Source organism: Furipterus horrens, unplaced genomic scaffold, assembly GCF_987537825.1.
Source record: "Furipterus horrens unplaced genomic scaffold, mFurHor1.1.pri manual_scaffold_3, whole genome shotgun sequence".
Lineage (NCBI taxonomy): Eukaryota > Metazoa > Chordata > Mammalia > Chiroptera > Furipteridae > Furipterus > Furipterus horrens.
The window spans coordinates 178462941-178535029 of NW_028327173.1; the positions used below are offsets into that span (position 1 = coordinate 178462941).

General features: G+C 40.7%; 1 pseudogene; it reads right to left on the reverse strand.

Annotated features, from left to right (window-relative positions):
• Positions 1 to 1213: 1213 nt before the first annotated feature.
• Positions 1214 to 12523, reverse strand: LOC150016843 (cyclin-Y-like protein 1; annotated as a pseudogene).
• Between the last annotated feature and the right edge of the window lie 59566 nt (positions 12524 to 72089).

Consider the following 72089-nt stretch of genomic DNA (forward strand, 5'->3'; position numbering starts at 1 on the left):
CTCTCTCTAAAAAAAAAAAAAGTAAACAAAGAAATAAAATCTTTTAAAAAGTTAGGTAAATTGTCACATCCAACAAAATTGGGGTTTTATTAGTAAAGGGGCGATGAATGGATGGATACTTTGTAGGTAAACAGAAAACTCTGCCAAGGCAAGTGTTCCCCAACAAACCCTATTGCCGAGTAAAGTGGTTCTTCTTTCGAACCTGGATAGCAAGATGCTAAGACTGCCTGGTCTGAGTTAACTTGAAAACACTACATGATTGGTAGAGATTCCTTCTTGACCAATCCTTGGTGATTAACGTTTATATTTTAAAGTGGTCAAACTAAAGTAAAGGAGCTTCTGTGACCTGTTGACTTTGTTTTGTTCTTAAAAGGAATTTGTTTTTGAGCCAAAAATGACAAGTTTCTTGCCTGTGACCCACACATTTTGGAAACTTGGATTTCTTAGAACTCTTAATAAAAACATCTATTTAAAAACAATTTTTTTTGTTTATAATCAACGGCTGATAGTTTCTTTTATTATCCCAAACACGTTAACATGCTAAGAAGTGGTGCTTGCAAAAAATTTGAATGACATGTTATTCAGCAGCTTTTTGGTTTAAACTAATTGCCTGTAATGAATAGCAGCTTCGATGATGTGCTAGGAAGAATCCCTGAATACATAACAATGTAACAGTCTGTTCCTAAGTGGCTTTGTGAGGGGTTAGGAGTCCCATGTTTTAACGGCAAGACAGTACTGCATTGATTGTAAAGGAATATACAGCCATAGTGGGGAAAGGTTCGTTTTGGGGGGAAGGGTGTTTCTTTTTTTCTTTTTCTTTTTGGTAGGGGAATTACAAAGAAATAGGAAAGACATAAATGTTACATAGTGTCTTTGAAATCTCAAAATTTAAACTTCAGTTAAAAAACTCACCTAGTTCACAGTTATCAGCCTACATGGTAAGCAAATATCTGTGTGTGGATTGGGAGCTTTTGATGTGCAGTGGTTTTTGTAACTCTGTTTACATTAAAAAGGACAAGGAATGGGTTGCATTGACAAGGTCCCAGTCTTCCCTATGAGCATAGCCCTGGCTGTCCATGAGTCTCTTGAATTCAATGTCTGACTTTTAGGTGAAAATACTAAATTTGCTGGTATTTGAGTAGAAGAGGTGACATTCTTCCAGTTCTGATAGATGAAGGGCTCATGATGTTACACACAATTCTTCATTTCTCCCTTAAGAGAGGATGACTTTAGAGCAGTGAATACCGTGAAATTATCAGTGCTGACACACCTCATAGCAGCTCGACACAGGTCTTTGTCTTCACACAGTCTGGAAATGGCGTCTAAGTTCTGTGCTCTTTTTTTTGCTAAGCGAAGCAGGTTGTCATCTGCTAAGGAGTGAAGGTCAAAGTAATATTTGGCATAAACACTGGCAGGAACATTAATATTAAACTGAAGTAGCTCCCAAAAATGTCTTCCATCTCATTCATGTCCTCAGCTATAATGTTCTTGAGTATCTGGCAGTCATCCACATTCCATACGGCCTTATCGACCAAATCTTGGTGGCAAGAATGGCTCCCAGAACAATCTTTTCCAGTTAGTGGAACAAATGTTGACCTTGTTAAAAGCCTTTCTAAGTAAACCAAAGTTACTATTGCATATGCAGCTGTTAGCTGTGTGGCACAAAAAAGGGTATGAACAAACCTGTAAATAAATTTGTGTTCAGGATCGTGCTTATAGTATTCCTCTGGAAAGGTTTGTCTTGTGAGTGGATGTTATCTCTCATGAAAAATGTCCAAGAATCTATTTGCAACTGTTCTTTATGCGCTAATACATCGCTAAAGTTGCACATTTCACTGTGGTTCTAAGATTATACCGGCTGATTGTGCTGTCATCTAGAAGTATTGTTGAATGTTAGCGATAGTTTTTAGTAAGGTGCCCTGGAGATACATGGTCTAAATAGTTGCTTTTCCTCTTCTCTTGAACATCTGTGTGAGATTTGCTCAGGAAAATTGTACTTGCCATCAGCTGGTCAGAAGGGTTTGATTCCGAAGCTAACTTTCCCAGTCACTGAGGTGCTGCAGGTGGTGGCCCTTGTCAGTTTCAAAATCCAAGTCAGTGGGCTCCAGGGCAGTGGGCAATGATGCTACTGCCACTGTATTCCCAGCCACCACCTTGTAGACCTCAGCATAGGCCGCCCCACGTGTAGGTGCAGCCTTGCCCTCTGCTTGCCTGTCCCCCAGGCCAAGACCACCTCCCCTGAGTTGATTAGTCTAAAAAAACCCAAAAAACAATTCCTTGTAAAACATGATGATTCTTCTCATTTGTTTCCTTTAAATTAGAAGACATGAACTTGGTACTGTGGTTGCCCAGTACAGCTGATGTGGTTGAAAGCTATAGGTAGTCATTCTTCCTCAGCTGTCAGGGAATGACTGTGGTTTAGCAAGGACTGAATGTGGCTAAGAAGCTTGTGTTTTTTAGAATTAAAGTTCAACTTATCTGATTAGTCTTTGGTTACTAAACACTTGGGTCCCCAAGGGGGCCACTGCAGTGGTGGTATAAGCTGTGGTCCCATTGTTGTTGGACGGTGAGCAAAGCGGCCTAATCAGTGCCCTGCAACAGGCAAAGGCTGTGATGGCCCCTCACTGCCTCCTTGCCTGGTATGACAGCCATATATATAATATATATATATCTTATTGCAGAATATCTATACACACACACACACACACACACACACACATGTATATTTTGCAGAACATATTTATATAAAACAGGATTCATTGAGCCAAGCTTTTACACTGAATGGTTCTCAATGTAGAGACATTTGACAATGTTTGGAGACATTTTTGATTGTCACAACTCCGAGTGGTAAGGTGGTGCCACTGGTATCTAGAAAGTAGAGGCCAGGGCTGCTGCTAACCATCCTACAATGCACAGAACAGCCCCATGACAAAGAATTATCCAAGTCTAGATATCAGTAAGGCTGAGGTTGAGAAACCCTAACACAAATAAGCAATAACTTTTAAGGATTTAAAAAAAAACCCTTAAGTTAAAAAAACAAAACAAAGCAACCTTTTCCCTAATATCCTTCCAATTCTTTCATGAAACCCAAAGAGGCAAGTGAGACCCAAGCTGCCTGCTAGCTATAGATGGAAATATTATTTTTTTCTGAATGAGGAAGATTCTAAGTAAGATGACAGTAGGTAAAGTTTTTCAAAAACAGTTAATATTTTCACAGTGTTATCTGACTTGACTTTTGTATAAGTTTTAAACGGAGAGCATTTGATATTGCCACAACTTTCTGCATTAGTCACCCCAACAGCACTTCCTGGGAGGGGCATGGCTGAGATCAGCCTGCCTGGGTCTTCTGACAAGTCCCAGACATCCCCTGACCATCAAGACGGGCTGATTTGCTTCTGACTCAGTACAAATGGAACAAAGGGTTTTGAGCCAGGCAGTTATTAATTATTATGAATGCATCAGCACATATTGGTCAAAGGGGTGAAGGCTGTTGCACAATATAACCAGACACTCTTGAGAAAACTTGTGTAATGCTGTAGACTCATGTTAGTCTATGTTGTGTGATTTTTTTCCTTTCCGTTTGCTGGCCTCTTCAGTACATGTCCAAGTGAGGATCTGGTAAGTAGATTAACTTAAACCCAGGAGAGATACCATTACTGTTTGAGGCATTGCATTACAAATAAGCGTGAGATGGCTTCATCTTTTAAACTTGTTAATTTATAATATAAGTTGTATTCCAATGAATTGATTGCATACAAATCAAGTGCATCAAATAATGTTCCTGTACAGTTTTTAATTGCTTCATTATCTTTCCACTGCAACTTTTGTCCACAGTCCTCCAGAGTTAATAGACAACTTAATCAGATGCTTAAAAACAGTCACACCTACTTGGATGCTCCAAGAGAAAAAGTTGGTAAAAACATCTGTGGACAATCCAGTCCTTTGCTGACTGGGAGGATTAGCCACATGAGACAACCCTTATGAATCATGTTTATTCCTCTTTTAGTCATTATTTGTATCCAAGCTTTTCAAAGTCCAAATCCAGAAGATAAGTTTCTTCCTGAGAATAGTTAGTTAAATAACTATCTGGACCTTGGAATTTAAGCTCATAAAAGCCAATAAGAATATGTCCTTCCTAACCATTTAAAAATTGTAGATGATCTTTGGCTATATTACAGCACTTGCATTTTGGGAAGAGAAGTCTATTAAATGTTTGCTTTTGTCTGTAAAATATAGCTGAGATTGGCTAACTTCTTGATGATTAAGACTGAATTCTCTCTGGGCAGACCTGAGTCTGTTTGAGTCTGACCTATGATCAAGAAATGCAAATATATGCGAGCTTATATGGAAAACCATTCCTATACCAATGGATACTTATATGGAATTGATTTTTCTCCCTAGTCTTTAAGTAGATGCATCTTTTCTATTTCTTCTCCCCCTTTTCTCCTTCCTGTCTGTTTCCCACCATCTCTGCTAACCTATCGACCCGATGTTGAGTGAATTCCTAGCTTTGAAAACACACACTCTGTTGTTGCTTCTAGTTGCAGAGGGATTTGCCCAGTCACATATTGACTCAGATAAAAACAGTTATGCTTTGGAGGACTTTGATTTGATATAAAAGATTTCTTAAACTTTGTAGTACTTTGTATCTTTGGGTTATCTTAGACAGTCCCACCTGGAACTTTTTACAACCTCAGTTATTTGAAAGCAAATGGAACAGTTTGTGCTGATTTAGGACATTACTTCTCTAATTAACTACAAAAGGCCTACATCTTAATCCCTAATACTTCAATCAAGAAAGATTTTCACAGTTTGCACAGTTAGAACCATGTAATTTGGGTAGGTCATTTAACATCTGTGGGTCTGTTTCCTTATCTATAATATGAGAGGCATTGCATTCATTTGGGCAAATCATTTAACCTCTGTGGGGCTGTTTCCTTTATGAGAGAAATTGCACTAAGTGACCTTGAATGATTCTTCAAGGTCTAAAATTGTGTGATTCTATGATTTATTTTCCATATGCACATTATCCTTTGTTGAATTGAAGTTGAAGGTCTGTAGCACACACCAGAAGTAAATAAAATCCAGTTTATAGATGAGAGGTAATATCTTAGCTGCCCACCACTTATTTGAATGTAAACTACTTATGTACTTCTCTGAAGTGAGTTATTTTATCCATGATATGGGGCTGGTATTACCTATCTCATAAGATTCTCATGAGGATCAAGAGGTAATTTTAATTAAAGAGTTATTTTTCAAGTGCCTAAAATAGTGCCTGGCACTTAGTAGATGTTCGATAATTGCTACTGCCTTTTTCTTTTGGAGCATAATTATAACACTATCTTAAGTGCCCTGATTTCTCCCAAGTTTGGGAATTATTCCTTATCAAATAGACATTGGCATGGCTGTCCCTATTTATTAAGGGTAGGCTAAGAGAAAAAGGTGAAATCTAGCCCAAAGGGTCTGTCTCTTGTTGCAGACACAACTTCCTCATTTTTGTCTTAAGAGCTCTCAGCAGCAAAAGCCACTGGGGATTTAACAGGAAAAAGCTATCAGCAGATTGATGCCTGTCAAAAGCTCTATGTCAATAAACATTTACAAGAAGCAAAGCTTGATAAATGTGGCTTCATTCCAAGAAATGTGTGGCAATGACAGCTTTGTGTCTGGTGTTAAGTTCTTTTGAGGTCGTTTCTCTGTTCAGCATCAGTTTCTCTCCAGTACAGAAGTAATTGAAATGAAGCGTCTATGAAGAATTTTATAGATAGCAACACTGACTTGTTTTTAACCAGAAAACAGTCTAAGGACTAAGAATCTTTGCTTTCCTGCTGAAGATGAACCTACCATTTTTCATGCTGGTCAAATACAGCTGAGATTTATTTTGGCCAAAGAAACCTTAGTTCAGGCTTTGTTATGCTGATGGAATTGTAGGATTCCAGAACTGAAAGAGAACTCACAAATGATGGTCTGACTCCTTCCCCTTCCCCTACTTGCAAGTGAGTGAAGTGGGCATATCTGGGGTGTTCGTGCAGCAGTCAGGGCCTGACCTAGAGAATGGTGTTCGAGGCTGAGTCAGACTCTTCATCCTTCTGGGTGAGTCAGGAGACAGAAACAGCAGTCAACCATCTAACCAATGGGGCTAAAAGAGAGGCTGGGGATGGAGTCAAGTGAGGGGAACCAAATAAGCTGGAAGAAGAGCAAGGAGGATCCTGGGCCATTGCTCCAAAGAGTAGACATGTGTGAGCCTTACAGTTGGCAGGTGCCTGGGGCATAGAGGTTCAAGCTGGCTTGAAAATTCAGGCAGATGATAAAGTTTTTTGAAGAGACAACTACTGCACGGAGAAGCTGAGAGATAATGCCAACATTCACACAGCTGGTTGGTGGCCGAAAGGAATAGCTCTGGGACCTTCAGATTTCTTGTTTATCTCTCTTCCCAGGACTTACTTTTTCTTTGTTATTTATACTTCATGAGCTTCCATTTACACCTGCAACATTCTGCTTATTACAGTGATTCTCTGTTTCATTTACATTTCTTGTTTGAGGTGAGTAGAGGATGATATTCTGTTCAGGGTAGCCTATCTCTTAGTTGTAGTTACACTGTGTATGTTCAATAACCTTCCTATTCAAAAGTGGATTCTTCGCCCAGCACAGAATTCATAAAGATGGAGTGAGAGTAAATTTAGAAATTGCAGAATCAGATGACTTTTTCCTTACAGGTTGCCACTCTTCTTTCTCTATGAGTTAAAAGAGGGTTTTATTTTGCTTTTTGCCTTACACTTTTCTAGGATTGAGGATAAGTTATAGAAAATTAAAAACCTTATTAGAATATTTTCTTTAAATAACTTGTATTAATAATATTGTTTTATTAATGCCAATTTATAACTTTATATTTTGAAATAATTAGTTCAGAGAAGTCTGATGACATGTGGTAGGATTTATATGTCTTCATAGCCTCTTCCTCTGAAACCTTCACAAAAATGAGAGGGGTATTAGAAATTAAAAAAGAAATAAAGCCAAAGAACAAAGAGTATGGGTGAGGCAACATCGCCAGATGAGAGATGGCCACACAGGTTGGAAACTAGAAGCAGTCGATTGAGCCGGAACTAACTTAGCAGAATCTAGAACACCGAACTCCTAGGTGAGCAGATGGAGAATCCATAAAGCAGCCTCTCAACTTGGGCTGCAGAACCCCAGAAAGGCTAAAGAGCTGGCAGCACTGCCATCTCAGAAGGCAAAGAGCAGAAACCAGATTGGTTGAATCTTTACCAGCTCTCCCCCCAATACCTCTTGGTTAATAAGAGCTGCTAAGTTTTCAGTTTTCCTTTTTTAATGTTCACAATGATTCACTTTACATTTTATATAGGGCTGTGTCTCCACACACAGAATGAATTGGGGAAAAATTGGACTTAAAATGGTTATTTTGGAATTAGTTTAATTGAGCAAACATCTGAGTGTCTGCTGTGCTGATTTGACACATAATAACTAAGCCCCAAATTCCTTCCCTCTGAGTCTCAGAATCTAACTGGGGAGACAGACAGCCCAGCTAATTATAAACTTGGAGAATTTGTGTACGGGCCGTGAGAGAGGTGTGAACTACTTACTATAGGATCACAGAGGGAGGAGCCCCTAGTCAGGCCTGGGGTAGGCACAGGAGGCCTCAGAGAGAAGGGGCATTGGACTGGATCAAGAAGTATGTGGCTGGGGGAGAGGCTTTCGGGGACAAAGGCCCAGAGGCTTCTAACGGATGTTCCTGGAAATACAGAGTTGTCAGATTGCAACTAACAAGCAGCATGAGGCACATTTTACAGAAAAAATTACAAGTGAGGTTCTTATATTGTGAAACAGATATAGAAATGTATCATACTGGATCTAGAGGTGAGAAAAGGTTTGGTTTTTAGCTTCTCTCTCAGGTCATCTCTTAACAGTCCCACACTGTCCAAAGGTAAAGCTCCAGAGGAACGTAAGGAATTTTGTTTTGTTAGTGGGTCATCATCGCTATTATTGTGTAGTCAGGGGACTTAACGGTATCTCCCAGGCTGAGCAGGCTGTCGTCGCAGATAACCTCCTCTGGTAGTGTTATTATTTGGCTATCCAGGAACTCATCTGAGGGTGAGTCCACCTATAGAACTACCAGACATCACCAAAGCCGAGGGAGACATCGTGGGGTACGTGGGGCTTAGCAAGAGGAATGCACTGGGCAGCCACATTGGTTGTAACCTTGTGTAGCGGAGAGCAGTAATAAGAAGACAGTGGATTGATGGAGCCCCATGATCTGTTGTGGTGACTTCTAGGTGTCAAGGACCACAGCATACATAGCTTGGTTTTCCCAAAAGCCCATGTTGGTAACCTGCCACATAGGAATGGTAGGAGTTAGTAATGATTTTTTCTATTGTACTAACTTAGCCGCTCTATAGTGATTAACTAATTGATTCAATAAATGATTATTGTATAGTTTCCAGGTGCCAGGCACAATTATGACTCATTCTTACAACTAAAAAGCACACCAGCCTCGATGGGTCCTGGGGGTTTTGCAAGGATGAGTCCATTTCTAAATTATCTTGCTAAAAGGCTCCTGAATCCTGGATAGCACAGACTCAAGTCATCATATAATGTTTGCCAGATTTTATGTTTTAAAATTTTATTATTTCACTGTTAAGTTCTGAATTTTATTGGCTCTTTATAATGATTTATGTTCTACTTGTTTACCTGACAATTGGAGTTATAAGAGTTGTTTCATAAGCATCATAATGAACTGGTCTGGATTAAGTTTCCATTTAAAAAGTTTCTAGTATTTGCTGCAAATCCAGAACTTAACAATTGCAAGGTTTATTTTGAAATCACAGCAGTGAAATTGTATGGTCTTCAATGTCCACGAGGGAACAGATTTTCCCCTGCATTCTGGACCACAATTTGTTATTGTTTAAGTCAATGCATGACTCTTTGCATACCAGTCTGTACTTTGGGTCATACAGACGTAACCTCAGAACAAAATCACTTTGTTCAATGAAAAACAGGGCCCCTCCAGTCCTCTGGACCCCTTTCCATGTATTCCATAAGAAAAAAAGTTTATTTGACTGCCTGATAACCTCAAGCATAATTCCTCATAGAAATAAACCTGACAAATGCCTTACCCACCCAGGCACAGAGGGGAACTTAATGCCAGCTTTAGCTTTAACTCCTGCAATACAGGTAGACAGCACTCAAAAAAAGTGGCCTAGGAGAGTAGACACAAATTCTTAACAAAATTGTAGTAATGTAAAAATTCTCATTGTGTTCAAAGTTCTTTTAGGTACACTCTCAGTGTTACCTTTGCAATAGTTCTGAGTCTTTCATGATATGCTACTAAGAACATTTCTGGGATTATGGAAATGACTTTAGTTTTAATTCCCCTAAGAGCAAGGTGGTTAGTAGATGCAAAGGCTTTGAAATTTTCTGGCATTCTGCAGTTTACTTCCACTTTTAAGAACACAGTTGTCCAATAGCCCCATATTTTTGGTGTCATCTTAGAGATGGAGGCGCTGCTCCTTAAGGGGACACTACATGATTTTGAGTCCGTTCTAGTACAATACTTTGTAATCTTGCTTAGTTAAGGGTATCTAAGAAACTTCGGTGTAATCACAAAACACTTAGGTGTGTTTCTCCTTTACGTTCGTTCACACAGCCATGCTCACAATACTTCTGACACCAGATGTGTTGATATTTTTCCACACCAAGCAGTTCTCTGCAACACCAGCTGGGTGTCCTATAATTGAATTAAACTCTAACACGAACTGGAGTCAGTGCAGACCCCACTGGTTAAGGGCTGTCTCACGAGACTGTCCCACCACTTTGGAAGAAATTGCAAGTAATAGGTCTCCAGGTTACCCACAACTTCTATCTGACTTGGCTACAAATTCTGGATTCTTACATTCCCCTCCTTGAGTTCTATCATTGGCTAGAACAGCTCACAGAACACAGATATTTACTTATGTCTATACATTTGTTATGTAATAAAGGGTATGTAGAGCCAGATGAAGAGGTACAAAAGGAGAGATCTGGAAGGGTCCTGACCAGGAGCTTCTGTCCCTGTGGAGTTGGGGTATGCCACGCTCCTAGTTCATGGATGTGTTCATCAACCTGAAGTTCTCTGAACCTTGTGCCTTGTGATTTTTATGGAGGCTTCATCACATAGGCATGACTGATCATTAACTCTTATTTTTGGTCCCTCTTGCCTCTCTGGAGAATGGGGGGTAGGTGGAGGGGGACTTCAAGTTCCAGGCTTCTAATTATAGCTTGGTCTTTCTGGTGACCACCCCCCATCCAGGAACCCAGCAAGAGTCAGCTCATTAGAACAAAAGGTACTCCTATCACCCAGGAAATACCAAGGGATTTAGGAGCTCTGGGGTGGGAACCAGGGTCAAAACCAAATATTAGAACAAAAGGTGTTCCTGGTGCTCTTATCACTTAGGAAATTACAAGGATTTTGAGAGCTCTGTTCCAGGAAATGAGGGCAAAAAACAATATATACGTTTTCTGTTTCACATAGGAGGGATGATTTTATTATTTGAATTATTTAAACTTTGCAGCTTGGAAGTTCCAGAGCTCTATATGTCTACTGTTTTGGATCTAGTAATCTTTGGGGCTGAGAAGCCAAGTATAGGGATAGTGCTTTATAAAATTGCAATAAAGGCACACCTTTCTCCCTGCCCCTCTACCTCTGGTATGATTATCAGTCCCCCAAGGCCCTTCTGGTCTTGTGTCTCTGGTCACTGTGTGTTACTACCCTAATCATTCAGTACCTGTATGTGGTGGGCACAACATGTTCTATTTGTCCAATATGTTGTTTTTGTCCGAGAATAGAACTCCCCATCCCTACTAAATTTTTTGAGAACTTCTCCTTCCCTTTCTCTTCCCATGGGGTTCCAGTGAAAGCTGCTGTAATCTTTATGTGCATGTGCTATGGCTGCCCTGTTCACAGCTGGTGAGCCCAGAGTTGGCATTGACTGAGTCTGGGCCAATCGAAGTCCTTCCCTGGGAGTTTTTAAACTTGGAAAGAAGAGTTAGTCTCTCTCTGGAGGTTCCAGGGGTGGGTCGTAAAGCTCAGGAGAGCTCTTGACCCTGTGCTTCCTGCCAGGTAGAAGAGACTGATGTGCAGTGAGAAATGGAGCTGCTATGTGGAGAGAAGCAGAAATGAGAGAGGGAACCACGATTTGTGTTTCTGGTTCCAAGTGCTCTTGAGCAAAGCTGGATTCTCGCCTTTCTCTCAGTTTGGTCCTTCAACTCTTCCTTGGATTTTATGAACTAATAAATCCCGCTTTTAATTCTGCTAGTTCAAATTGGATTTCTTTTGCTTGGAACCAAATCCTATCTGATACCCCTTCTTCCCCAAACCATTCCTTCCAGCATTTAGAAGCTGCCTATCTTGCAACTCATCATCTCTGTGCCCCAAACATCAACTGTCTAATTTGATTAAATAACCAGTTATTGTAGTTTAGAGGAAACATAGGTGAGCTCCCTCAAGATTCTGGAAAAACTTCTCTGCTTTGTAATTTTATAGATTATTGACACCACGGTGGGATTTTCAGGCTTGGCAGAAGGTTGTCAGGAGACCTACTGATATGCCTCAAATCATACAGAACCAGCTTGATGGGGCCCTGCCATTACTAACCCTTCCTGCTCTTGGTTGGCTTGGCATACTTTGCTGACTAAAATATTGAAGGAATGTGAAGGATGAGTCTGATTTAGTTTATTAAACTGTGTAGTTTATACCAATACAATTTCTCGATAATATTTGGATCATACTTTAAGGAATTTTGTGTGTTCTACCTGATGACTTTCTTTCTTTCTCAATCTTGCTTACTCTTTTCTCTACCTGAATGTTGTAACTTTCAGGTTTATCTAACTTTCTGGAAATGAATACATTAATGCCTCAAATGAAAGGAAGTCTTGGAAGGAGTGAATTGGATAGAAAAGAAAGAAAATGTAGAACTTGAAAAAGACAAAAAGAATAGAGAAGAAATTCAACAAAGGAGATGGAAAAATGAGTTAAAGGATGATAAGTGTCATGAAGCAGGAAAAAAGTTAGAAAGAAGAGATCAGCGTAACCGAAAGGAAATTAAATAGGGAGCTTGACTCCTCTTCATGTGTTTTGAAAGAAATGGATAATTTCTCATGCTTCCAGGAGAGAAAAAAGTCAGAAGTAACAGCAAAGTTTCAGCCCACGGTTTCCTGTCCATCTGGAGTGAGTTGCTAGCTAAGGAATGAACGCCAGCAGTATTAGCCTAGTAGAATTTCCCACTCACTTGCAGTACAGGTTGGTTCTGATTTGGCTCTGGGCATGACATTCTGAGCCAAAGTAAGTTCTGTTCAGACTGGGACTAGATCCAGTTTCACCTGGATCCTTTGGTCTAAAAAGATGCTGCTGGGAAAGCCTGATATCCACAAAAGGGCCATTCCCTGACCTTTCCTGCTGGGAATGGCTTGAAGACAGGGACTCATGTAGCACCTTGGCAAGCTTCCTCCGTGACTTAGAGCTCTGGGCATGCATCTGCCCATCTCTCTGGAAACGGCTCCTAGGTTACGTTTGGAGTGAGTGAGCAGAGCACTATCTCCGGAAGGTGGTATATCTGTCTTGCAGTCTCATTTTGCTCCTTTGTTTTCCTTTCTTCTCCATCTAGTGTTGGTTAGATGAGCTATTTTCTTACATTTTCATTAACTAATGCCTCCACTGGCTTATAAAGCACAAAGAATCAGCTGATTCATCTAGAAGACAGCTTCATGCTCCCTACACATTGTGGATTCAGCATAAATACAGCTTAATCCTATCACCTCCCAGACAAAGTCAGCCTTTCAATTCCTGCTTTAAGGGCGAGCAAGAACAATGTGTGTGTGTGTTTCACTGGTTTCAGAATACTTGGGAGCAAGAATGTTACAAGTCATGGAATATACAAAACCTTTGCCAGCCAATATGTTTGATAGATGATAAATGTGTTTGTAGAATAAATCCACGCTTGGGCAGAGGCCCATTACCAACAGCTGCAAAGCTTAAAGAGGATATCCTGTAGGGATATCATTCACAAACACAAAAACACATGAATACCAGGGTTGTTTCAGAGGGGCTCTGTCACCACTAAAAAAATTTATTTTTCACAGATATAATGTCACCATGAGAATTTCATTGCTTCAAGAATGACCTTGGCTAAGTTATTTGTGAACGCAAGTGGACGATGAAACCTTTTCCTCTGTGTGCCACTTCCTTGAACTGGAAATAAAATGGAGCCAAGATGGTGGAGAGGATTTGTTTGTTTTGTGTTGTGACAGAGCAGCATGAGGATTCTAACTGCTAAAACAGCTGTGTCATAAATAACCCACGCAGAACAGATGCAATGTGTGTGGGTGGGTGGGGTGCAGGCCGCAGGACACATTTGCGAATGGAATGGTTAGTCACATGAAACCCTCTCTAAATATTGAAAGGTAACCAAAATCACCCACACAGATATATATATATATATTTTTTATTAAAGAAGACAGACTTGGAAAGTTAGATCCAAGGCTTGATGTTAATGGCATGTCCAATGTTCATAGATTCAGTATTTTAGTGAATCTGCATTCCATTTTATACAGTCCTCCAAGCCGGCGACCTGAGCAGGAATCCTCTGTCTCCTGCATCTTTCACCTCCAGTCAGTCCTCAGGTCCATCACTGCTGCCACCTAGATATTTATGGCGTTTAGCCCCACCTCTTTCTTTTTCAGTTTTATTGAGATAGAATTGACATATAACACTGTATTTGTTTGAAGTGTACAACATAATGATTTGATACATGTATCTAATGTAAATGATCAATCACTACAGTAAGTTAACATCATCACCTCACAGTTACACTTTTTTTTTGCTTGTGTTGAGAACTTTTAAAATCTACTCTCTTAGCAACTTTCAAGTGTACAATATAATATTGTTTACTACAGTCACCATGATGTACATTAGATCCCCAGAACTTATTTATTTAATAACTGGAAGTTTGTATATTTTGATTACATTCACCCATTTCCCCAACTCCTTACCCTTCTGCCTCTGGCAACCACTAATCTGTTCTCTGTTTCTATGAATTTGTTTTTTGTCTTTTTGTTCAGATTCCACATAAAAGTGAGCTCTGCAATACTTGTCTTTCTGTCTCTCCTATTTCACTTAGCACAATGCCCTCAAGACTCACCCATGTTGTTGCAAATGGCAGAATTTCCTTATTTTTTATTAGCCTCACCTCTTAATCTCCTTGGTTCAGGTTATGTAAAATATTCTCGACTGAGATTCCACTTTATTTTCATAGCCCTTGTTGCATCCATTTAAGACTTCATTGCTGCTCAAGAGATCAAATCTTGGCCAAATATATCTATCTCAGTGCTCCCATATGTTCATAAAGAATAAAAATTAAATTCTTGTGTATGTCATATAAAGCCCCACATGATTAACCTAGTTTATAGCCTCAGTTATTGCAGCCTCTCACAGGCACATTCATACAGCGCTTCTTTGATTTTCCTGGGAAAAATCAGATTTATTGCCTGTCCACTGTATGTGCATATGGTGTCCTCCTCCATTTGGATGGTCTCTCTACTCTCATCCCATGTACCTTTGGCCTATCAAACTTCTGCTCATCTTTCACAATTTAGTCTCAAAGTTTTTCCAGTTGCTTCTATTTAGCATTTCTTGATCATCCCTGCTGAGTTGGAGTAGCAAAATGAATGCTTATTAACTTGCCATTCAGCACTTGTATACCCTTCTTGAGGACATATTTTTACTTTGATGGCACCTCTTTCCCATTCTCAGTCCATGGGCTTCATGTGAGGATGACTTCATCCCTGGACCTGAGGGAATGGAGCAGGTAACTTAGGTGGAACCAGTCTCAGCAGTTCATGTCCTTGGCCACAGCCATTGCTCAGGTATGAGCATGTAATAGAAAGAGGACCAAAATCAAAAGAAATTCAATATGGCACTGCTGTTTAATCTATTGGGGAAGCAGATTTTCCTTTTGTTGAACTAGAGGCTATGAAGATATGAGCCTGAAGTTGCTAGAAACCATCCTGTAGAATCAAAGATTGGAGCTTAGACTTCCGGCCAAGATGGAGGCTTAGACGGACACGCTAGGTCTCCCTCTACAACTATACAGGAATACAACTACTTCAAAACAAAGGATAACTAGAAATTCCAGAAAATAAAACTACACGGAAGTCCAACATATGAAGTTATAAACCAACGGTGCCATTTGGGCAGGTAAGAGTTAAAGTGGGCAGTGCTGTTTGCGGTCGCACCCGGAGCGGCGGGCGGCGAGGAGTCCCGGTGGCCAAGCCCCTGGCGGTGCGCGACCCCAGCGAGGAGTCCCGGTGGCCAAGTCCCTGGCGGTGCGCGACTCCGGAGCTGGGGAGAGCGGCTACGCAAGCCCCTGGCGGTGCGCGACCCCGGCGAGGAGTCCCGGTGGCCAAGTCCCTGGCGGTGCGCGACCCCGGCGAGGAGTCCCGGTGGCCAAGTCCCTGGCGGTGCGCGACCCCGGCGAGGAGTCCCGGTGGCCAAGTCCCTGGCGGTGCGCGACTCCGGAGCTGGGGAGAGCGGCCGCCGCATCGCCTTGAACAGTGAGGCCCAGGGGGGCGGGAGGACGGATCCCGGTCTCCTAGCTGAATAACTGTGTGAATCCATCTTGGACCCCCGCCCCCACAGAAAGCACCACAGGGCTGCGAAATAGGTCGCAGACAAGCAGGCGCCGGTCGCTAATTTGTGACGCGTACGCAGGCACTGCCCCCACAGCCAGCCCAAGAAAACAAAAAGCATCTGTCAAAATGAGGCAGGCAACTTTAGAAATACCGGTAACACAACTCACCAGGCAGCAGACAGAGAACCTGACAGATGAACAGATAAGAAACCTGTCAGAGGCTCAGTTCTGGGCCATTGTTATCAGGTGGCTTACAGAATTCACAAAAGAGCAGGAAAAAGATATGAAAGAAGCGAAAAACTTTCATAACGAAAGGAACAAAACCACGTACGAGACAGATGGTGAGGAATCCAGAGTTCATTTCAACAAACTGGAATATGGAGAAGGAACAAGCAGTCAACCAATGCAGCGAGAGGAAATGGCAAGCAACAATGAGAGGATCAGAAACCTCTGGGACAGCTACAAAAGGCCCAACATAAGAATCATTGGTTTGCCAGAGAATGAGGAAGATGAACTAGAACTTGAAAAATTGAGTGAAAATATAATAAAGGAGAACTTCCCAGACTTGGGGAAGGGAATAGACCTGCAGGTCCAGGAAGCAAGGAGAGTTCCCAAGAGACTGGACCCAGGGAGAACCACTCCAAGACACATTATAATCAAAATGTCAAAAATTAAAGATAAAGAGAGAATCTTAAAAGCAGCAAGAGAGAAGAAAAGAATTATGTACAAAGGGGTCCCAATTAGACTATCAGCTGACTTCTCAAGGGAAACCCTACAGGCAAGAAGAAACTGGCAAGAAATATTCAAAGTAATGAAAATCCAAAACCTACAACCACGAATACTCTATCCAGTGAAATTGTCATTCAGAATAGAAGGACAGAGAAAGTGTTTCCAGGACAAAATAAAACTGAAAGAGTTCATTAGATCCAAACCACTGTTATATGAGATGTTAAAGGGACTGGTTTAAAAAAAAAAACAGAAGCTAGGGAGATGAAACAAAGGCAAACTAAATAGGCAACGAGAGGGAAAGAGGAACTGTGGGTACGGGAAGCATATTGGGGGGAGGTCAACAGGGAGGGGGAATGGGGAAAGGGAGGGAGATGATATAGGAATTGGGGATCAAGGTAGGAGGGAATGGAATAGACGGAGAGAGGTTGGGAGGAACTGTATGCACAACTAATGGACATAATCTAAAAGGGGAGGACAACTGGAGGGAGGGGGGCCACCGGGTGGAGGGGAGCAGAGGGAAGGGAAATTGGCACAAATGTAATAATTTAATCAATAAAACACATTAAATCATTTAAAAAAAAAAAAAAGATTGGAGCTTATCGAATCAAAGATTGGAGCTTATCTAGAGGAAGAAGAGCTGTAAGGAACAGCTCAGAAACATTGTGACTGAACCAAGCTCCTCCAGTAGGCAAGATCCAACATGGACCCTTCAATGTTGCAAGTCTATAAAATACCCCTTTTCTTCTCTTCTGCTTAAGCCAGTTTGGGTTAGGATTTTTATTACCTCAACTAATGCCCCGATTTCCCCCCATGCTCCACAGCACCTTTTATATCCTTATTTTTTTTTGCCCTTGCCCTACTGTGAAGAATTGACTAAAACCTAGTGTCTGGGTGAAGATGTAATATCTAGGACTCTCCTGTCTATGGGAGGCATGGAAGTCAGCCAGCAGAGTCTTCCCTCAGTGCGAATGATTGAGCACATTATGTATTTGGTGTAGAATTGTATAACTGGAGGAAGAATGAGTAAAAACTAGAGAAAGCAAAAGTAGAGGGAAGTAGGGCAAGGAGACAGGTAGTTTCCATACGAAGTGGGAGAAGATGGAATTATTTCTGGTAGATTGCCTCTATTCAGATACAAAGTAAAGAAAGAATTATGTTGGGGAGGGAAGGAGCATGAAGGAGGAGTGTGAAGTTTTCTCCTCCAGCCTCTCACAATAGTGAGGACTAGGGAAGATATTGCCCTTCTGTTGAGATTTGAAAGAATATGGAGACAGGAGGCAGATAAACCTAGACTTGACCTGCCTTAGTCATGGTTCCAATAGAAATTGATCACAAGCTTAGGCTTCTTCACAGCTTTCACAAGGAGAGTCCTTGACTAAGGCAATATAATTTCCTAAGGTGTCAATCTAGATTCTCTAGGGGTTGATTTAATAGGTCATTTAAAGGACAATAGCTTAGTCTTCATGATGATGCTCAAGAGGGTGCTGATGGCCCTTTTCCAATATTTGATTTGCTCCAGATGCCCTCAGGAGTTCTGTTTGATAGTCTTAAACTTCTCAGACTAAGCCCAGGATTTTTTAATTTGGGAATTATGAGTTTGGATGTATCCTCCACAGATCATATGGTGGATGCTAGAATAATAGCACATGAAGAGGAAGTATGTTATTTCAAAATTCCCTTGAATTAAAAAAAGGCCAAAGACTATTAGATGTCATTGCTAAAATATCCAATTAATGTTCCTTATTTTGGAAGGAAGAGGTACTATAGTTAATAACAAAGACTCCACAGTTAGTTAGTCGGGCGCACACATGGAATCAGAAACACTTTTAATTGACTATTTCAGATCCAAGTGCTATATTCTATTTCTTTCCAAGTCTTCAGGATGCTGGAAACTGGAAAACTCATAGTTTTCAGTACTAGGGGCACATCATGTGCTCAACCACGTGGGTAGTTATGACCCTCTTTTACTCCCTCTCCGTTATAATCTCTCTGTCCCTTTCCTTGCCTCATAGCTCCTCAGCGCTCTGTCCCCTTATTCTAGCTTTCCACCCACCTCTCCCGATCTAATTGTGTATTTAGCTTCTGGGAAGCATTGTTTGTTTTCCTCTACTTTCCTGGGGATGGAAGCACAAATGAGGTGGTGGGTTTAGATCCTAAATGTAGAGGCAGGATGGGAAATGTTCTGTTTGATGATAAACTTAGGGTAGAGGATTTAAGTAATTGGATGGCCAATATTGATTTTCTGCTAGCACTTTCTCTTGTTATATTAAAAGAATATTTTTCCTACTCAGCCCTGTGTTGCCCTACAGAAACACCTTGTTTTGGGTAGGTACCGGGATCTAAGGACAAGGATGAGAAAGATCTGTTACATGACAAAAGTAACTGCACAGAGAAGAGGATCACATACCTCTGAGATTTAGGGCAAGACACATTCAAATAGTCTTTTAGGCTTTTACTTGGCCACATGGCATTTGCTGCATTTCATAGCTTTTGGATTAAAATTCCTAAACTGAGAAATCAAGGCTGGCATAGCATATTTTCTTGGCTTCCACTGGAAAAGGAGTCACAGTCTCTGCAGGGATAGCAAGAGCATCTTAATTTTCTCCCATCTCAGAACAGGTGGAGCCTGCCCTGGCTGGTGTGGCTCAGTGGATTGAGTGCCGGCCTGCTAACCAAAGGGTTGCTGGTTCAATTCCCAATCAGGGCACATGTTTGGGTTGCAGGCCAGGTCTCCAGTTAGGGGCGTGCAAGAGACAACTATACATTGATGTTTCTCTCCCTCTCTTTTTCCTTCCCTTCCCCTCTCTCTAAAAAACAAACAAAAACAGATGGAGCCCTTGCACAACTGTCTTCTTGACTTCACTTAGCAGTTAATATATGGAAATTGAATGTAGCTCTACTGAAGTACATTATATTTATCCCATTGTGCTTAAATTACTTATTTACTTATTTATCTCTTCCTGTTAGACTGTAGGCCCCTGGAGGCTTGCCTTTTCATTTTTAACTCCCCATTGCCCAGCATGATGCCTCGGGCATCTCTGGTGCTTGTATCTGCTCACTACAATGGTGAAGTAGCCACGTGATAGAGAACAGCAGAAATGTTTATTTGAAAATTTCAGGAGGAATATGAAGATTTTTTTTTTTTTTTGCTTTCTTTGTGTGTGGATCATATTTATTGACAAAACTTTGTTTTTAAGGAAGCAATGATAAAAAATAAATACAAAGAGGTTGAATAAGCTAAAAAAAAAAGTCACTGTTGACCGTGTTTCTCAAAATGTGACCTGTAGACCACCAGCTTCTTCCTGAAAGCATGTTTATGGTCCACATTGCTGTTTTTCTCTTCTCATTCTATCTGAAATCCCCCCAATATTCCCCTATAATTTATTAATTTATTTTGCTTCAAATCATGTAGACCATGTTGACTTCTTAGTCATTATTTTTGGAGGAAGGAGTTGAGGCCATCAAAGTGCAGTACCTTGTCCTAATGCCCAATGAATTCCTAGACTCAGACCTTCCAATCTTACTCTGTTTTTCACTGCTCCCTCCCAACCCTATTTTAATCCTGTTTAAGATTGGGCTGAGTGTCCTCCCGTGATCCATTTTGTAGCAGATAGAAGAAAGGGCAGTGAGAATGATGTGGAGATATAGGAGTGTGTTTTCTGAAAAACTAATGTAACTCAAGGATTTTTCTTTTCTGTATTTTATTAACATGATCACCACAAATACCCATCTGAATGAATGGATAGTTATTTTGCAAAGACGAAATAGTATATCTTCATATCTTCAGAAATACTAGCCGTTTATAAATTTTACCCATAAAATTTAAAAAAGGATAAGATGTGTATATTATACATACATACATGTATGTTTTTTACATACACATATTATTTGTTTCCTTTTTGGTGTGTTCTTGGTGGGCAATAGATTTATTTTGCTTGGCAAATTATGAAATAATTTTTCAACAAGCTCAGAAACGGAGAAGTTAAAGTGGAAAAGGATCAGTTCCTTGGCATACAAATTTTGCTTTAAGAACCGTGAAGTTGAACCTGATATTTTTAAGGATTAGTAATGACCAAAATGTGTCTGATCTGCTGAATGGTTGCTTAACATGTGTTAATATTGGGAGAGGAGTTCCCTTTATAACTTCTTCTCTTTTCTCTCTTCTCTTCTTCCCTCTCCTCCTCTTTTCTTCTCCTTTCCTTTTCTCTTATTTTCTTTTCAACAATGCCTTATACATTAAGAACAAACACTTATCTGGGTATTTGGCTGAAGTAACATCTTGTCCTTGCTCTTATTTGAGGACCCCTTTGTGGCCCAGGAGGTTAGGCTGCTCTTTATGCCTTTAAAGTTGCCCGAAGGCACTCATGCTTTGGATAAGCTGAGGTTACCACAGTCCTATAAGAGAAGATTTTGGATATTTCTATTTTATATTTTCATTGACCGTGGGGTCAAGTCTCATGGGTGGGGTAAGGAGTGTCTTTTGGCTGGAGACAGGATGGTAGGGGAGGGGATAAGAAATATTTCCTGATAACAATGTTAGGATGGATTTGGAATTTTACATTTTCAATCAATCAACATTTTTTAAAAAAGTTTTAATAACTTGAGAAAGTAGTGTATAACCTCAAGAAGCTAATAGTATCACTCTCTTCTTTTGGTTTTATGTTTTCCTGGACAAGAGTTTCAGTAAAACATATGTACCATTGACCTTCCTCCATGGGTGTCTGGAGAAAAACAAAGGAATCACAGAAGAGTTTTTCTATTCCTGCATGAAAAGTACTATAATACTACAAAGTGCTGCTCTGTTTTGTAACGGGAACCATGTAGTAATAGAAACTTTATGATGAGGTTTCTTGGAATTTTTAATGCATGTAGGTTTGAAGATGCAGATGGGATGTGTATTATTAAACATCAATACCATGGCAATAAAGATGCCACTGTTCTTTTGACAATGTTCAGAACTTTTTATTTTTGTGTGTGCATGTCTGTGTGGGCCTTCATTTTAAAAGATAAATATACTTTTAAAGCTTTGACAAATAAAGTGTTTTTTGACTGCTTGTGAGTTAAGGCAAAAAAGAAATAAGAAAAAGAAAAAAACCAAAAAACAAAAACCCCACACACAAAGAAAATTCAATGGCATGAAATCAGTCTGTGCTGTGGTTGAGTGAACTCCACAGTCACATTGAGAGTAAAGCCATCTTAAGATGCCCCTATGAAAAAGTTTTTCCATATGGTATATTGAGAGTTTTATATGTATATATCTTAACAATTTTACTCCTATAAATTTTCTAAGGTATTTTTTGTTGACTGCTGTTTCTTGGAATGTTTTATAAAGCATATGCTATACGAGGGGGGAAGACCCCAAACCCAGAATTTATTTATTAAAAAATTGTGTATTTATTCTTACATGTTTAAACTTCAGTCACCTGCAAAGTACTTTCCATTTGCTGCAATACACTTATGGAGACTTTTTTCCACTGCTGAAAACAGTTTTTGAACTTGTCAGTTTTGATGGCTTTTAGTGGTTCTGCAGTTTTTTTGTTTCGCCTTGTCCACATCAACAAAACATTTCCTTTTGAGGGATTTTTTCATCTAGGGAAACAAACAAAGATCACTCGTAGTGAGATTGGGTGACTAGGGAGGGTGGGGCATGGGGGTCATGCCATTTTTGGTCAAAAACTGCTGAACACTCAGCGCAGTGTGGGCAGGTGTGCTTGTAAATCACCCATCACAAAATGGACAAACACACATTGAAAGAGTCTTCAAAAAAAATTCACTGAAGCCAAATGCAGCCTCTCACAACACCGCCAGCTGGTATACTGATACAGATGGGTTCCTAGAACACTCACCTGTGTGTTTGTGGGGTGGGGGGGAAAGCCTGCACTACAAGGGGCTTGCTCTCCAGAACATAATTTCACTTTTTTTGGAGTGGTCCCCCCTTGTACAGGTATGGGATTTAAATATTTTGAAATTTTCTTGTTTTCTTTTTTCTTCTTAAAAGTCAAGAAAATTCTGAAGATCAAAGGATTTTCTTTTCCAGATTATCCAGGAGTAGAATTTGGGATTTTATTTTATGAAGAGTACAGTCAGAGAGTGTAAAAAGTAAAACAACAGAACTCCCAGTCGGAGTGAGAAATATCAAACCCTCTCAGACATTTTTGTTTGTGGCCAATTGGTGACTTTCCAACAGGATCTGTCTTTTGAAATCTGGTTTTCTCTCTTCAAAATTAAATCCCAATTGTGTCTTAAAAAGGAAGGCCTTCACCATTCTGTCTATCATGAGCCTATAAACTCTCTTTCATGAAGAAAAAGGAAAGTGTTTTAAGAGTCTTGGAATGGCCAACAAGGTGATTTCACAGTTGAATTCACATTTTCTGCACCCCTCCCCCCGTAATATATCCTTACCCTAAAATACATTCTATATTGAAACATCAATAGCATCGAAAATCTTTCCTGAGACCAAGAAATTTCAACTGTTCATGGTAACACAGTATAATATTCACGGAGTGTTTACAAGTGACCTTTAAGTTTTATAGTATTAATCATAACTGATGATTTTATTTTATTTATTCATTTTTAGAAAGAGGAAGGGAGGGAGAAAGAGATAAAGAGAAACACCTGAGTGCAAGAAATACGTCAATGGGTCCCCTCCCACACACTCCCAACTGGGGACCTGGCCTGCAACCCAGGCATGTGCCCAGACTGGGAATTGAACCAGTGACCTTTTGGTTCACTGGCCGGCACTCAATCCACTGAGCCACACCAGCCAGGGATCATAACTGATTATTTGTTTGGTTCATCAAACTTTGGGCTAGTGAAATGCTTGAGATAATCTGTTATTGAAAGAAGGCAAATATAATGAAGACAAAAAGCAACCAGTCTATATGTATGAATCGTATACATTCTCTGTACCTTCCAGAGTGCAAGGGGCTGTAGGGAATACAGCAGATGGCACGGCCCTTCTCTGTGAGAAGCTGGAGTCTGGAAGGAGATTCAGAGACAAAAAGGTATCAGCATGTTTGGAGACAGAGGTCTCAGCTAATGGGGAGAAAAGGGAAGGCAAGAAATAATTCTCAGATGTCAGAAGACATAGTAAGTGTAAAATATTTGAGTCTTAATTTGAATGTAATACTCTTTGAATTTGCTTTTAGAAATTCACAGTCACCACATTTTTCTTTTCAACTGGCTGCAGCTTCCTTTTGGCATTGTCATGCGTTTATCCCCTTATATTTAATATCTGTCTCTTAAGGACCCAGGAGCTTAGATAATGAGTGTTTGCAAGTATCACCAGTAATTACTACCCTCCTCACTTGATAGATGTGCTCTGCTGTAGGGCAGGTGAGGAGTTAGTGGAGACCACCATTATCAGAAATAATTAGCCATTTAGCCAGAGGGGAAGGCTTAGTGGCCTAACTAATGGGCTCTTTTCATCCAGGTGGGATCAGGGGCTCTATTCTCTAGATAACCTCTTCAGCCTCATTATCTCAGAACCAGCAAGTTTGCTATTTGTGTCTTTTGGCTAGGAATTTTTCCTTCTGTCAGAAATCTTTGAAGAGTCACCAGAGTACCAGCTAAGAGAAGCATACCTGACTTGGGAGGCACAAGAGCAGCTGCCTCCTTCATTAAGGTAATGATGTTATCCTACGGTCCCTCTTGCAATATGCGGTTTCCTGGTTTAACGGCTCCAACAGAGATGCTTCAGGAGCCTGAGTGACTGCACGCACAGCCATTCCTGTAAGAACAGCAGAACAGGAATAACAACGGCACTTCGTGGGACATGTCATCTGTATTAAATCTCCAAGGACAGAGAAAATGAAGAGTGGGGTATGATAGAACCCCAAACAGAAAGACATGCTGAAATACAGTGTAGTTCATTTAGCATAAAGCCACTTCTCACATAGACCTTTCTATGTAAGGTGCTCCAGGCTGAGTAGTCAGGGGTACTTATTAAACGAACACTGATTATTATATTTTTAATCCTCAACTGAGGACCTTTTTTTCCATTGTTCTTAGAGAGAGTGGAAGAGAGAGGGGAAGGAAGAGAGAAAAACTTTGATGCAAGAGAGAAGCATCTGTTGGTTGCCTCCTGTATGCTCCAAGACCAGAGATCAGAGCCCAGACCGGGGATGGAAACTACAACCTAGGTATGTGCCCGTTTAATTGGGAATTGAACCTGAAACCTTTCGGTTATAGGACGAGCCACGCTGGCCAGAGCAACACTAATCATTTTTTAAACTGACAATCTTCAACAGAAATAAAATGTTTACCGTATATGTAATTTTAAACTTTCTCTCAAGCACACTAAAACACTGAAAAGAAACAGGTAAAATTAATTTTAGAGTGCATTTTATTTAACCCAATATATTCAAAACATCATTTCAGCATGCAACGACAATGACGATTATTGAGATATTTTACGTTATTTTTTCTTCTGTACTGGTCTTCAAAATTTTATGTGAATTTTACACTTAAAACACATCTCAATTTGGTCTAGCTACATTTCAAATGTTCTATACCATTACCACCAGCTCAACTCTATATGAAGTACTCCAGGGTAACAATAGCAGTGTATTAATTTATCTCTGGTTGGAAGTTCTGCTAAGTGAGGTAGGGAAGGCCAGCTTTCTGTAATTAGGCAGTCATAGAGGCCCCTCACACTCAGCGGGAGAAGACGAAGTCAAATTTATCTTCTTTTCTGCCCTGTGCTGAGATTCAGCCCAGATGGATTGGTCTGTTGACCAGGGTCCATATGCCCCAGTGTCTTTGGCTGAGAGATGGCACGTTATTGGAATCACTTACTTGAGGGATGAAAATGATTGCGGAATTTGGAATAAAGGATGTTTGCAGTAGAATGAAAAATGGTTGTTGGCTTGATACCCTTGTTTTTTCCCCCATACCAACATAATCAGAGTGGGTATTTTGAACTAGTTTTAAAAGCAGTTGGAGAAAGAGGGGCCTCACTAGGCAAGCTGTTAAAGCACTAACTCACCAGACGCCTTTGTCCTTCCTCAGAAAACCCAGATTTAAAAACAAAAAGCAAAAAACGATTAGGCTGGTTTTTGTACTACTGCTGAGTAAGAATTTGAGTTGTAGCGAAAAGTATTCTGCAATTACAGGTGACTTTTTGCTTTTGTTTTCCTGTTATAAAAGTGATTTTATAGAAAACTAAAAAATTCTACAAAGCATAAAGAAAAAAAAAAAAAACCTCATTAGTGATATACCAATATGTTAACAGTCATTATTTTCTTCAGTTTTTTACTCTGCAATTGTAAATATATTTGTGTTGGTAGTATAAATAAATTTGTGTTATTTTTCACCTGTTATAGCATAAACATTTTACCATGTTTTAAATAATTCTTAAAAAAAAAGATTTTACTCATGTTTTGAGAGAGTGAAAGGGACGGAGAAAGAAAGGGAGAGAAACATCAATTGGTTGCTTCTCACAGATGTCCTGACGGAGAGGGGAATGAACCAGCAACCCAGGCAGGTGCCCTGACTGGGGATTTAATTGGCAACCCTCCACTTTGCAGGACAATGCCCAACCAACTGAGCCACACTGGTCAGGGCTAAATCATTCTTTATAAACTATACATCTACATTGTATGACAGTGTATTCATTCTTTCCCTTATTGTTGGGCTTTGAAATATTTTTTTCTAATGGTTCCTAAGTGATATGCAGAAAAATTCTAATTTATTTGATTGGAACCTTAAATAGCTTGGTTTAAATATCACTACTTAGCATTTAATAGTGAAATAATAAGCCGTAAGGAGAAGATAAAGTAAAAAATATTTTATTTCATAACCCTTGCTTTGTATCTAGGAACTTTCACTGAAGTCAAATTGTCCTGAAAGGAGCAACTACCAATTTTATGCAAATCAGTGAGAACTTATTTTTTCTGGTCGTGGACCTTTTGAGTTATTAGACAAAATAGTGATGGCTAGTATATGTCAAAAGAAAAGCATTCTAAACCATAATATGTTCTGTCTCATACCCAGGAAATATCTAGTTGGTGGTACTTTTTCTACAGTGGCATTTGGTTCTTAAATGTACTTTTTCTAGAAAAATACCTTCGTAAAAAGTGCTGATGACATTGACTAAACTGCAAGAAACTTGCATTTATTTTCTGGTTTTTCATTATGGAAAATTGCAAATAGATACAAAAATAAAAAGAATAATATAATGATACTCATGTACCCATCATTAAGCTCCAGCAATTATTAAAATTCTGCCCTTTTTGCTTCATCTATACTTTTACCCAATATCCACACCTTCTACCTGATACACTACTGTTATTCATATCCCTATCACAATACAGAACATTTCTGTCTCCCCAGGAACTTCCCTCATGTCCTGTCCCATGCAATCTTCCTGCCCATCCCCTTCTCCAGAGAGGCACCCACCATTCTGATAATTTTCACCTTAGGTTTGCTTTGCCTTAGAATTCCATGTAAATGGAACCATACAGTATGTGCTCTTTGTGTCAATTTCTGTGAGATTCACTAGTAGTTTGTTCATTTTTATTGCCAAATAGTATTCTACATAGACATGTATCACAATTTGTTTATTCATTCTCTTACTAACCAATATTTGCATTATTTCCAGTTCAGGGTTATGAGAATTCTTGTGTAAGTCTTAATGTGGACACATGTTTTCAATTCTTTTGGGTAAATAAATATGTAGAAGTAGAATTGCTGGGTCAAAGGGTAGGTATATTTTAACTCTAAAAGAAGCTGCCCACTCATTTTCCATTCCTGCCAGCCATGTATGGCAGTTCTGGTTGTTCCATATCCTTGCCAGCATTTGTCGTTGTCAGTCTTTCTAATTTTAGCAATGCTGGAGGGTTTGTAATGGTGTCTTGTAGTGGTTCTATTTTGCATTTTCCCTGATGACTAACAATATCAAGCATATTTTTTTTCAGGGGCTTATTTTCCATTTGTAAAGTGTCTGTTCAAGAAAGACTTATTTATTTTTTATTTTTAAGACTTGCTGGCCTAAGCTTTTGTCTGAGGCATTATTTTTTTACTCTGCCAGGGCCCAGGCTAGATGTGTATTTCTCAAAGCAGGATGCACAGGAGAGGTCTGCGGGGCCACCACTTCTTCCTATGCTTAGTTATCGATTTCTCTTTCCTTTGGAGCGTCTCTTCCACCTCTCCGATATCACTCATTTCCTAAACTTACCCTCTGTGATTTCTCCTTTGAAGGGTCTCACTGTGAGTCCCTTTCCTTTGCTCTGTCTGTGTCAGGCAAGGTTCACTGGGAACAAACCATTGCCAAGATCCTTAGTGCTATATAGCATTAGTATCTGAAAAAGTCCACTGAGAACTCAGGATCCCATTCTAATCCAGAGTCATGAGAACTAAAAATACCTCAAAGAACTCTATTTTGAAACATTGGAATTGAATCAAGATGTAATATATTTGGGGATTGCCAAGTGACACCAACATTATTCATAGAATCTTAAGAGCATCTGAAGAAAGATTGTGATTTATACCTAAATCACTGTGCTTACGCTCCAAGCTAAATAATGTTCCTTAAGTTCTGTGGTAAAGGATAAGATTTTTTTTTTTTTTAATTCCAATTCATCATGGATCAATACTTTTATAAATTAAAAAAAAATGTTGTAGCTATGTCAGCTTGCCATTAAGGTTTCTAGACATGCACATACTTTCAAGTTCTCCTTGCAGACAGTTAATAGTTTGCAGACGGGAACCAGTCTGTGGGCAGCTGCCTGAGCAGCCCAGATGCGCAGCCCTGACTCTGGAGCAGGTTGCTTAAGTTTGAATCCTGATTCTATCACTTGCTAGCTGGGTGGCCAGAAGACAGCTTTTCATCTCAGTTTCCTCATTTGTAAAGTGAAGATAATGTTGATAGTAACAACACTTGCTGAATAGGATGGTGGTGAAGATGAAACGAATTAGTATATAGAAAGCATTTACAATAGTGCGTGTTGTGTAGGGGGTAGCTATTATTATCATTATCATTTCCTAAGTCCTGTGTCAGCCAGGATACTTTCAGTCATAACTAACAGAAACCCAGTCCAAGTTAATGTAAACAAACAAGTAAAAAGCATATGTTGCTATTTGTGACCAAGTGCTCACATAGTGTTATCTAAGTCTGATACTTCACTTCTTTCTTTGGTGTAGGATCTGCTCTGTGGGTGCCAACCGCTTGCTCCCAACTTATATCTTACCAGCTTAACAACCCAGTGAAAAGAGAGTCCCATGTTTTTACTCTCCCCAATTTTAGGTTATTACTTTTATTGACCTGGCTTGTTTCATTTAATAAACTGACAAGGACCACAAGAACTAAGAATTCAGGACAGGTAGTCCTCTGAAGAAAAATGCTGCACTGTTAGCAGAATAAGACAGAATGGTTGTTTTCATCAAATAGGTGAGGAAGTGGATTAGAATCTAGTAGCCTTGGGGGTGGGTAACAGTTCTGATCCGTGGTGGAGCTTTTCGGAAGAGATGCCCCACAAGAGAAGAACACCATTTCTTCCTTGGGAGAAACTTCCAGGATACGAGGTAGAAGGGTGTACATAACAACCCAATAAAAAGCATGATTTGGGGCTTCTAAAATATGGTCTTTTGAGCAACAGGATATAGTGTGTGTTGGAAATATTTAGTAAAAATGACTTTATAAAATTAGTCAACAGGAACCAGAAGAGCCTAACCGCTCTCCACTAAGAAATTTTAAAAGTCTTATTGTGGAAAAGCTGAGTCCAGTGGTCACACACGGGGCACCTGCAATGTGAAGGAGAAGAAGACGTTCACATTTTGTGGAAATCATCTGAGAAGGTGAGTGGGTGTCTTTTCCATTGCATCATTTGTTGGGAAAGTCTGTGCTGAGAACTCTGTACGTTCTTTGTATAATGTGAGGGAGGAAGTGATCAGAGTTGTGAATGTTCTTCTCTTTTCTGCCTGTAACACTTGCCAGATTATGAGAGATTGGGGAGAACTGATTGATGCAGGGTGTGGAAACTTAGTTTATTTTTCTGCAGGCAGGTGGCTAGGTGATGGAATCTTGTTGGAAGGATGGAATTTTTCTGAGCTGCTTTCTAAGATCAAGGTCTTTGGGGGATTAAGAGGCTCTGAGAGACCCACTTTATTGGATCCCAGAGACTCACAGGATTTCACTTCTTTGCTGATGAGAAAAGACATATGAACACATTCAACTTGAAACTACAGAGGGAAAACCAAGACTTTCTGATATGGTTAAGGATGTGTAGGTGTGCATACTCATGCACCATGGATAATTGGATATGACATTCATTTTCCATTGCCGAATCGCTTGGAGCTCGCAGAATTACAAAATTTGAAGAACTACATGGCTATTTAGTAGAGATAAATGCCCACTTGAGGGCCAATTTCACAAATTTTGATTCGTTTGAATCCTAGTTTAAATTTCTGCATCTGTCAGTTGGAGTATAAACCTCAGGGTTTATCTGAATTAACACACTGAAAGTATCAAGAGATTTTCAAGATCTTTAAGACTCCTTGCTACTCAAAGTATAGACCAGCATCATGGTTTTAACCTAGAAACTCATTAGATATGTAGAATCTCAGCCTGTCCACCCTTCCTGCAGAACTACTGGTTCAGAATCTGCACTTTAACAAGCTGTGCAAGCACTTCCAATGCACTTGTAATCTGAGAAGCATTGGCATATGCTTTTGTCACCTGGGATGATGATTAAATGGAATTGCTTTAGGAGCTGCCAAGTTTATATATTTTTGAATAGTTAACAAGTAATATTTAATGTGTGGTAGCAATAAAGCCTCATGTCACTCCTCCACCCCATCCCTCTATACATACCTTCACTGCAGTCACTGTTGGGAAAAAATCTGTGATGTGTTGGCTACCATGGAAACTCTTGGATATCATGATATCATAAATAGGAATCATAAAATCAGGGAAAAGACTTTGTTGGTTTAAGGACATATTGCTACTTATAAAATGGTAAGTAGAAATGTTCAGCTGCCAGATGGAAGTGTGAGTGCAGGGCCAAGAAGTTATCTACCCAAAACATGATAACTGAAATCACAGCAGGAAGAACTTGTTAAAGGAGGGAGTATCTGAAGAAGTAGAAATGGATCAATGATGAAAGTCAGAGGGCATCCACATTCAGCGGCGAGAGGAAGAGAAAGAATCTTTAAGGAAGTGAAAGAAAGACCAGAAAGGTTGAAACGGGATGAGGCAGTGCTCTGTTTGGAAAGTCAGAGGAAGCTTTTCAAGATGAAAGAGATGAGCAACAGTATTAAATAGCAGAGCAAAACTGAGAAAGATCAGGCATGAAATAAAGCAGAGAGAAAAGATGATTAAGCGATTTTAGTGACCAAGGAGGGAAACAGTTTTAGGAGTGGGGATGAAGCCAGATCACAAGGACTTAAAAACAATGAATGAGTACTTCAGCCGCGAAGGCAAGGAGCAAAGATGGCTCCCTGAAGAAACTGCTGGTGAATCAAAGGGGAAATAGAAGAGACAAGCAAGGATTCCAACCTACTAAGAGATCAGAGGTGCACCAAATAACAATGCTAAAGAAGAGTTTCACTACATAATTGTACAGTCTCTCCTCCACCCTGTCTTTGTGAAGATTCTCCCTTTGTATCTTAAGCCATGAGTACAGTACAAAGAAATTCATTCTTCTCTGAGTCACATATGCTTTTTTTTTAAAGCTTCATCAAAGACAGAATCTCCTCTCAATCTCTGGAACTCCAGTGGGTTCCTCTATTTTTTCCGCAGTGTATTGGTAGCTTGTGTGATAATACTCTAGATAGAGACCTGAGCTTACAGTAGGAAATCGTCGTCGGCAGCCGTCCGTCTCGAGAGACGATGATGGTGTAGCTTCTTAAGAGTCTATCTGCACCGCCGAGAATGGCTGTGCAGTCCGACTCGGGAGTGACACGGTATCTGTCTCCTCCCGTGTTGAATCGACATCTTGCGATGACGCTGGAGTGTCCTCTCCAGTGAAGCTGAAGCTACAGAGCCTGGGCAGGGTGATATGGAGGGTCTGCTGTTGCCCATGCAGCAGACCCCCCCTCTCTTCGCAGCTGAAGGGTCCAAGGGAAAGACGGAGTCAATACAGCTTGGCTTCAGGTGCGCCGCAGGAGTTGCCGGTGTTGACTACAACGTCAAACCGCCTTAGGGACTCCGGCTCCGGATTTTCTGTCGGGGTTTACTCCCTTAGCCTTTCCCCTGAAGAGGTATGCCGCAAGGCAGCGGAGGTTTTTTGGAGTCAGAGTTTTCCTTCTCTGATGTGCCCTGACTGGAAGATCGAACCAGCGACACTTAGCTTGCAGGCCGACGCTCAATCCACTGAGCCAAACCAGCCAAGGGCCAACAGTAGGAAATGGTGCATTGAATTTTACTTATGCAAATTGATAACTGTCTTGAGAAAAGTTAACCAGTTTCTCTGAGCCTCAATTCTGTTTGTCTATAAAATTGAGGGTGGTAGCTACTTCAAAAGTGGTCATGAGCATTTAATACGATGTGTATATGGAGTGAGTACCTGGCACATGCACGCATGCCAGTAGGCACACCATGAGTGTTCTCTGAGAGGAGATTCAGTGAGTTTCCTGATGGCAGAGCCCGCGTCTCTGCTTGTCTCCTGCAGCAAGGGGGCCACACATCTTCCTTGAAGAAGTATCCTGTTGGGTTAACCTCTTACTGGATCGCTTTCACCTTCAGCTGTTGCCTCCCATTTCCCTTCCCTTTTTGGTGTCATTCTTTTTGTCTGTGTTTTCATTGCTCTCAGGCGGCACATTCTCAAAATTGTCACTAATTCGCTGTCCATAGTGAACTTTTGATATTTCAAGGAACGTTTTAATTTTAGGAGAGGATGGTGGGAAGAGGGCAATGCCTGACACTGAGAACCAAAATGCTCATGGTAGGCAGAATTTTCACATCAGCCTCTTCATCACATAAGAGTATTGCCACTGTCCCAACACAGGCCAAACCTGCAAACGTGGCCCATGGACATGCATCTGTAACATCTCCTGGGAGCTTGTCATAAAAGCAGATTCTCAGGCCTCATCCAAAACCATTGAGTCAGAATCTGTATATTAACCTGATCACTGCGTGATTTATATGCACATTAAAGTTGGAGAAGCACTGTTTTAGGGAAGAGCTATTTCATAAGGTGGTTGTGAGGATTTAATGAGAAGGTATGCATAGAGCTCTTAATACATACAGATTCATAAGTAGGTGTTTCATAAATACTCTTGGTAAATCTCAAGCAGGCAGAAGGTGTCCTTTGTCTCTAGGATTCATAATGGGTATTGCAGATAAAAAGAAAAAAATATGTGGCACTTATTGGAACATTAAAAAAAAAGAAGCCTATGTATGTGTCTGTGTGTGTGTGTGTGTGTGTGTGTGTGTGTGTGTGTGTGTGTGTTTGCTGGAGGAAAGAGAAAATAATAAAGGCAGAGGAAGGAATGAACATAACTAGCAAATAAGAGCTGTGGAATAGAAAAACAAGGTACTTAGGAATAAAATACCTGGAGGTGGTGAAAGGAGGAATAAACAAGGGGTAAGGGGCTCTTAATATGCACACTGCTAAAAATCTGGATGAAGGGAAAACTAGGTTTCTCAGATTGGCAGGGAGGTGTGAGTGTGTGAGGTGTAGAGAGACAGCCAGACCCAAGTGATTTAGCAGAAGGCTGACTTAAACAGTTTAATAGCCCTCGTGTAACATGGTAAGCTTGTGTTTTGAATTTTCACTCAAGGACATCTTTGTACAGAAGAACAGCGTGGTTTGGTTTTGTGCCCGGTTGACAGGAATGAGTGGGAGGCAAGTGGCCAAAAGGGAGACTGTGGGGTTGTGTGGAGGTGTCAGTAAACAGGCAGGGGGAAGTGTTGGCCCTCAATAGCAGACCCTTTTGGGGGCCCAGATGACTACTGTTAAATCAGCTCCACACAAATGGGTGGGAACTAAATCACAGCCCCCCACATCATGGTACGATTGCCAACATGGGGTAATTCAGGGACATGGAGGCTTTACTAGGAAGCCTCATGACAGTAGGGAGTAATATATGGTGGTCAGCATTAGGAAGGGTGGAGAGAGGCATTCTGCTCCCCTCTGTCCCACTAAGACAGGATGGGGGAGAAGGAGAGTCTGGAAATATGGATGATGAGAGACATTAGTCCCTGGCCCTGTGAGGAAGCCCTGAGTAAGTAAGATGCCTAACTTCTGAATCTCTGGTTTTCTTCTGCAATATGGGTCATGCTTCTTCAGGATGTTCTGAGATGAATTAGTGTCAGTTCTGAGAAATCTTAACCATAGATCAAGATGGGAACTTAGATATCTTGTACAATGTAATTCCTTCCTTTTGCAGGCAAGAATTGGGGCCAAGATAGTCAAGCAACTTGCTTAGGGACACATGGTTACTTTATAACTGATCTAGGAGTAGAACCCAGGTCTCTGGAATCCCAACCTAGCAAGGACTTAAAACACTTGGATTTTTACTCTACTGTCTTCTGTGTTAAATTCTGTAGATAAAGATACTTGAACTTTGTTGACTTTTTGACCTGCAGAGCTAAGACAAGAATGCTTAATGATAAGTGTTTTAACAGCTAGTAATTCTGTGTCTGACTTTCCATTTTACTGAAAGGGATAGCCTTTACATTTTATCCAAATTTTAACATTTGGCTTGCCTTATTTTTTGCATTTTAAGTTCCAGTGAACTCAGCACTCTTTACCGTTGTGGATATTCATTGATGTGTTGAAAAGAGCATGTATGGGCTTTGGAGTCACATAGGCCTGGCTCAAAGCTTATCTCTGCCACTTTTTCTCTATAAGTCTGGGCAAGTTCATTGATTGCTCTGAGCCACAGCTTTCTCTATAACAGAGTATTAGTCAGGGTTCTCCAGAGAAACAGAACCTACAGGATTACATGATCAATGAGGCTGAGAAATTCCATGACCCTGGAGACCTAGGAAGGTTAGTGGTATAATTCAGTAGGAGTCTGAAGGCCTGAGAACCAGGGGAGTGACGGTGTAAATCTCAGCCTGAGGTCTGGAGAGGATGAGATAAGACTTCCCAGCTCAATCAGTGAGACAAAGAAAAGAATTGGCAAATTCCTCCTTCCCCACCTTGGGTTCTATCAGGCCTTCAATGACTGGATGATGCCCATCCACATTGGTGACTTCTCTCCGGAGTCCACCAATTCAAATGCTAATCTCATCCAGGAATACCCTGGCAGACACACTCAGAGACAACTAATCTGGGCTGAGCGCTTCATGGCCACCACAAATTAACCATCACAGTAAATTCTATCTTGCCTTATGGGTTGTTTGTTAGTTATTTGAAATAATGTTCAAAAGTGCTTAGAAGAGGATCTGGAATACAATAGGAGCTCATAAACATTAGCTATCACGATCAACATGTACTTATTGAGTACCTAACTGAATGAAGTGTGAGGTTTGATTTGGAGCTCAACCTCACAGATATGAGACATATACCAGGTGTCTTCACTGATCTGCCAGAGTGTTTACATTGCAGGTAGCAAAACCAATAATTTAATAGTCTATCATTAGGCCCCATCCAAAAACTGGTGAACCTCTGATTGCAGGCAATTTTTTTAATACTCAAACATTTTCTGTGGCAATTTAGCCACCCTTCTTTCCCATAGGTCCTCCAGATTTTCCTGCTTAAGTCTTCTTGGTGGTTCCCACACCAGCTTGGGTGGCTGCTGTTACATCAGGACGTTCACCTCTCTGAGAAGGAGGATGGGGTGTTGCTATGTTCCTGGGTCATTTGTTGCTTTGTCGCCTTTCTGTAGAGGCATCTCCCTTACATCTTAAACTTCAGCTCTTCATTTCTATGGGAAGTTTCCTGTTTGGTCCTGATGTGGGTGGGCTGGCTGTAGATTCTCGGACATAGCGTAAAGTTACAGAAGCAGATGCTTTCACAAAGAAAAAGGGCAGAAGTGGTCTACTTGTCTGCTTTTATTTTTTAAGGAAGGAAAATTCACTTTTACTAGTTTGTATAAAGTGGGTAGTTTGGGCTTCATCCATATTGATAAGTGGTAAAGGGGCTATTCTTGTGGGACAACTGGGAAGTGACTTTTTGTGACCCAAATAGGAAAAGACATGCTAATGTGATATGGAGCAGATTTCCGTTTCACCCTGTGATTGGTCTCTCTGTCCAGCAGACACACAAACGCAGCCTTAGAGTACTGATGAACGGTAGCATTAGTATTCAGTGAAAAACCCTGATCTGTTGGTCTTGGAATAATGATGTGAAGAGGGATATAGAATGAATAATTAGAATGTAATCTAATATTAGCAGCTATGGACTAGCTTCCTGTGAGGTGGATTTAGGGATGCTTCGATTCTTAATACCACCAACATGAAATTGAAATATACACACACACATCAGACACTGGGTCACAGCTGGTATGCCATTGGGTATTTTCAGGAAAGGAAAGAAAGGATTTACAGGGGGCAGAAACAAGTAAACCACATTTCCCCTTGTCTGTGTCGCGCCAGACAGGGAGACTGTATCTTTGTAAAATAATCCATTTCTCTGTATATTTCTTAATGTCTTAACGTGCACAGAGGAAATACTGTCCATTCCCTTTCAAATTTTATAGCGTTGCTTTCATAACTTAGGGTGAAATGCTCTTCAATCCTGTAAGGTTGGGTAAATGCACCGCTAAGTTGAGGGGGCAATTCATATATCAAGGGATATTCTCATGGGATAGTCTGAGGGCCAAGAGACCCAAGTTGGGGGTACCTTACCCATAATTAAAAGCTTGATTCAAACAGAGACTTGAGAAAGAGATGCTTAAATTTCAGAAGCAATTCCATTTACTATCCAACATGACATTTAGGGCTTAAGGGGAAATACAGAATTGCTCGCGGGAGTCATCAAACAAAAGAATGAGATCTTGATTTTCTCTACACTCCGAGAAGAGTGAAGGGACTGATCTCAGGCTTTTGTTGTATTTGCACCGCAGTGTCAGGCATTCCGCACTTCAGAACGCAAGCTGAGCTGTGACTAGCATCCAGTGGGACTGATTTATGTTCAAATGGAGCCATAAAAACTGTGGTAAGTCTGAGGCAGTTCAGGAAAGATCAAAACAAAGTTAGCTCTCAGACATCTTGTCTCCGAAAGTAGAATCAGTACTGCAATGGTGTTGTGTGCTAGTGGTTGTATTGATTGTGCCAGTGTGATGTATTTCTGGAAAACCTGTTGGTCCGTCACTGAAACAAGTTCCTGCTAGCCTTGATTAATTTGGTCTTTCCCAGCCACATTCCACTGTTGCTTGCTTATGGAGCTTTTGGAAAGTCTGCTTGGTGGGTGGTGAATACTCACAACTCCAGTCCATCAATCTTTTACTCTCAGAAGGTAGAAGATACCCTCGAATTATCTTCTCCTCAACTGCCAGATTTTCAGGATGATAAGCCCGAAACAGCTCTTGCTGGTTTCAGCTGGAACTGCTTTGGTGCCCTCCCGCAGCCAGGGTGGGGGTGGGAATTATGACCTAGGATACCTGAGTGCGGCTTGTTTCTTAGGGGCCGCTTTGGAAAAGGACATGGAAGACACAGGACTCCATTTGTGGGTCTGCAGCTCGGTGATCTCTCATGTCCAAAGGAGAGAGAGTGATTCTTCTGGTAAGAAGTAATGGTTTATGGAGTGGCAGGACAAATAAAAATGGCCCTCAGTGCAAAATCAAATGTCCCCCTGCCGAGATGAACAAAATGCCTCTCTTCCCTTTTCTCCTTTGAGCAGGGGTAGTGGTTTTGGCTAAGCAAAGATGAGGGCGAGCTGTTGTCCTCTGGGGAGGAAGGGAGTCTTGCGGAATACAGAGAGACTGTAAGGAACCTGGGATGGAAGGAAGGAATGCTAAGGCGGAGAGCACAACCTGCCCTCATTTCCATCCCCAGAAATGGTGGCGAGGGAGGCCCCAGAATGATCACACAAAGCCTGTGTCAAGGCCTCTCACCCTGACACAATTGTGCCATTGCCTCGCCCTTTGTGCCCAGGGTACTGCTGCCTGGGTGTGGTCTTGTCATTGGGTTTCAGCAAGGCCCACGCAAAGTTAAGACAGCTCACCTGCAAGTTTTGAATCTAGCCAATTTCTGAGGTTGCCTCTGTTCTGGTGAAGTCCCCTGTTTGGCATTCACTGTAAGGGATCTTGTTAGAAATCTCTGTCTCTGTCTCTTTTTGCAACTATGTCATAGGATCCTGAGAAGTCATTTGTACAGTTATTCACCTCCTTTCCTGGAATAGGGATAGTGGGAAGTACCCAGAGGTGTCTCAGACTTATCTGGTTATTTATAACAAGACATCAGTTCAAAATAGAGGCTGCTGTGACTATGAATGGATCCCTTACGAGAGATCTCAGGAAGATTGGTAACTTTTCATATCTCAGAGCTAAGAATATAGTTTCATTTGCTGCATTTGGCTTCCTCGGAGAGGTGACTTGAAATGTATTCTATGCACAATAAATAGCAAGGACTTAGATAGTTCACAGTGAGGTTACAAATGTGTCACCTGAGTTTGCAAGTGGAATTCTAGGTGGCAGTTGTCACTGTATTATTGTGGCTTTTATCGGGGAACTTCTCAGCCCCAGCAGTTCATTATGCTCATAGTATCTTGATGAGTAGTAACACATAGGAATATCTTTGTTTTGCAGATGAAATGAAGGCAGAGAAAAGGTTCTTTAGGACTAGGAAACCTGGATTTGTGCCCATTTCTTATTAATCACAGACTTTCGGAAAGCTCACTTCCCAACAGGGCTTCTTTGCTCCACAATAGCAAATATTGCCATGTTACTGCTAATGGTGCTTATATTATTCACATGGGGATTAATGGAGAGTGGTATCAGGTTTCTGAACTGCAAAATGGCTCCTGAATGTCAGAGACTAATTATGTTCAGCATGGGGTGGGGGAGAGTGCAAGAATGTCTATTTTTGTCATTAAAATGGTACAAGAAATAGAATCAGTTCAGTTGGTCATTTTTCCATGCAGCAGGCAATAGACTAAACAGTCCTAATCAGGCAATTATTTCAGTAATGATAATTTTAGTTTTCTTTGGGTGATTTGAAAATGCTTAATGAAACAAATATTTTTTCATAACCACTTTCCCCCATTCAAACATAAGAGTTTTCATGAATTTAGTAACCTCTGCGTGGGAGATGAGCAGAAAGGGAGGCCCTGATGGGCAGCTCTGGATGACTTGGGGGCTGGACAAGCCTTCCTTAGAGGAGAAACTTCCCAGCTACCACCTCGCTCCCTTCTGGGTTAGCTCACCCTGCTCTCATTCAACTAGGTCATGCCAACTAAACCAACCAGGAGCAGACCTCCTGGGAGCTTGGGTAGCCACAGTGGCTCAGAAGACAGAAATTTTATTTGCTGCAAAAAGTGAGAAGACTTGGGTTTATGGAGTGATAATTGGGTTCTGTTAAATCGCTTTAAAATCGCCCAAGACCAAGAAAATATACATAATGACAAAGAGGTACCAAGTTTTCACTTTTCTATGTTAGAGGCTGAAAAAATTGTCAGTGACAAAATTGTAGCTATATAAGAGATCATGAACTATTGGGGCTTTTCTCCCCGCCTCTGTATGACATATCCTGAATGGTAGCTTGATTTTGTTGTGAAGAATGAATTCTGAGCATGCCAGGGAGAGAAATAGCGAGGAAGCCACCTACAGAGGTTTTAACCTTCTTTCCTACTTTACAAAAAATACTCTTGTTAGATTTATATTTGACACAAAGGCTCAGTGAGTATTTGTGGAGTGATCACTTGCTTAGTACTTATTTTACATGTTATAATCATTTGTGTATGCATGATCCTTTTAAACATTAATTTATACCATGAATTCCTGAGAAACCCTTATCTATGCCAGAACTAGAGCATAATCAAAACTTTCATCAGCTCAACTACTTTTCCTTATTATAGTGTCTTCTTTGCACACCCACTGAGGTATTTCTCATTCACTTGATTTGTTTTTGGGTTTATGACAATGTATTATTTAGTTTTATTCATTTTTAAACTTCATGTAAAGGGCATAGTACTTTATGAAGTCCTTTGGAAGTTGTCTTCATTCAACATTATGATACTAAAAATTTCTGTGTTTTGAACTTAGCTGTAGTTTATTTTCTCTGCTGTATAATATTACTTACTATTTATTTATGTATCCTACTTTTGATAAGTACTTGGTTATTTCCAATTTTTTTATTATTCCACCGCTCAATGCTCTGAGCATTCTGTTTCAGTAAATATGTGTGTTTTTCTTGGGTGTATATCTAGGAATGGAGTACTGGGCTACAGGATATAGAAATGGTCAACTTTAGAAGAGAGTGCCAGTTGGTCTTCCAGGAGTTGTATTTTTTACTTTAGAATAAATCTAACTTAATTTTTCATAGTACATAACAGATCTGTTCTTTCAGAGGTCTCATGAGAAATGTGAAGATAATCTTAAGGATGAGTGCTCAGTGGGTTATGGTGGTGTATAAATAAAGCAAAACGGAAAATTTGGCAATGTTTTCAAAGACGTCTTGTCAAACAGATGTTTTCAGAGTGTAAATAACTCAGTGTCTTCTGGACCTGACTGATTGGATAGAAAGGGGTCAGTAAAGCATCTCCCACAGAAGTTCTGACAAAATAAGGATTGGAATTGTGATATGGGTCGAGTCAGAAGCAAGAGCTTCTGCAGACTTGATCATCTCAACTGATGATTTTTACCATGTAGTTACGTTTCCTACTTTTAAGTCACAGGGCCACATAGGGCCATTCACAGATTTATCACCTGCTGTCACTGAAACTTCGGAGAGTTTCAATGCTGCAGTTGTCACAGCCTGCCAGGGACAAAGTTACAAGGGCGAAATCAAAGACTTGTCTTCATTTTTGCTTGTGCAATAGTTAGAAAATGTTTGCATTAGTAAGGGGAATCTATAGATCTATCACAACCTCCTTTTTATAGGTGGAGCTACTTTTCCCCTCTTGATAATTACCTTTCCAGCCCCTGGCGCCTTCTATGAGGGAAACACTATTCTTTAGGGTATGTGCTCTCTTTTTTTCAATGAGCTAGTGGCTAGTGGCCTATATATTTTCTGTCAAACCAAAGGAACCAGATTTCTTATTTTTCTCTATATCTTCTTCCCATGCAGTGGCCCGTGGGAATTTGAAATAAAGGCATGCCATTGCACATCTAAGCTGAGACCGGGAACTGCTGGATTGGAGTAAAGTTTGAATTAGTAGGGGAAACAGGATTGCTGGCTCCTCCCAGGGATCCTTAAGGTCTGAGACAGACCACCTGCTGGTTGAGAAGGGCTAGAGTTAGATATAGTCCTGCTTGAAGACAAAGGAACTAAAATGTGACTACTGACTTTTCTAGCTGTAAGACTTAAGACACTCTGCATGGTTCGTTCTGAGAACCTCCTTGAGCCCAGCTAAGGAAGTGCCTGTAGGCCTCCTCCTCCTTTCTCCATGCCTTGCTCCCTCTCCCGAAGTACCTCCCTTTCCCACCCCAGCCCTGTTCCTTGCTTTCATGTCTTTTGGCAGCCAGTCCCCAGAAGAAATGAATTAGCCAGAAGAAAGCCATTAGCTAAGAGACTTATCAATTTGAACAGTATTCTGTTCACCTGATTTGGGTCTTGTTCTGCAGTGTATGCGAGCCTACTCAGAACATAAGAGAAATAGAATAGTGAGCCTAATAACTATAATAAATGATGGAGCACTTCAGTACATATTTTGTTACCATTTAGGATGTGAGGGGAGAAATTAAAATCTGTGTGATTGGGCAAGTGGAATAAGATAGAAGACTAAGTTTCTCTGTGCATAAGGCCAATAGTAACACCCAGCAACCTGCCATGCTCCCTTTCTTCATTGTGGTCATTCCATCTTATAAGCACAATCTCATTAAGCCCTCCTAGAAGACTTATTATGGAAAATATTTGTATTGTGGCCATTTTACAGATGAGGAAACCAAGGCTCAGAGAATTAAGTACCTTGCCCAAAGTTATATGATGTATCTGGGTAAGGCAGGAGCTAGTATATTAAACTTAACCAAAACCTGGCTTGGCAAATATCCCTCTGAATGGCTTTCTGTTGTTAGAAGGAAAAGGAGCCTAGTGGTAGCTGGTGGAGAAGAATTCTTCATGCTCACTTCTGTGCTACCAAAGGCAGGGCACAAGAGTACTGCCTTTGCCTTTGACAGCTGGGGCCCACCCTGATCCGAAGGCTGTTACTCAAGCCACAAATGGCCTGCCTCAGTGTGTTTCTTAATTAAAATCAGGAATACTTAATGTCGCTCCATAAAACAAGTCCATTAAATTATGAGTGTAGTGGTTCTGTCTACACAATCGGAAGTAATGCCTCTTTCACATTAAAGCACATAGAGTTGACCCTTAAACAATGAGCGGGTTAGGGGCGCCGACCTCATGCACAGTCAAAAATCCATGTATAACTACAGTACTGTGTTTTGAAAAAAATTGGCCTCTTATAAGCTAAATACATGAAAGAATGTGATCTTTTAATGAAAACCTTAGTAAACATGCAACTATTATGAGTCCAATGTTTATTCCAAGCTCAGAGTATGGCCCATACTCATTTGGGTTTTATTCTTGCTTCCAGCCAAGTGCCATGAATCAAGGAGTGTTCCTGGCAAGGTCTAGGCTCAGTTACAGGCAACAATAGAAAACATGGTTCCAAGCAAAAGTCAGAAGCAAATGTGTTGCTGACAAAGAACAGATTTGGCAGGCGATGGCAGGGCACTTTCAGAAACTCTGCTGAACAGGTTCCACGTTGCGCCAAGCGTCCCATGAGGGAAGCTCTGAAAAATGAAAGAAGGGGCCCCACTTGATCAGTGAGTCCACTGTGTGTCTTTGGGGAAAGTTCATCACATGTTTCATGAAGGAGGCTCCTACCCACATTACTAGGTCTTGTTTTTCTATTAAGTGTTACTGTTTAGCAGAGCAACCTTTCTGGTGCTGACTTTTCCAACAAAAATAAACTTAATGAGCTCTTAAACTGTTAAGAGTCAAGTGTAGAAGAGGAGAGAGAAATTCTTACAACCAAATGTGACTACCTGTAAGATCAAGGAGGCCAGAAGCTTTGTATTTGAATTGCAAATTTAAAAAAATCTTGATCTTGCAATTTTTTTCTAAGGCAGTTGCTACTCAGTTCTGAACACTTGTATTTTATACTTTTTAAGTCACTTTTTCTCCAAAAACAATAGTCAATTTACAAACATCTTTTGTTCTAAAAGAGTATTGTAAACTGGACTGGGAACTAAAAGTACATTTCTCAGAGAATGCTTTAAAATAGCAGTTGGAATCTCAATTGACCATCAATACAGTAAAACTTATTCTTATGATAATACATAATGATTTCTATAGGAAAATGAAGTTCTCATCCTAATTCTAATCAGATCTCCAACTAATTAACTGACTCACATGGGCTTTTTGTTCTTCCAATAAAAAACAAGAGAACAATTCTAAATGAACAAACAAACAACCCAAATGGCCTCATGTCTTCAGGGGGAGGCATGACTTCATCCAGGCTTTGGAGAATGGTTAGGATTTAAGTTGGTGAAGGGCAAAGGGGCAAGCATTTCAGGCAAAGTGAGCAAAAATGTGCAAATTGGAATAATCATGGCTAGGAAACAGGTTATGTTAATGGGAAAGCACTGGTGAAATTGAAGATTTGTATTGGAGAGCAGAAGAAGACTGTACTTGGGGTGGCTCTGCATGTGGACAGCTTCAAATGAGGAATCTGGAACTGAAGAATGGAAGAAGGGATAGTATATTTGTTAAAACATTTATTAAATGAATGTGTTACTTATATTTCGGTCCCTTCCCTTTTTCCCCTCAGTTTATTCTGTCTCATCTTCTTCTCTTGTTTCTTTCTTCCGAAGCCTCTTGAGCCTTCTAGTCACTTCCTCCTCTTCTCAGCTTATATAAGAACTTTTCTGTCTTCCTAAGCAAGAGTGTGAGTGAATTTTAATTATTCTTAATCGAATCCAGTTGTTTTTTGTGAATCTTGCTCAGGAGACAATCTATAATCTATCACATCTCCATTCTTTGCCCCCTCATTTTTCTTATGGGCCTTCTACCTACTGTGGATCTGGGCCTTGGGAGGGAGTGCATGTTGACATCTCTGGGTTTCTGAGCTGACTGCTCAGCAGGGAGTCCGTCCTGCTGGTCCTCAGCAGTCCAGTGCTCTGTAGCATTGCTCACATGGCAGACTTTAGTGGAACAAAGCTCAGGCTAGAGATCAAAGGGATGAGTGCCCTGTCTTTGGATTCCAGCCATGACATTGGCAGTGGAGAATGTGTAGGAACTCTAGGATGATCTTCCCCAGGCATCATAATTCCCCCTCTGCTCCTACTCTACTGCCACTTTCAACCTTTCTGGCTCAGATGCCTGGCACTTTGGTTTTATCACTAACCCCAAATACTTGTTGCTGGTCGTAGCTTCCCCCAGCCATAGACTCTATTAATTTGAGATCTGTAAACTGTTTCACAGGGTCACCTTGAACAATTAATTGGTCTTAGTTTTCAGATGACAGTATCTAATTTATAACTGATTCCTCATTGGAAAAAAAGTCAATCTTTTTCCCCCCCACTGTTTTTTGTTTCTTTATTTGTTCTAGTTGTGGTCTTGATCACAATAAAATATATTGATGGGGGATCTTAAGTAAATACCGGCCATTTATGGGCATGGTAAACATACCTGCTATATTCCTAGGACCCACAGCTTTTAATATGTGAATACTTATGCGGACTTTGGAATAGAACATTTGAAATTGGGAACATTGAGTTAAAAATTGCATGTGTATCTGCTATATCTATGTTCCCCAAAGCAATCTTTATGTACCCTAAAACAGGATTTGAGTTCTCACTCTTAGAGAGTCATTTCTTTCCTGTAGGGCAGAGTCTAGTTATAATGTAGAGACCTATATGTTTAAGCCTTATTATTTATTCAATCCCTATTGTGAATTAGTTTTAGATCCTTTGAGCTGTTAGATGCTTGAGAAACAAGCTCTAAGGACTATGAAGAGGGACTACAAAGGTTCTTTGAATTAGGCCTCAGCTGTTGCTCTCAACCTGGGGAGCTCTAAAAAATATAAATTCTTAGACCTCGCTCTTGGAAATTCTGGTTTATTGGGTCTGGCGTATGCATGGGCCTTTGTGTCATAAACTCCTCAAGTGATTCTGATGCCTAGTTGAAGTGTAGCCACTGACTACAGCATAGTGCCTTTCCCTTAGCAGAGTATCATTGAGTTGACTGCTTGAATGGTGGACCTAAGCCCGAATGGGTGGACAGACCTGGATGGGATTCTGCAATAGGGGGCTTGTCTTGAAATGGGGTTCTGTGTTAAAATGGGAGCAGTCTTTATGGAGAGTTTCTGACCATTTTGGGCTGTGCATTTGCAGGATAATTTCTGCTGTCATTAGGAAAAGGGGATGATTTCTTACCACTTCAGAAGATTCCTTTGGGGTGTGTTGAATTGAGTGATATTTAGGTTCTCTGCTTGCAGAACAGCTGGGGAGAGGAGGAACTAGCAGCTAGCAACCAGCAGCTAACAGCTGTTCGTGAAATCAGCATCAGTGTATAAACACTTAGGTACCTACAAGCCAGTAGCTTTGGTGCCTTTTGTTACATCTCCTTCCTGGGACATTTCTACCCAGTGATTTGTATCTGCTGTTTGTACATTGTCCTTGCATTAGGGCCTTCTTTGAGGCTGCTGGTCCCCAGATTTCTCAACTACAGAAATAAAGTTTTCCTGCATAGAAATACTTGGTGGGGGAAGGAAGATATGAGCAAAATGATTCGTTATTCTTCCTACAGATAGCTTTTTGCTCAGCCTTTCTCCTCTCACTCCCCCCATAACAGCCATATAGCAAAAATAAAAACACACTCAGCCCTCTTTCTGGATCATTATAATTGGGAGGCTTTGCCCAGGCTGGGTGTAGACAGAGGGAAAGAATCATGATTTAGAGCAGATGTGTTCTTCTTACGTAACCTGAGCTCGAGGCACCAAAGGGAAACTTTTGCATCACTCAGGTCCTGAAACTGCACCTCTGAGAGTCTGTTTTCCTGACAACCACCTTCCTTCCTCTGCTTACCCCATCTCCACCCCAGGCCTCAGGAGAAAAGGCAATTGTTGTAAACTCTTGCCAAGACAAAATCCCACAGGGAAAGTTCATCAGACCCAGCTGTGGCTCTGCCTTCTGTGCCAGCTACGGAGAACGGGTGTTGGTATAGCCAGTGGAGAGGCCCCCAGAGGTGCCATACCTCTTCCATTCTCCTTCCTCTGTTTAAGGAGCTAGTGTCCTTTCGTGTGTGTGTGTGTGTGTGTGTGTGTGTGTGTGTATGCATGCGTGCACGCCCGCGTGTGTGTTTAAAAACACATTCCACAGAGGCCCCAGGGGAGACATTCCAAACCCTTGGAGAGGGACTGTGGAATGTTTGTCATTGTATCCTGGGTTTACCATGGGTCTTGGCACATAGTGGGTGCTTTAAAATGTTGAATGAATGGTAATGACCATTCTGCCTTCTGGCTCTGGCCAAATTAAGGCTGGTTATTTTTCTGTTTCATAGCTACTGCTACCAAAGTTTCCTCCTTATCTTAGCAATAACCTTTATGCCCTGCCCACTCCCCTCAGAGACCAAGTTTGAGCCCTTGGAAATGGAGTGTAATAACTGACATATGACCCTAATGAAGGCCTGCAGCCTGTCACTGTGGAGATATGGATACAAGTCTGATTTCTCATTTTACCTGTTTTTTTTCCTTAACAGCTTTTTGCCCACCACTGACAAGCTGAGACTTCTTAAATGCTCCTTAAATAAACCAAAACAAGGTGTCCCCGACACAAGTAGCATCAGTTTCAGTCCCAGCCTCCAGCCAAGCTTCTTGGACCAAGGCCATGTGCAAGCATGCATTCTATATCTGTTGAATGGGGATAAATATACCACTTCATTTGTGATGAGAAGATAAATGTGTTTAACAATTAGAATAGTGTCATGGCTGAGTGTGAGTTCAGATCCAACTTCTTGGGTGTGGATATGGGCTTCATCACTTTTAGCTCTGTGATGTTGAGCAAGTGACTTAATCTCTTAGTGCCTCAGTTGCTACCATGGTAAAATCAGGGTCAATTATAAGGTTCATAATAGTACCCAGAAGTCATGTAGATAATAAGTGGTAGAATGTAGATTTGAACAAAAATTTACCTGACTTTCAAGCCCATGCATTTAATTTTAATTCCTGTCCCAAGTTGTGAGCTGAGAGGATGACTTGAGGCAGAAGTTGAACTATGAAAAAATGTAAGACATTAACAAATGATGATTAAATAATACATGAAGTAATAAGAAAAATATGATAAACATATTTTTCTAACTTGGGGGCATCATCTCTCCCTCTCTCTATGAAGCAATGAAAAATATTTATTTGACTCCAAAAGTGAAAAATATGAAACAAAAAAACATAACAAAACTTTTTAGTGCTCAATAGGAATTGGTCCTATAAGCTGTAACTGACCTCGCGATGCATCGAACATGCTGGAAGAAGCAGATATATTCCTTTCTTCTAAATCTAGGTGACATTGCAGCTTTTTTGATTTGACCAGTGCAGAAGGGAAGGATAAGAAGGTTTTTGCCATAGGAGATTTTTGATCGCACTTTCTGTAGAGCCTAAATCAGGATCCCATTGGTCCACTTTCTCTTCTTTGCTGTTCCTTTTCCTGATGAATAAGAACAAAGCTGGTGCCCATCAGCATGTCATTTATTAGCCAGACATTTACAGTGAAAAATTAACTTTTCTGTAGTGTGAAGACTTCCAGGACAAGAGCTAAAGCTTCACAAGATCATATGGAGACATATCATAGTGATAGAGTTCACGATTTAATACATTCCTACTCCCCCTCTTCATTCATAGTATGGATTCCCTTGTCCTTGAGGGGAATACATTTTTTTGGATACATTTCAGAAAGAACTCATGAACTCAAGTCAAAACTGATTTTCACAGACATGTTAGTTGCTTAATGCCTGGAACCCCACATTCTAAACCATTTAGAATCATTACTTTCTTTCCCCAGATTTTAATTTCTTTCACTGACTGAATGAATCTTCCTCATCCTCCTTTCCTCAACCTGTTCTTTTCCAGGCACCCCTCTTGATCCATGTCTCTTGTTCTTAGCACCCTTTGAGAGAAGTCTCAATATATTTTCCTCATTTGCATCTCACCTTAACCAGCTTCTGTTTCACTAAAAATCAGTACTTCCAGGTTTATACCTGCTTCTATTGCTCTGAATGTTACCTAAAGCGGTTAAGATCAGAATTTTACCTAAACTATTTACCCAAGTTTGAATATCATCCTAAAGGGGAAGGTGGTTATGAATGGGTTCATTCATTCTTTGTTTCCCTGTCTTTCCTGTCTACAAGAATTCTGGTTTCACTTTCTGCTGCCCTGTTATTAGTTAAGAGCTGGACTGACGAGGTTTTGATAACACAGAAATTTCTAGCTTTTAGTACCACACACACAAACAAATGTGATTTCACATATACCCCTAGACTAATTATTGAGTTAAAATAGCAAACTTAGAAATTCTTTAAGTTTTACAATCTCATGCAGAATATTATTTAAGATCTATTAACATATTTGTGGTTTAAAAAACAACAGAACTAAAAGGAAGAAAATTTGGGCTTGAGGATAACACACTATTCACTTGATTGTAGGGGATCAAAGTCTTTCATGGTGATATTCTCAGTGCTGACGGTTCTCCTGTCCTAGTTGACTGAGTAGGCTTCTTAATGCCTCCAAGTGGATTTTCTGTTATATTGACCTCTAATGGTGATCAAATGATGTGGAGTCATAGAGGAGCCTGCAGACATCTCACATGGAGATGGTGAGGCCAGTAACATGTGAAAATGTGCCTGCCTTTTCCTGACATCAAAGCTAACCATTTACTTGAAAAGATCCACCTTGTAGTAAGAGCTTTAAACTTCATTTCATTTTAACATCAGGAGGAATAAAAGCTTTGGTTCTTCTCAGCCCGGGAAAAGTGTTTGATAAACTTTTCTGGAGACTGAAATGGAATACTTCTTACTGTGAACACCAACAGAATGTGTAAAGAGATATTGTCCTATTTTTCTACCTTGAACCAGAAGTGTTTCCTAGACAATTTCTAGGATTTCTTTTTGCTCCAATTCTATGATTCTGTCTAGAATTGAGTCTTTCTTGTGACATGGAGAATCAGAATCTTGCAAGGCTATTTTTTCCTCCTTCTGGCTTCTCCAGTTTATGATGGTCAGTAGGTGTCCCCTGTTTAGGCTTTCACGGATGTTAGAAGCAAACAAACAAACAAACAAAATATATAGCAGTGTTTTCCACAGCCCTCATTGTTCTCTATGGGTTATTGCTGGCCTGATTTGGGAGAAAGATGATTTAATTCGGAGCCAGCCACCTTCAAGATTGGTAGAACAAGATCTTATTCTATAATACATTCCAAAGGGGAGTCACAGAGGTGGGGGTGGGGGTTGGGGTGGGGGATTCTTGGAACCAGGCTATCTTAAGATCCCAGACACTGTGCTGATCTCACATGGATGCTCCAGAGATGGGCCGTTGCTTTAAATCTCCTCCTCCAGCCTACTGCTCAGGCTCCCTCTGTCTTTTGCTTTTATCCCCTCAAAAACAAGGAATGATTTGTTTTTGCTTTTTAAGAGAAGTTCCATTATACTTAATTACTACATACCTATGTAAGTACTATATACTTGAATACATGAATAAAAGACAAGGGCCAAAAAGAGTATTTAGCCAATTTGAAAATTCTTTATATGCTTTTATGAATATAGATGAGTTAGGCAAATGTTAACCGATTTAATATATGAATATAGGTACTCACCTATATTTAACATAACACGCCTAGAAAATATAGAAATATTACATTTTTTTGTTCCTAGTTTCCTGAAACAATTTTATTCAAACTCTTTATATGTATTTTTTTCATGACTTTTACTTGAGTGACCTAACGGAGCTTTCCTGAGCTCATCATTCTTACTTCTAAGTTGTTTGAAGAATAGCACTTCTGAATCCCTGTTTAATGTGGTCGCAAGAAGCACTGTGCCAGGCAAGCCACAAGTACCTATTTGGTGAACAATAAGTGGCTGGTTTTTCATTGTCATGTAGGTATATATTTCTGATCTCCAAAATGTGACAGACTACTTACTATGTTGCCTTTAAAAGTTATTTTTAAAGGTCTTTTGATTTATTTTTAAATATATTCAGTAGTCACAAACATAAATCTTAACTTAAAGGAACAAATGACTGAATCCAGATTAAATTTCTTTTGTTTCTTTTTTTAAAATCGATTCCACATGGACATCTGTATGAACCCCAAACAAGTGTGGATGGAGGTTGTTTTAAGGCTTTTGTGTCGCCCCCCACCGCAGTACCTTGAAGTCAGACTAAAATAACTGAGAAAATGCCTTGTTATTTGCGAGATTTTGTAAGAAATCTATACAAGACCACTCCTTTTACAAGGGACAGTCATAGGAAGGTAAAAGAAAGTCTCTGCTTTATAATAGGGCATTTGCAGTATAACAAAGTGAGTTTCCTAATGAGAGATGGAAGGACTACATGAACTGTATTTGCCTACTTAAAATGCCCAGTTAATTTGCCTAATATGTGGAAATGCTTGTTAATTCATTCACTCGTTTTACTTTCTACTTACAGGTAAGTCTGATAAACCAGTGGGATGAAACTTGAAGAATGCCCCTCTGTTTGCTTGCTGTTGTTTATCTTATGGGTTCATAGCACTTTGGATAGGAGAAAGAAATTGGATCGTGGTAAAACAGCTTTAATTGTGGAAAATATCGTAAATAATGAAAGGCCAGTGGTGCACCTGTCCGGTTGCACGAGCCCTTGGATTATTTCTTGATTCAGTTCTCACCATCGCTGTCATTATCATTTTCATCATTACTGTAATTTGCTGATCACTTACGGTACCAAGGACTGCATGTGTGGATTGACACAAATCATCTTTCCTGGCTTGCACAATTCCATCCCAGCTTGCCTGGGGTAGGAAGGGTTGGAGAAGAACATGATAGGTCTGTAATAACAGTCTTTCCCACCTCAGTGGCTTGTTTTCAGCCCATGTCAATCTCTGCAGTATTAAAACCCATAAGGTTGTGAAGGGAGCTAGCTTTATGCAAAATGGCAAAGTAAGACAAAGGATTTTTCAGTACCTTTCACTCTTCTTTCCTCTTTCCTTGGGCTGTAGACACACCTCCAGGTCCCTTCCTTTCTTAACTTTCCTCCTTGCCCTCTCACTCTTGCTCTTTTAGGGGGGAGAAGGATTCTGTCCCAGTTAAGGGTAATCTGTAGCAATTGTTTTATTATGGAAAAGATCTAAACTTGAAATTTTAAAGATTTGGCCATGAAACTTGGGTTTCCCACTTAAGAACTGTGTTATCTTAAGCAAATCACTGAAATTTTCTTATCTCTGTTAAAAGTGGTTGTGTGTGAATTAAGAGAATATGTGTGTTGCTGAGGCTACAGTGTGAGTATGGCCCCAGGTATCACTTACATTTTAATGTGGAGAGGTGTCTGTTGTGGGAACTTGAGCTATTGAAGCCTTATGATGAAACAGGGTGAGTATTTGGGGGATATGACTAAGTACAGGGCTACCAGCACTCCTAGAATAAATTATGGTTGGGAGGTAGTGTTTGCTGCCTACCCACATCTGCTGTCCTCTAATTCTCAGACTAGAATAATTGAGTCTCATAGTTCAGACTTTTGAGGTCTTCTAGGCCCAGATGAGGTGACTGAGGCCCGGAGAGGTCAAAGGTCTTGGCCAACGTGACATAGCTTGCTAGCGGCAGAGCTGGAGGGAGCCAGATGTCACCTCTCCCAGAGGTGGAATTGACAGTTAAAGACCAGGGGCTTGCACGTGTCTATGGTTAGTCTGAAGGAGGCTTGTTAAATTCCATTTCCTCCTGAAAGTTCCTAAGGGAAGCTTTTAGATAACCAATGCCTGAGTTTTGTGAATCCTCTGGGTACAATTATTGCACAAGAGCCTTAACAAAGGTCTCTGCCCTGACGAGGCACACTGAAGGCTGGTTAGGGCTGTGCGAGGTTGGAGATAGCAGCCCTTGGACCCCAGAGGCCCTGTCTGAAATCATTCCCGATACTCCAGGAAGTGTGGGAGCCCTGTGATTGAATCCAGTGGGGGTCCAAAGTTGTACACTGACTTCCACATGAGGACAATTGTCTGAGACTCTTAACATTTTTATGATGAAATATTTAAAGCGTGCAGTAAAACGTTAAAGAACAGTAATGAACACTGTTACTCACTGTAGCTTTATTTTTTGCCATTTCTGTTTTACATCACTTTTAAAATAAATAAAACAGGTACAGTAGAAATGCCCTGAGTATTCCTTCCCCTGCCTTCTTCCCCTGAGGAAATAATCACTATTGTGCATTTGGCATTCATCATTTTTGCATGTTTTATACTTTACATAGGTATTCATAAACATCTGTACTTATCCATAAATAGTATATAGTCAAGTTTTGCATGTTTTTAAACTTTCTATAAATCACATTAGACTGTATGATTCCCATTTTTGCTTATTTGGTTCAACACTATGTTTTAGGGATTCACCCATGTTGAAACAGATAGTCCATAATATTTTAACTACTATAATTTACGTTACATGGATATGCCACTACTTATTTAACCATCTTTTTGTTGCTCACCTGTCTTGCTATCTTCCTACTGTGCTTTAATCCTTTTTCGATTGCTGTTTCATTTTGTTACTCCTTAAGAGTTATGCCATTAAACCAGAGCTCATTATTATAACAGAAAAATGCAGGTCACAATGCAGCAGCTAAAGGTGAGCTAGCGTGTAGAGTTTGGAATGGTAGTAATGTGAAATTCTATTCTGGATGTTGTGAGGGCCAGCGCTAAGATTTGTGAAAGACAATTTTTTTTTTTATACTGCTACCTTTCTTTTTTTCCAAAAGCAAATTTAAAGCAGACCTCATAGTGACTTTAGGGTTGTATTTTAAAGAAACTCCCCCTTCCCCTTTCTTAAACAAACCATTTCTCTCCCTTGTTCTTGTTTCCTTCTTTCTGTTGGTGAAGGGGGTCCCAGTTGGACCTGAATTGTAGCCCAGGAACTTCAGGCTGATTCATCTTCTATTTACCACATATTCTTGAAAACAAACAAACAAACAAACAAAAACAATAACAAGGGGGAGGATGCTGTAGGAGGTTGTTTTACGGAGGAGTGTCAAGAAAGACTATTTCTCCTTCTAATATCCCCCACCCAAGAACCTTCCCCCTTCTTTCTAACCCTGGCACCTCACTTTGCATGCTCCCCCCCACCCCTAGCAGACAGGATCACTCAGCATGGCTTCATCTCCATGAGGACCCCTTATGTCTCTCCTCGCTCTCTTTTCCTGGGTTCGTGAACACCACTGAAGTTATCCCATCTGGTTATGGCACGTCCGTGAGCTCCCTTTAACTATATTTAGCCAGGCTGGAATCCTGTGTCCCAGCGCTCTTTGAGGGAAGCTATTTCCAGGAAGGCAGAGGGCCAGTAGGGGGTAGAGCAGACAGCACAGCTGCAGGGGCGGTTGTAAAAAAGACTAAACCCTCCCCACAGCTGAGTGTATTTACTAATGTAAATGTTGATCTCCTTTTTTTAAACTCTCAAGGGACCTTGAAGAGAAGGATGTGTCTCTAGAACCTTAACTATGCAAAAAATAGTATTATGGTTGGGAATGCAGCTGACCCAAGGCCAGAAGCTGTAGGAGCTGAGAGAGGGTCACAGAAAGGTCAAGGGGAAGGAAGGTGGGGAGTGAGGGGGATCAGATGGAATATTTCAGGCACTGTAAGCTTTTAAATAAATATTCCCACTCCTGTCCTTGGCTTATCAAGTTCTCCTAACCTTTTGAAGTTTACTAATCTTGCCACTATCAAACTTACTGCTTTCTAGTTGATAAAGTCTGAATCTGATTTGAGCTGTCACATTGTCCCAGAAACAAGGAAAATGAGTGCTGGGAAGTATGTTATCAGGAGGGAGGTATCTGTGGGGGCTCTGGGGCCTGCTAGAAAGTCAAAGTAAAGGTAAGTGCCCTCTTGACCTCCCAATCAGATCACCTTACTCTGTTCTGTGGTGCTTAGAGACCAGGACGCTCAGATGAGCCCTGGCTGGAGTCTGAGGCCTCCTCTTACAATTTCTTGGCTTCTCTGACTAGTGTAAGCTAATGATTTACTTATGGTATTTCATCCAAGATGTTCCTAGTATAAATTCAGGATTATCAAAACCAAAACAACAGGATCCAGGTATGGTAAGGTAGTAGTGGAGAAATGGTCAATAGGATTGAAAATATTTGTGAGTCATTATTTTCTAGTGTTTCTCACTGATCATGTGGATACTATAGTCAATTTCAAGGCACAATAAATGATATTTAAGAAGGGTTAACACTTTCTAAACACTCACAATATGCCCTACATTTTGCTAAGCCCTCTATATGTATTCTCATTTCATCTTTGCAACAACCCTATGAATAAGTTGTATTGTACAGAGAGGAGGACTGAGGCTTAGAGAGTTTAGTAATTTCTCCAAGGTCACAGAGTAGGTGGAAAAGCCAAGGTCTGAACCCATATCTGAAAGGATCTGGAGCACATGCTTATACTTCTACACTGTGATGAGATGTGGTATACAACATTCAGGATTATATTTCAATTTGGTAGCATGAAGATGCTAATTGGTTTAGAAACTGCCTTTCTTGTATTAGTGTTCTATGCAAAATAAACAAGGGTTTGTTTCTGGTATTAAAATTTGAAGGAATCTTTGGATGTTCTAGGAATTTCCCATTTTTTTCCCTAGTCAAGGTGACTACTTACATCATTCACCCATTTAATCAATATTTATTAGTGGTCTGTGCTAAATGCTGATAAGATGATAGTAAGCAACATGAGACATAAAGAAACTTGACAACCTAGGTGAAATGGAAAAATTTCTAGAAACATACAATCTTCCAAAACTGAATCAATTGTAACACTATAATCAATAAAATATACTTAAAAAATAAATAAGTAAAATAAAAAGTCAAAACCAAAACTGAATCAAGAAGAATCAGAAAGCCTGAATAGGCTAATAACAAAGAGTGAAATTGAAACAGTAATCAAAAAACTCCCAGCACACAAAAGCCCTGGACTGGATGGCTTCACAGGTGAATTTTATAAAACATTTAGGGAAGAACTAATGCCTACCCCTCTCAAACTATTCCAAAAAATCCAAGAAGAGGGAAGACTCCAAAACTTTTTCTATGAAGCCAGTATTACCCTAATTCCAAAACCAGGTCAAGACACAACAAAGAAAGAAAACTACAGGCCAATATTGCTGATGAACATAGACACTAAAATCCTCAACAAAATATTGACAAACCAGACCCAGCAACACATTAAAAAGATCATACACCATGATCAAGTGGGATTCGTCCCAGGGATGCAAGGATGGTTTAATATTCGCCCATCAATAAATGTAAACAAAATGAAAGAGAAAAATCACATGATCATATCAATAGATGCTGAAGAAGCTTTTGATAAAGCACAACACCCATTTATGCTGAAAACGCTCAGCAAAATGGGAATAGGGGGAGCATACTTCAATATAATTAAGGCTGTATACAAGAAACCTGAAACCAACATCATACTCAATGGACAAAAACTAAAAACGTTCCCCCTGAGATAAGGAACAAGACAAAGATGTCCACTCTCTCCACTCCTACTCAACATAGTGTTGGAAGTTCTAGACACAGCAATCAGACAAGAAAAAGAAATAAAAAGCATCCAAATTGGAAAAGAGAAAGTAAAACTGTCATTATTTGCAGATGACATGATAGTGTACATAGAAAACCCTATAGATTCCACTAAAAAAATATTTGACATAATAAGTGAATTTGGCAAAATAGCAAGGTACAAAGTCAATATGCAGAAATTGAAGGCATTTCTATACACCAACAATAAAATATCAGAGATATAAACTAGAAAAAAATCCTATTTACTATAGCAACAAGAAAACTAAAGTACCTGGGGATAAACTTAACCAAAGAGATAAAAGACCTGTACTCAGAAAACTACATAACACTGAAGAAAGAAATTAAGGAAGATACAAATAAATGGAAGCATATACCATGTTCATGGATGGGAAGAATCAACATAATTAAAATGTCCATACTGCTCAAAGCAATTTATAGATTCAATGCAATCCCTATTAAAATACCAGTGACATATTTCACAGACCTAGAACAAATACTTCAAAAATTTATATGGAACCAAAAAAGACCCCGAATAGCCATAGCAATCTTGAGACAGAAGAACACAGTAGGAGGAATCACAATACCTGATATCAAACTATACTACAAAGCCACTGTAATCAAAACGGCCTGGTACTGGCATAAGAGCAGACATATAGATCAATGGAACAGAATAGAGAGCCCAGAAATAAACCCAGTTCTATATGGTCAACTAATATTCGACAAAGGGGAAAGGAACATAAAATGGAGTGAGAAGAGCCTCTTCAACAAATGGTGCTGAGAAACTGGACAGGGACGTGCAGAAAAATGAAACTAGATCACCAACTTAACCACACACCAGAATAAACTCAAGATGGATCAAAGACTTAAATGTAAGCTGTGACACCATAAAAGTCCTAGAGGAAAACATAGACAGGAAATTTTCAGATATCCTATGTAGCAATATTTTCACTGATATATCTCCTAAGGCAAGGGAAATAAAGAAAAGAATAAACGAATGGGACTACATGAAACTAAAGAGTCTGCTCAGCAGAAGAAAAGATCAGCAAAATGAAAAGGGAACCAGCCATATGGGAAAACATATTTGCCAATGGTACCTCAGACAAGGGTTTGATCTCCAAAATATATAAAGAACTTACACATCTCAACACCAAGAAGACAGACAACCCAATTAGAAAATGGCTGAAGGACCTGAACAAACACTTCTCCCAAGAGGACATACAGAGGGCCCAAAGGCATATGAAAGAATGCTCAACATCACTAGCCATCAGAGAGATGCAAATAAAAACCCCAATGAGATACCACTTTACACCAGTCAGAATGGCCATCATCAACAAATCAACAAACAACAAGTGCTGGCGAGGATGTGGAGAAACGGGAACCCTAGAGCCCTGCTGGTGGGAATGCAGACTGGTGCAGCCACTATGGAAAACAGTATGGAGTTACCTCAAAAAACTAAAAATGGAATTGCCTTTTGAACCACCAATCCCATCACTAGGATTATACCCGAAGAATCCTGACACCCCAATTCAAAAGAACTTATGCACACCTATGTTCATAGTAGCGCTATTTATAATAGCTAAGTGCTGGAAACAGCCTGAGTCCCCATCTGCAGATGAGTGGATCAAAAACTGTGGCACATTTACACAGTGGAGTACTATGCAGCAGAAAGAAAAAAAGAACTCCTACCATTTGCAATAACATGGATGGAACTAGAGAGAATTATGCTTAGTGAAGTAAGCCAGGCAGCAAAAGAATAATACCATATGATATCACCTAATACAGGAAACTAATGAACAACACAAACAAACGAGCAAAATTGAACCAGAGGCATGTAAATAAGGAGCAGACTGACAGTTACCAGGGGGGAAAGGGGGAGGGAAAGGAGGGGGATAAGTAGGGGAAAGGTTTAGTAAAAGAACTAGTATAAATAACCCATGGACATGTACAATGAGGTGGGGATTGACTGTGGGAGAAGGGGTGGGCTGGGTGTGGGGCGGAGCAATGGAGGAAAATGTGGGACAACTGTAATAGAAAAACAATAAATCAAAAATTAGAAAAAAATATTAATTTTTTTAATGGCTGTGCTTACTATTCTGAGAGTAAGAGTAATAGCCTGCATTGGAGGTTGAGAAATCATCTATTTCTCTTTAAAGTCACCTAGGCCCTTTGCAGATACATTTTCCCATTTTATTGTTCCTGTGTTAAGTGAGGAATCAGGTCCAAATAGTTTTTTTCCCCCATAAATGTCTATCCCTGAAAAGTAGTATCTACTTCCTGAGTGATTATCACCAGTTTTAAATATTAATATATACTGTTTTCAATGAATTACCTTCCTAGTGAGGCCCTATACATTTTTATAGCTGATGACACTAGTGTGTTAGAACTAGATTCTTGGATACACTCAACCAATAGACTGTAAGCCTAATAATAGTAATAATAATAATAACAACAACAGCAGCAGCAGCAACTTATACTTAAATAGTACTTGCCATGAATTAGGAACTGTTTCAACAGCTTTAATAGAAATTCTTTTAATTTTCATAATAACCCTAGAAAGATGTACTGTTATTTTTTTACTGTGCAATTGAGGAGGCTGTGGTAACAGATTAAGGACCAGGATGTTAAAACATTGCCTGTAGCTCTACAGTAACTATAACACCTTACTTCATTCCCAAGTCTTCACTAAGTATGCTGAGCCCATCTCCAAGAACTCCCATCAATTTTTTAATCTTTCAAAGCCAGAGCTGATAATGACTTTGGTCACCAATGGGTTTGACTGCCCTCCCTCTGTGAGTCTTCCCCACACTTTCCAGGGAAATCAAAAGCTTCAGGGAAAAGCCCCAGGACACTCTTCACCCTGCTTCAGTTGCCTTTTATCTAAACCTCTCTAATGATATGCTCCTAATGAGCTGATCTTTGCCATTGAAATTCTGGTTTTGTTTTTCTTCATATTGTTGTGTTGGCTCTCAGGGAGGTCATTTAACACATGAAAACACCCCTTACCCCCTTCAGGGCTACACACTGTGTCACATTTTATCTTGTTAGGTTTCTGGCTTTTGGCAAGGAGTGATGGATGTGTGGGATTCCGAGGTCAAAAGTTCTACATCCTTGCTGCTCAAAATGTGGTCCACAGACCTGCAGCATCAGCATCATCTGGAAGATTGTTAGCAATGCAGACTTTCAGGTCCTGCCCTGTACCTACTGAACCAGAAGTGGCACTTAGCAGGTTTCTCATTAAAGTCTAAGAAGTAATGTTCTACTTCGCAGTCCAGAGCATTGGGTTGGTTGGGTTAATTTCAGGATTCTACCCTTCTTCACTTCTGTTTCTGTTCCGTATCCCCATCCCCAAGTGTCTGGGACAGATCTTACCTCAGGCAATTTCTATTATTAATATGCTTTTCTCTAAGTGGATGTGTTCTTTTGGGTTTTACACCTGTTCTCAGTTTATGAAGTAAACTGTCTCTAGGCAGTTTACGTTAAAAAAAAAAAATCTGAAATGCTATGTGTATTTCATAATGTTCCACTATTTCTCTGAAGTTTTCAAGAAATATTATCCTTGTTTTTCCCATGCTTCATATTGGTTGAAAAGAATTGTTTTCTTTTCATAAGCTGACACTGCTTTTGATGTGAGATTAGAACCAACATTGCCGAGCCAAATTATTTTGCTTTGAAGTTCTATAATTGCAGCTCGATTTCAACTAGATGTATTTCTTATCTAAACAAACCAACAGTTAATACTTCATTGGGAACATTCTACTGTTGTGATATGTTTGGAGTAGCACTTTATTTATCAAACTACTTACAGTTGACCCTTGAACAACATAGGTTTGAAGAGCGTGGGTCCACTTATATGCAGATTTTTTTTTGATAAATACAGCACATGTATTTTCTCTTATGATTTTCTTATCTCTAGCTTACTTTATTGTAAGAGCACAGTATATAATACATATAACATACAAAATATGTGTTAAATGACTGTGTATGTTACTGGTAAGGCTTTCAGTCAACTGTAGGCTATTAGTTGTTATGTTTATAGCTTAACATCTTTAACTATATTTTAAAGTTTCCAGGAGTTAAGTGAGAGATGTCAGGTTTTGGTTTTAAATTTAGTTTTAATCTGAAAAATAGAAGTGTGGTACTGAAGTTAACTGGACTGGGCAAAGGCACAGAGCAAATCAGCATAGTCCTTGACCCTGAAAAAATTTAGGATTTAGAAAAATCCTAGCTGCAGATAATATTTTTCAAGAACATTCAAAATGCCTTTTGGGAAGCTGCTGAGATGTTCAACACAGGCCTCAGTGGCTTTCCTAGTCCTGTGTTGCTACAGCTCTGGAGAATATATGTCCTAGATTTTCTGAAACAGTCTTAATTTCATTTTTTCATGGCCAGACCCTGTGTCTCAATTCTGGATCCAGCAAACATGTTCACAACAGGGAAGCACAGAACAGACGGTGAGAGAGCTGACCCTCAGCGAGCAGTCATGACACCTGTGTTTCCTTCCTCAGATGAGCCCTTGCAGCACCTGGCAAGTGAAGGAAATGGTTCAGAAAGCACACCAGGCTGGGAAAAATTAGTGCATGTGGAAGGATTTTTTGGAAACTCCACACCCCCTTTATCCCACCTCACCAGGAAGAATTTTGGTTTCTGCAAAGCTCATCATAGGCCAGATTAAACCTCTACTTGCATTGGACCTTGGAGATCTTTGCAAACAAATTGTGCAGTTAGTGAACCAGGCTCCAGGCAGTAAAGTACACACAATAAAATATCTTTTGTTAATTTATGTACAAGACTAAGAGTTCAAACTTTTATAGCTTGATTTTTATAGCCGATTTAGATTAGCTGGAACAAGGAGTTTAGAGATAGTGTGATTAATCTAAAGTTAAAGAAAATCATGAACATCTTTTTAAACAATATCCTTTTAACTTTCTTCCCCATGAGTGCCCTCCCGATACTCCTTACTTCTTTAAGAACAAAAAGCTATGCTTGGTTATAAACAACAATAATTTCCTCCTTGAATTTATGTTTATGTTTATTTCTGCTCTGGGAAGAACTGCAGAACAAGGTTGTGTCTAGCTCTCTCTCTGCTGGCCTGAAATGTTCCAAACAAAAAGGTTAGGAACTTCCAGTTCAGACACAAATTGGCCTCACTTTCATTTTAAGTGGCTTTTTTTTTTTTGCAAAGTCCACCCCCCTTCCCCCCATTAATTCTCTCCTGCCTCGGGGCTGGAGATAGGCTGTCACATTTCTCAGAAGGCAACACAGGCTTCTTCAGAGTGGGGTGAGAAAAGGGAGTGCACTAAGGGGCCCGGCATCTTGGTCTGGGTTGGGGCTTCACTGCTTTCTTGCTCTGTGTGTGTTGATAACTCTGCCCTAAACTCCATGAGTTTCCTCATTGTCAGATGTGCACAACAGTATAGATTTCACAGGCACATTGTATTAAACGAGAGAACATGTGTCAATGTATCTACAAAGAAGGTCCTCAAAGGTTATTTTTTCCCCTTGTGAATGCATTTAAGATTGCTGTCTGCTGTGTAGTCAGTACAACACCTTCCCCTCCACCACCCACAGCCCAGGCACATTCCAGGAGATACCCTGCGTGGAAAAGCCTCTAAATCATTCATTCATTCATTCATTGGCTCATTCATTCCACATAAAATATTTATCAGGCACTAGGAATATAAAAACAGGTAAGACAGTCTACTCCTGAGAGATTCTTTATGTACCTATCACAGCATTGATCTGTTTATCCTCTTTTACAAAGACTTCCTTTATGGTCTCAGATGTCTGTCCTGCCACCTGAATCGGCTGCTTGCTTTCATTTTGAGTCTATTGATTGGCCTACTGCACTGACCAGCAGACCATTAAAAAAAAAGACTGCTGATTTCTCTTTATTTAAAGTAATTTTAATTCATACTGATTATCACTGATTATCATCTTCAAAGAGAATTATTGTTTATTAGAATTAAAATCCATACATTTCAGGGAAAGATACAGTGATGTCTCTTGCAGTACTTAAGAGTTTGTATTGCATTGATTCATATGGCCTGGCCCATAGTAGGCATCTAATATTAACCGGAGTGAAGTGTAGTTCTCAGAGGGCAGATAATACAGCATTTACTATTCTGTTGCCCAATAAATTAAGATTTGAATAAAAGAACCCAATAATAGTATCATTTCTAGCTGCTGGATGAACGGAATTGTTTTTCTAAATAGGTACCTTCCAGTGACTGTTGGAGGGGGTGAAAAGCATAGGCTTTGGAGTCAGACACGTGCTTGCTCTCAGTCTGGTCACTCACACCAGTGAACAGTCCATCAACATCATCAAGTGACTTTGGGCAGGTGCTTGCTCTCTCCCAGTGTTTGTTTCCTCACAGGTAAACTGAGCATCCTAACAGTGTACAGCTCTCTGGCTTGGGGTGGGGCTGAGTGGGACACTTTATGGAAAATGCCTGGCCCACGGGAGCTGCCAGCAAGTCAGGTGTGGGGACCCAGGAGGTTGGAAGTTTGGATGAATGGCTTTGTCTTTTGAGATTAACATTCCCATTATTATCACATAAATCAAATGGACAGTCTTTGAGGGTTTATGGCCCTTCCATCTTCCTAGGAGGCACTGCTTCCTCCAGATGTAGTTCTTAACCCAGAGGCCACCTGGAGGGATTCCCCAGGCATCATCTATTAACAGGCTCTGGGCTGTATATGCCCAGGAGGGGGGAGACAGCCATTCCCTGGGGATGGGGGCAGCATGTCTGGGGCCACTCCAGGTCCCTGCTCCTACCCCTACACTTTATTTAGCTTTAGTTCAGGGACGAGGGCCCTCAGGCCTGCAGATGGGAGCTGTTTCATCTTAGCTGGGTCAGAGGTTAATGGAGATAAGTAGTGTCTTCTTACCAGGAGGCCTCAGGAAAGCCCAGTGTGTTGTCGGAGTTCAATCAGAATCTCAGAGATGGAACAGGCTGATATTCTCTGACCTCAGGAGAGAGAGTGAGGCCCTGTGAGAGAAAGCAGCAGGGGCCAGTCTGGAGGGGGCAGGTATCTAGGGGGCGATGGTCATTTAATGGGTCCAGGTGAAGCAGGAAAATTGCCCACCAAACAATCAGAAGTCTGGGATCAGTGCACTTCACTGTACTGAATTGGGAGCGTCTGCACAGCCCCACTTTGAAATAATGGCAGCCCCCCACCCCCTTCTCCTTCCCTGAAGTGCCATGGGACCGTGGTGGACTTCTTTGCACAGACTGCCATTGTGGTGGCTTGTGGCCTGGCTGCCCCTGTCACCTATGGGAACAGCAGCCTCAGGTCTGAGCCAATGTTCCTTCTGGCCAGAGTCTATTCCGACAAGGGTAGCATGTCTGGGATTTAGACCTGGGCTTCTCTTCTGAGAGGAAGCAACCTCAGCAAGTCATTCCAGGTTACTAAAAGGGAACAGTATCTATATATTAGGAATGTTTCTAAACACCCAGCAAGCCTCTTCTCTTCTGAAAGGTCTTCCCTGGTCACCTACATAGAAATATCCTTCCTCTGTATTTCTAGAGCATGTATGGCCTTTCCTCTCTCAGGCCTTAACCATTGGCTGCCCTGGATGTCAAATTATGATCTCTTGCTTAATGTCTTAAAAGGAACTGAAGCAGCCTGCCTGCTTCCCTCCCTCGCTCCCTCTGTTCCTCTGTCTTTCTTTGATCTTGCCTTCCTTCCATGCAACAATATGTACTGGGCAACTGGATACCAGGTACTTTCTAGGTACTGGGAATGAAACAGGCTAGTCCCTGGCCCCATGGAGCTGTGTTCTGGTGGGCATGTTCACCCCCCGCACCACCCCAACACTCACACTGGACCGTACTGTCTGGGAAGCAGGAACCACCTCATACTTCTTGTGTCTCTCATGTCCCTTGTAGCAGCTTATGCCTTGCTGGTGAAGGGGGCTAAGATGCTTGCTGAATGAATATAAGCTTCATGGTATATATGTACAGGATGCCAGTTCAGAAGCCCCTGGGACCAGAAAATGAATGAAATAGCTGGGAAATAGTAGGAAGTGGTGGTAACTTTGGCAATTGAGAGTGTGGGCACTGGCTGACGGCTACTGTTGTCATTCTGCTGGATGTGGCCATCTGGGAACAGGAGTGCTGTCTTGCTGAATCTTCTGCTTTCTTAAGAGAAGCTGGAAATTAGAATGTTAATGTGAAGTCTCATATTTAAATGTTTAAATATAATTCAATTAGAGGATCCAAGAAAATACGTACATCTATGGGCCAGATGAAGAGCATGGGCTGTCAGTGACATTGCTCCTGGTGGGAGGTATTTACTGCTTTGTGGGGACATGAGATTTTTGCTGGTGAAGAGGTGAGGTGCCATATCCCAGGCCATCGCACTAGAGATCTGTGCTGACTCACAGATTCCTGCTTCGCTCCATCCCCTCAAGCCAAGCAGTCCCTTCCTGGCCTGTCTGTTGCAGAGACATGTTTATCCCCTGTCTGTCCTTTTAGCTCCTCCCGTGTTTGCCAGTGAACTCTCGAACTCTTGCCTGTATCGGAGGGGTGAAGGAGATCTTGGAAAGAAGTGCAGATTGGCAGTGACCAGCCCCGAGTATGGCAGTGTCGCACTGGGCGACCACATTTGTTTAGGAGAGAGGCAGACCTGGGTACAAATCTTAACACCACCTGCTATCGGACATTTTACTTCACTTCTCTGGGCTTCCAGTTCTTGATCTGTAACATGATTGTAATATCCGCCTTGCAGGGTGGTGATAAGAGTTAAAATATCTATTAACTTTATAAATTATATATAAAAATTAAAGATTAAAATGTATAATTTCTTTCTTTGGTGTTCAAGGAAGCACTGGGGAGATACATGTCCCCTCAAGGGTCATGACAGGGCTGGCCTTGGATTTGTCTTAGGATTTGACTGATGGTAGTGGGGGTGGGGGTGACTAAGGGCACACTGAGGGGGTTGGGGTGAAACTATGGGAGGTAAATTTTAACCGACTCATAATTTGGGCTCACTTTACACTTTGCAATGACCTTGAGTGGATCAGTATTTTTATTTCTAATCTGTGATCAGAATGCTGCTGAAACCATGGCGTTATAAAAAAATGATGTTCTTTTTCCCTCTTTTATTAGTTGTGGCCAGCTTTCTCTGTGTTTCAGACAGACTGCATAGTTGCTGCGGGATGAAACATAGGTTGCTGGCATTTGAGAGTGGGATGTGGTGGGAAAGTACATAGAAGACATACCAGTTGGGTGGGTAATATTTCACTGTGTAGAGAGTTATAAAGAGTTATCCTGGTGTGTGTGTGTGTGTGTGTGTGTATCTCCACACATACAAGTACAGGCACACACACATTCTAGTTTTCTGAAGATGCTGATGAACCAAGATACAGCTGAGAAAATAAATACACCAGGTAGAGTAAAAGAATAAGACCTTGGTTTCACAAGAATTTCTCTTGTGAAATTTCTCTTGTGATGCCTGCCACATCATTGCTATCAGAGTTACTGGCTCTTTAAGCTTGGCCTGAGAGAGAAACCTCACCAAGCTGGTTTGATAATGAGGATTTATTGTACTGGTTTATCATACGGGTACAAAATACACGGCATGGGTGAAAAGTGCTCAGTGTCTCCCAGACGGAATAGTGGGTAATCTCTCAGCACTGCTGACTTGGAGTCAGAGAGAAAGCTCTACAGCTTTCTAACTGTGCATCTCCATGAAGATCACTTCCCCTGAATGGGTGTCTCCTTCCCCTTCGGTGAACTGGAGATGCTATAGCTTATTCTGCAGGCTATAGCTAGCACTGCATGCAACACTGGGTAGAAAGTGCTTTCTATGTGGTCACCGCTCTTGGAAAGACTGGCTACTATGCCCATGTCTGTTTATGGTCAGGGGGGCTGATCCCATTAAAACACAGCAATGAGTAAGTCTTATTTTAATAAACTGAAGGAAAAAACTTCCATTTTGATCCTGAGCCCTATCCACCCCACACCCTCCCTTGAAAAAAGCCTAGAAACTATGTCTCTAGAACTGGGGACTAAGAAGGATGGAAAATGTGTGTGGGAAGCAAGAAGGAAATCCAACCCAGTGCAGAGAAAATGGCCAGCCTGGCAGCCGTCTGGGGTAGCTTCTTTGGGGCTGTCTGCCTGAAGGATAAAGTCCCAAGAACAAGCCAGTGTGCTGAGCACCAGCCCTGGCGTTCCCATGGCTGCCATGGGCTGGGAAGTGGAAATGAAGACATCGGGCTGTGAGAGCCTCCTGGGGCTCCTGCTGGTGACTTCCTCCTATAAATCAGCCACAGACAGCTGCGTCCACTTGCACCATGGGATAGAAAAATAGACCCTGTTGCTAGACAGCAACGCAGGCTCCACAAACATCGTGGGATCAGAGGGCAGGGGGCTTGGCCCCGGCACTGGCCAAACAGGCCCGCAGCCCTACGGATCATTTGTTTATTTTCACAGTGGCCTTGCCTGTCTGTGCCACAGGAAGGAGGGCGACCCCCTCAGCCACCCTCCACTCTGTGTATGTAGACCACTTACTGCTCACCCTGCAAAGGCCACGGCTGCAGTGAGGCCCGCTGACCTGCTGGCTAATTTATTTATTTGAGTTTCACATAGACTGACTGCTAGGTCCCAGTTTTGAAGCTGAGGAAGCACACAATCTACCAAGAATATTCAGCAATTTGATTTTATTTATTTGGTCTGCCAAATATCTGACTGAGCAAAAAAGAGAAACCTTGTACTTACACATTTACCCCGCTTCCTGCCATGCACCCTGCCATTCCACCATCACCATGCCGCGCCCCCTACCCACCACTTCCACCAGGGTCCTCACTTTCCAGTCAGCCTCTGGCCCACCCAGGTAAGCAGGCTATGGCAGCTGTGAGGTTAAGCCCTCTTTCCTTTGACTTCAATTGCTGTCTTCTAAAATAAACTACTTTTCCAGTATTTTTAAATGAAATTTTAACACATGCATTAAAGTAGAAAGATTTTTGCAGTGAACCTGCAAACCCACACCTATGTTCCACTGGTCACATACTAGGATACTTGTTTTATCATATATTTATTCATCAATCCATCTTATTTTTGACATATTTCAAAGTAAATTGCAGATATCTTCTCCCTTCCCTCTAATTACTTTGCTATGTATACCAGTAACTAGAGCTCAGTAGTTCTTTCCATTAAAAAAATAATTTGCTTTATATATTTGGGTGTTTCTATACTGAGTGAATAAAACAGTTTTTTCTTTTAATGTAAAACTTACAATGAAACACACGTGTCTTTAGTATATGGTTATTGAGTTGACAAATGCATACATCTGTGTAACCCAAACCCCTATCAAGATATAAAACATTGTCATCACCTAGAAAGTGTCCTCGTGTCCCTGCCTAGTCAATACCCCTGTCTACTCCCTCAGAAGCCAGGGGGTTCTGTTCTGATTATTTCCCACATAGCTTGGGGGGCCTGTTCTAGAACTTCATTTGAATAATCTCATGCTCTTTGTGTATGGTCTCCTTCTCTAAGCAAAATGTTTTTGAGGTTCTTTCACATTGCCATCTTTATCAATAGTTTGTTCCTTCTCGTTACCGAGAAGGATTCTACTGGATGGATATTCCACAGTGTGTTCACCTCTTCTCTCTATTGGACTTGCGTTGTTTTCTCTTGTCAGGTAGTGTTTAAAAAGTTGCTATGAATTTTTTTGTTCTAGTCATGTTGTAGACATATGTTTTCATTCATCTGGTTGTAAATATCTAGAATTGAAATTACTAGCTTATAGAGAGTATGTGTAGACTTGATTTTATAAGAAACTGCCAAACATGTTTTCTGCAATGATTTTAATATTTTACATTCTACAACAGAGTATGAGAATTCTAGGTGCTTTACAGCCTTGCCAATATTTGACATCAATCTTTTAAATTTTAGTGATTCTGGTGGATGAATGGTAGTGTCTCATTAACTTTAATATATTGTTCTAAATTCTTAGACTTGATTGATCAATATCACTGGCTTGACTTTCAACTTTAATTTTCATTTTCTAGAAGTAAGTATTTGCCTTAAATTACCCTGGGGCTTAACTAACTATATCTTTTTCAAATTATTATGATCACTGCCCGTTAAATACACATCTGATATGAGAATTTCCATTATAATACTTTTCTTTGGGAGGGAAGTGTATCTTAGGAGGTGAGTAAAGGGTGCATTTTTAGGAATGAGGTTTGATAAATATAGAAATTTGGGGATATAGTCTTTGAATTACTTCGTTTGTAGGAATGTTGGCATCACATGTTTTGTGACAGCACCTCAAACATCATTTATTTAGTTCTTGGAGCTTTTCCTTCTAGCCTGGTCTGAATTCAGAATTGAACTCTTATCCTCCTTGCAGGCCTCTTTGGCTTTCCTGTTCGGTTTCTCTTGCTCCTGCTGCTCAGACTGCCTCTTCAACAGCCCTGGCCCCCCTCCCCCTATGCTTTACCTATGCTTCATCCCAGGCTCTTGGTTTCGAGCCTCATGTATATGTAAATTTATCTCCAGCTTTAACCTGTCTCCCACAAGGAGACATCACATCGGAGCTATTTTCTAAAAGCACAACTCTATTTACGATTATTTAATAATTCCTCATCACCTGTAAGAGAGAGTCCATAATAGCTAACAGTTTTTTGAATGCCCATGCTGAGCCCAGCTCCATACTAAGCACTTTATCTTCTACAGTAACATCTACAGGGTAGTCGTAGTTTTACATTCATTTTTAGGTGAAGAAACTGAGGCTTAGAGAGGTTAAGCAATTCACCTGTAGTCACATAGTTGGTAAGTTGTAGAGTCCATAGTCAAAGCCCGGCAGCCTGACCCCAGAATCCAAGCTTTTAAGTTCTTTATTGCTCCTTTGTAATGTGACCTCATCCTGTTTGCTGAGCTTCGGTTCTGACACTTCCTATCTTGCCTCTTGCCTCACCCAGGCTTCAGCCACACTGACAGATATGCTGTAACTTGAAGCAATCCAGGCTCTCTCATACCTTTTGGACTTGGCAAATGCTATTGCATCCGCCTAGGAGAGTTGCTCCACCGTCACCTTTTACAGAGTTACACTCATCCGTCAAGAACGAATCCAAGTGTCAATGCCCCTGTGGATCCTTCTGGACTAAGTGCTGTTGCTTGTCACTCCGGGTTTCCTATAGCACGTGTGTTTTTGGTGTTGTTTTGGTGTTTCAGCCTGTGAGTTACTTGAGTCACAGACAGGACGTTGCTTTACTCATCTTGTATTCGTAGACGTTAGCTTGGAAACTGAAAAATCATGGTTACTTGATTTCTTAGGTGGGGTTCCTGGGAGAAGGACACAGAAACCCACACCTGGGAAGGAGGGAGGGAGGGGAGCAGAATTGGGCAGAGGAGAACTGAGCTGAGTACAGTTTCTTCAGAAGCCTCAGGTGATCCGTGAGAAGCTCTGGAGATGTGACTGTCTTTTGCATTTGTTCCTCATTGAGGTACAGGGCCAGGCCTTTGTCCACCAGCGTCTTCCAATCGTTGAATGTGGGCTGCCCCAGGAAGGGGCCTGACCTTAGGTGGCGCCTAGTGCAGTTCTGGGAGGAAAATTTAGGTAGGAGTTTGCAGCACCCGAAGTCCTTTGGGCAGCTCAGGAAAAGGGTGCCTTGATTCTGAAGGGGATAGCCCATCGCTGCATGCACTCCACGCAGCAAGCACACCCAGAAAGAAAGGATACGTGAAGGTGTCTGTCTTAAGTGACTACATTCAATATACTGTGTAGCCTCTTGTGCCTATGGCAGTCTATAAAAAATAGAGGAAAATTCTTTAGAGAATTTGGAAATAGATTAGTAGATCATTAATGGATTAAGTCTGTATTAAGAAAAGAGATATTTGTTTGATTTTTAACAGAATTAAGAAGTTCCTTGTATGGTGGACATTGCTTAACAACACATTTGCTATTTCTGGAGAGGGAGGGTATACGGCTCGAAAATGCAAAAGGCTTTTATTTTGCTTTGTAATATGTTAAATGTGCTGAGTGGTAAGAAGTGTTTATTAGTTATGACTAGATTCTGAGGCCGTAAATGTGATTTACATGCATTTGTAAAAAGATTTTATTTATTTATTTTTAGAGAGGGGAAGGCAGGGAGAAAGAGGGGGAGAGAAACATTGATGTGAAAAAGAAACGTTGATCAGTTGCCCCTTGTACACACCCCAACTGACTGGGAACCTAACCTGCAGCCCAGGCATGTGCCCCGACCTGAAATTGAATCGATGTCCTTTCACTTTGCTGGATGATGCCCAGTCAACTGGGCTACGCTGGTGAGGACTTAAGTCATTCTTTATCTTTTCTTACTAAGGTCACTTAAATGGTCCTGTCCCAGGTTTTTCTGGTGACTTCCTTTCTCAAATAGAACCAGTGCTTTGAGGTCCCAGTGTGCCTCAAGTGTGAGGTTTAGCTTTATTCCACAGAGTTTGTAATCAGCAGTCCTCTTCCCGTCTACATTCCTGTAGTTTTGTTGATTTAATCCTGGATGTGGTTTGGTTGGTTTACAGCCCCTTTAAGATATCATCATCAACCAGAATTATCATCCTGATTCCTCTCTCCTAGAAGGAAGCAAAGGTAGCTCTTTGGGTTAAGACTCTGCACCCAGAAGCCACAGAACCTTTGACCTCAAGCCACCCTGTGGAATCCAAGCCACCTCTGGAGATTCTTAGAATGACTGAGCCTGTTAATGGACTCCATCCCTTTGTGGAGTATTTCAAATTGTAGTCATTTGCAGCATTATATTGGAATTGTTTATTGACCTGTATAAACACATAGATCATTTATCACTATAAATGGAGGTGCTTTAGGTTCTCCAAAATAGTAACAGAACAGTATTTTTCAGGCTCAGCTGTCTTTACAAAGAACTGTAGAAACCTCCGCCACCTTTAAATTCTTCCTTGGGGTTCCAGGCAGAGGAGATTGGGGAGAGAGACTGCGGTATCTTGAAAACTGCTCTTTCTCCACATTCTGCACAGTCACCTGACTTTCCATGGAAAATGCTGATGGTGTATGCATGCATGACAGCATAATGCTCTTATTTATCTTTTTCATCTTGATGGAGAGGTGTTTTCAATATTTCATAACAATGGCCTCACTCATTCATTCAACAAATACTTAAATTGAATGTCTATTATGTCCTAAGCATTGCTCTAGGTAGTAGAGTATACCTGTAAACAAAATAGGTTGAGAGGAAAGAGATGCTCTAGAGCAAATTAGTGCAAGTCAGGGGGTGATGCATCCTACAAAAAAGAGTAAAGCACATAAAGGGGATACAGAACAATGGTGGGGTGAGTGCTATTTAATATAGATAAAGTTATATTTCAGTAGAGGTTTGGAGGAAGCAAGAGGACGGGCTGTGTGGTTATGTGAAGAAAGAGTCCTCCAGGCAAAGAGACAGCACGTTCTAAGGGGTATGAAAAGGTTTGACACATTTAAGGAACAGCAAGAGGGCCAACATATCTGAAATGGAGTAGCTGAGAGGGAAAAGAATAGATGGTAAGAAGGGCCAGTCACAGGGGACCTTATATGCCTTGGAACAACTTGGAGTCTTACTCTGAGTGAGAGAGGAAGCATTGAAGGGTCCTGGCCAATGAATGAGGTGCTCTGACTTCTAGTTTAACAAAATCACTCTGATTGAGTGTGGAGAATAAACTATAGGGGGCGGGACACAGTGTAGAAGAAGGGAAGCCATTGCAATTGTGTGGGGAGAGAAGGTGATGGCTTATAGTCGGAAAGTGGTGGAGGGAGGACGTGCCGAGAAGTGGTCACCTTCTGAATATATTTAGGAGAAAGGGTTAACAGAGTTTGGTGATGGATTGAATGTGAGTGTGAGAGAAGGAAGATGGCTCCAAGGATTTGGCTTCAACAATCAATTAAAATGGAAAGGTCATATGCTGGGGACAATGAAAGAGGATCAGGTTAGAATGGAAACACAAGTGTTCCATTTTGATACAGAAAGTGTTGTGTAAATGGTTGGAAATATGAGCTGGGTGTTAAGGGAAGATGTTGGGGTTGGAGCATATAGACTGTATTTCAAGTTAGACTACCAAATGAGATCACCTAGAGAGTGAGGGAAGCTAGAGAGAATATGAAATCTAAGATTGAGGTCTGAAGCCCTCAATCTCAGAGGTCAGAAGAGACAGAGGAAGAGTGACCACTAAAGTCTTCTAGAAATACAGTGAACAAAATATTTCAAAGGGGAAGGATCAGTTAAGTCAAATACTCCTGTTGCATTAGGTTTTATGACAGAAATGAGCATTGATTTTGGCAATAGAAGGTCATTGGAGACCTTGTCATAAGCAATCTTGGTAACTTGGGGTGAATTCAGGTGAAATTTGGGTGAATTCAAGAAAGAATTAAAGAAGAGTGGAAATAACAAGTACATATAAGTCTTTGTGTTAGTTTTGCTGAAACAGAGAGATATATCTAGAGCAGGAATGTAGACTCTAGGGAAGCTTTTTTGTTTTTTTAAAGGTGCAGGTACAACAGAATGTTTTTATGATAGTGGGATGATCTGGGAGAGCAGAAAAAATTGATGAAGTAGGAGGGAAGTGATATAATTGTAGGAACTGTGTCCTTGAGCAGATGAGAGGGGGTGGGATTCTGTGCATAAGTGGAGGCTTTGGCTGTTGCTAGGGCATGGATGACTTACTCATTACAAGAGAGAAGACAGTACACAGGTGCAGATGCAGGTAAGATGGTTGACTAAATGGTGGGAGTATGTGAAAATCCTCTTTTGATTGCTTCTATTTTTTTGGTGAACCAAGAAGCAAGATCAGGGCTAAGAATGAAAATGAAGAGTGTTGGAGATATGAATAGAGGTGAAAAAGAATAAAATAGTTATTTAAAAAAGTTCCAGAATAACTTGACAAAAAAAAAAAAACACCAAAAAACAAAACCATAATAAATT